The sequence below is a fragment of the Budorcas taxicolor genome, chromosome 9 (genome assembly GCF_023091745.1).
Source record: "Budorcas taxicolor isolate Tak-1 chromosome 9, Takin1.1, whole genome shotgun sequence".
Lineage (NCBI taxonomy): Eukaryota > Metazoa > Chordata > Mammalia > Artiodactyla > Bovidae > Budorcas > Budorcas taxicolor.
The window spans coordinates 27,456,861-27,528,949 of NC_068918.1; positions in this window are offsets into that span (position 1 = coordinate 27,456,861).

Sequence of the window (72,089 nt, forward strand, 5' to 3'; positions counted from 1 at the left end):
GCAAAGTACTTAGTACAGCATCTGACACACAGGAAACTCTGGGAAAATATGAGCTACCATCATGATCTTATCCCAGTCCTCCTAAAGACCATGACTTAACCGCAAAGAACATGCGTGTATAGAAACAAATTAGAGGAAACTACCCAAGCTATAGGACTCTGGGGGTGCTTCTCAAATTATGCCCCATAGGCAAAGACTCTTATGCTTATAAAGAAAGGTAACTGTGCTAGGGTTTCTACCTTTGAGCAAGGAATTCGCAGTGGCATGACAAAGTAAGCTGGCATTGAACCAGAATTTTAGTATCTGGAAACCAACGTAATTGTGTAAATGAAACAAGATGTCTCAATGTAGCGGACAGCATTCTAGGAGTGCTAAGGGAAGTAAGCAGGGGTAATAAGGAGAATAATAAGATGAAAAGTTCACCCCCAGGAAGAGCTATGTGTATGTGCGTGTCCATGTGTGTTTAACCTTCCTTTTTTCTCTGTCCTCACTGCAGCCACAACCATCCAGGACATGGAATTCCTGCCTCCCTCAAACAGTCTTGCTGTTAGTAGTTACATCTGTGTTTCCTAATTTAACAGTTAATTAAGTGAATTTATAAATCTTTTGTTAGACTCCAGAAGAATTTCCAGCTATTCATATCACATTTTAGTTCTGCATATGGTAGGTGTGATTTGAATTCCTGGAATCATTGGGTTCTGTTGGCAATTTATTCTTGGATTTGATTGGATACTTTTACCTCCAAGGCAATGATCTTTGCTATTCTTAATGCTATGAATACAGTACAACCTTACTAGGAATTCAATATGTCTGCTTCTCAATAGAGTACAGGAACCTAATCACTTAGTTTGCACACACTTAACCCTATTTTTGCTTCATAGAAGATCCTCAATATTAGTTGTGTAATGGTTCAATGAATGAGTTCAATACATGACAAAGCTTACAAGCAGGAAGAACATCTGAAAAAGAAAGATAACCAAAGTTACACATAAAAGTGATGAACTTACGATTTTCATATTGGATATACTGAGGAGTATTTATTTCCCCCATTTTAGTCATAAATGCTAAGCCACTCAGGAATGCATATTCCACAAGAAGGTCTTGAAACCTGAGAGTGTTTTAGGGAAATAGAAACATGCATAATCAAAATTATAATTCACTATGGAGACCCAGGCTTGATCCCTGGGCCAGGAAGATGCCTTGGAGAAGGAAATGGCAACCCACTCCAGTATTCTTGCCAGTGAAATCCCAGACAAAGGAGCCTGGCAGGCTACAGTCCATGGGGTTGCAAAAGAGTCAGATACAACTTAGCAACTCAACAAAACAATGGTGAGTGTAAAAATTATAACGTATGTTAAAAAAAATGATAACTAACCTCATTCAATATAAAAAAAATCAGAGACACCTTAGTGGATGATTTGACGTCAAAGTGAAATTTTAAGAGTAGGGAAGATTACTATTTTTGGATAAGATTGCTGGGTCATAGAAGCTCAATGTTCTTGTTGCAACATTTAGATAAAATCTGGAAAATTACAAAATCATAGTTTTAATGATTGAAGAGTGATGGAAACAATCAGGACTACTTGAATTGGGGTTCTGCCTTCATAGGACAGAATAAAATCTTCTGTAGCCTTTCAGAGCAGAGGAGATAGAGACCTAACATGTTCTTAATGGCCCGAGGAGAATCACGCACAATGAACAAGGTCAAACCAGAGACAGACTGAGTCTCCCTGCAACCTAGCTCTGACTGAACTCAATACCTGATTTGATTGGAGTTACCAGCCCCTCTTCCTTTATGCCTGACTAAAATAAAGGGGGGGAGTACTGCTTTTACTGATAGACTATATCATCTTTTAAACTATGCTTAGAACATAAGAGAAAAACTAATAGAAGCATGAAGCAATGAAAAATGTAATTAAAAGAGTAAAATGAAAAAATAGTACAGTGGAAGCATATCTATAAATAATCAAAATATCAGGTTTAATATATAGGTATTTTAAAATAATATATGTTAAAGAAAACCAGAGTAAGAGCTGAACAAAATGAATGAAAACAGAATTTCGGTAAAGAATTGGGATCTATAATGACTCAAATATATATTCTTAATATATATTCTCAAATAAAATGTCTTAACTTAGAATTCATTACTGGGAATTAAGAACATAAGAGAAGAAAGGACACAGAGATCAATAGAAAAAATATAAATTGAGACAACAGAAAAAAATAGAATATTATAAAAAATACAAGTGGAACACAGTCAAAAGGCAAGCGTATATATATATAATTAGAGCTTTAAAAGTAGAGGAAAGAGAATAGGGCAGAAGGAATATTTGCAGACATAACTGGTGAGAATTTTCCAAGACTTCAATCCTTACTGTCAAAAGCTCTACAACACTCGAGAAAGAAAAGTATAAAGAAAACATGCATAGGTAGAGTATAATTAAATGCTTTAAAAAAAAAAAAAAAAGACCGAAAAATAATCTGAAAAACTGCAAAGGGAAAACAAGATATTTTAAAGGAACAAGAGTAAAAAGGACAGCTGACTTCCCAGTATAAATAGTCAAATAGAAGGTAGTGAAATCACATCTTTAAAATGTGAAAAAAGAAAAAAGCATGAGAACATAAAATTCTATGCTAAAAAAAAAATCCTATAAAAATAGAGACAAAATAAGAGGTTATCAGACAAAAGGTTATCTTGCCTTCCAAGAAATACTAAAGAGAGATTTTAGGCAGAGGCAATTATCCTACAAGGGAGCATGACATTTTAGAAAGCTATCAATAGAAAAAGTAAATAAGTAGGTAAATATTCTAAAAATCAAAATACATAAGTATGACTTTAAGTGAATATTAAAATTACTAGAATAAATACACTGAGAAATTCATAAATAATCCAAAAGAGAAAATAACAGAGGAATAAAGGAATAAATAATAGAAATAACATTTAAAAAAATACAAATCAACAAAATGGTAGATATAAACCAAAGTATACTAAATATTAATGGACTCAAGACTCCAACTTAAAGACAAAAATTTCAGGCTGAATTTTTAAATGTCAGATACATACTGTTTATAAGAGATGAGATCTAAATATTAGGTAAACAGAAAATTTTAAAGAAAAGAATGGGAAAAGAAAGCCATTTTATTAATATAAGACAGAGTAAAGACAAGGCAAAGTGAAGTGAAGTGAAGTGAAGTGAAGTCGCTCAGTCGTGTCTGACTCTTTGCAACCCCGTGGACTGTAGCCCACCACGCTCCTCCGTCCACGGGATTCTCCAGGCAAGAGTACTGGGGCGGGTTGCCATTTCCTTCTCCAGGGGATCTTCCCAACCCAGGGATCGAATCCAGGTCTCCCGCACGGCAGGCAGATGCTTTAACCTCTGAGCCACCAGGGAAGCCAACGCAAGTATCACTAGAAATTAAGAGTGGCATTTTGTAATAAGAGAGTCAATTCGATAGAAATACAACAATTTTAGAAAATTACCCCAAATGCACACTTTAACAATTAAGAATGCTTGTTGATCTTTTGAGATCAACATATATGGTGACTAAAGAAAGTAGGATGCTGAGAATTTAGAGATGAATGGAGTTGAATAGGGACAGGGAATGTAGATTATGCTTTCAGTGTTTGGATGAGAAGGGAAAGAAAAATAAATAATTCAGGAGCTACCAAAAAGTAAAAGTCTCATATGTAAGTTAAACTTACAACATGAAAGACCAAGTTGTTTTGGAAAAAAAAACACTTCTATTGAATAGCACACTACTCATTTGTGTTGCTCTGGGTGTCAGACTAGGTTTGTGTCAGCAGAGCATCGATGAAAGTCCTGTCTTTTCCACTTATACTTGAGATGATCCTGGACAACTCATTTATCCTTCTCCTTTTGTAAAATGAAATGTTAGTACTAACCTTATACAGTCATTGTGAGACATAAAAATAATTTTTAAAAGAAAAGTGATTTAAAAATGAAGCATGTGAAATAAATGCTACTTATAAATTAAAAAAGAAAAAGACACAGTAGAGACCAACTTAGAAATTCTGCTTCCTTTAGAACTTAAGAAAACTAAATTTTGCATATACTGTTAAGTAGAAAGGTGCTCAATTCTGTCAGACTCTTTGTGATCCCGTGGACTATACAGTCAATGGAATTCTCCAGACCAAAATACTGGAGTGGGTAGCTTTTCCCTTCTCCAGGGGATCGTCCCAACCCAGGGATATACTCTTAGGACAATATCTATATTTTCTAACTGTCTGAGTTCTTTGTCTATAAAATATAAGTTCCACTTGGTGATGAAGTATTTCCAAGAATCCCAGATGCCCAACTTTGTGTATTCTTTGGTGTGTTGGGTCCCTACAGTGCTTCACCATGCAAATGCTATCTCTAGTCATTGTGATTTGCCTGTCATTTACAGCCATTCTAGTCTGCAAATCCTATGAGCTCTGATAAGAGAGTTCTTGAGCTTGCACTTTAAGATAATCAAACAAAACAGTGTTTGTAGAAATAGATTCCTATAACACTACCTTGTCACAGAACTTAACAAGAAATATCCCAACTATGTTTCAGTAGATAACAATAGCCACATAAGCACTGCATGCAGTAGGGAAGTTGCTAGGCAGATAACAGGACCAAGGATATTAAAAAGCTAACATTTCTAGCATATAAAATATTAAGCTCTCTATGGCATCTTCCTGACATTTTCAGCAAACGCAGAGAAACTTGATGAGGAGGAAACAGCATTAACTTATAAATTAAAAAACAAGGAACCATTCTGGCTGATGGGAAAGCCATTTCTCCTCTATGTTCTTATCTTAGCTGAGAAAATGCCTGATGTGGTTAATGATGCCAGTGGTGGTCACATCATATCCTCAGAAAATGGTTATACTCAATTTAAGTTGGCTGCTCCAATTCCTAATCATCCCTTGCTGTTTAATTTATATAAGAGCCCAGACACTTCTGCTGGACAAGCATCCTTCTCTATCCAAATGTGGTCCTAAATGCAAAGGAAAAACAGAGTTCAGTAAGATATAAGCACCTCAGCAGGCAAGATGCTGAGCACACCGATCTAAAATTCAGAGGGGTAAAAGTCCTAAAAAATACCCTTTGTGTGATATGCTTAGGAAAGCCACATAAGCTTTTTTCAGCTCAATAGTCCCTGCTCTAATTTTTTAACTCATAAGTTCACAGATGGTAGTTTTGTGTTGTGTCAGGCCTTCACCAGTGGCTTAGTGGTAAAGAACCTGCCTGTAACACAGGAGACACAGAAGATGCAGGATCGATCCCTGGGTCAGGATGATCCTCATGAGGAAGGCATGGCAACCCACTCCAGTATCTTGCCTGGAAAAGCCCAGGGACAGAGGAGCCTGGTGGGCTACAGTCCATAGGTGACTTAGCATGCACATCTTATCTAAGCTGAAACTACATTGCCCAGAATCTCCTTCCTGAGCAATTTGGGTCAAGGTCAATCATAAGAAAATGTGTGTGTGATGTAGGAGGCAGAAGTGAATAAGTAGCCATTGTGCTCTAAGGAATAACACTGGTGATAACTCACTTAACAGATTTCAATGTGTCCTTTCTTTAATGCTCCATGTACATTTCTCCTTCCTGACATGTGCCCTTACCAAATACCCCAAGCAACAAATTTGCTTCCTAAGAACCAAGAGAACTAAGAGAGGCAATGGTCATGAAGAGTCAAAAACCTTCAAGGCTTCCCCAGTGGCTCAGTGATAAAGAATCTGCCTGCCAATGCAGAAGATGGATTCAATCCCTGGGCCAGAAAGATCCCACATGCTGCAAAGCAACATGCGCCTCAACTATTGAAACTGTGCTCTAGGGCCAGAGAGCTGCAACGACTGAGACCGTGTTCCACAACGAGAGGCTGAAGCAATGAGTAATCCGCACACTGCAACTAAAGTAGCTCCCGCTTGCCTCAACTAGAGAAAAGTCCATGCAGCAATGAAGACCCTGTACAGCCAAACGTAAACAAATAAATAAAAACTATTAAGATTATTGACATTAAAGAAAAAAAAGAAAAAACCTTCATAGCCTTCTACGCTACTTTAGGACCCAGAAGCAACTCTCTGCAGGTTCTAAATCATCCATCAACACTAGGATTAATTAAGGATTTTTCCCTAAATCTTTTCAGGTCTTTACTTCCTAGCTCCTCTGACAATTGCGTGAGATTGGTTTTGTACAAAAAATTTCTTATTCCATAATATTCATAGTGATTCTGCATCTATGATTGAACCTCAAGTGATAAAATGAAATGCTGGTCAGTAAAGGCAAACTGGTTTTGATTTTGCTTTGTTTTAACTGTAAACAATAATCCTGCGAGTCTATGCAGACAAAAAACAATAAGAAATTTTAAAGTATCTCTAACACAAATGTGTTAGAAAGGGCTGACCGTACTGGCAACCCTGTGCAAGAGTACAAATGGAAGTCCCCATACTATACTAATAAATGTATATCGATTATAAGTTAAGCCAAAACTTCCAAATATGTTCTATTTTCTTACCTTGAAAAGTTAAAAATGCAAAAATAATTGAGTATGCACAAAGTTATGGTTTTGTGTGTCTTAAGTATCAAATCTGACAATTTTTTTTAGTCTTTCTAGTTATTAGAACAGTCCTTATTCATTTCAATTTGCAGAAACTCTGCATAGGCAGTAGTTACTAAAATTGTCAATAAAATTCTTAAAGCAATAGTTACACTCAGAAATAAACACTGAGTTTGATATATCACACTCAAACATCATAATGGGGACATACAATAAATTGTCTTTATGCATAAAACATTATAAAATATTTCAGTTTCTTCACATAAATCACTATTACTAAAATCATGACTTTTACTGTCTTTTAAAGCATTAACTAGATCTCTACTGTACACAGCAACATAAATTGTAGAGATCTGGTTAATGCTTTAAGAGTTGCATATATACAAATTTAATTTCAGTATGAATATTTTATAATGTAAAATGTTACTTAGCTTTCATGTGTACATGTTATATATAGCAGGCTAATTCATTTAAGTTTCTTAGGATGGTATGATGGTTTATGTGTCAACTTGACTGGGCCATGGGGTACCTAAATAAAAGGTTAAGGTGTTTCAGATGAGATTAGCATTTAAGTAGGTGGACTCACTAAAAATACATTGTCCTTCTCAATGTGGGTGGGCACCATCCAAATGTTGAAGGCCAAAATAGAACAAAAATTAGAGGAAGGAAGATTAGTTCCCTTCCTACATGCCTACCTGAGCTGGGACATAGCTCTTCTCTTTCCCTTGGATTGGAATTTACACTATCAGTTCCTCTGATTCTCCTTTAATTCTCAGGACTGGAATTATACCACAGGCTTTCTTGGGTCTCCAGCTTGTAAGAAAACAGCAGATTGTAGGATTTCTCAGTCTCCATAATAACATGAGCTACTTTCTCATAACCGCTCTCTCTCTCTCTGTATTACACTATACAAGCACTCACACATCTGCCCCCCACATATATATGTGTGTGTGTGTGTGTGTGTGTGTGTGTGTGTGTGTGTGTGTGTGTTGCTCAGTCATGTCCGACTCCAATTCCATGGGCTGTAGCCTGTCAGACTCCTCTGTCCATGGGGATTCTCCAGGCAAGAATACTGGAGTGGATTGCCATGCTCTACTCCAAGTGATCTTCCTGACCCAGGTCTTCCACATTGCAGGTGGATCCTTTATCAACTGAGCCACCAGGAAATGTATATATACATATATATATATGTATATACACACACACATATATATATATGGGCTTCCCAGGTGGTGCTAGTAGTAAAGTATCTGCCTATCAATTCAGGAGCCAGAAGAGATCTGGGTTTCTTCCCCAGGTTAGGAAGATCCCTGGAGTAGGGCATAGCAACCTGCTCCAGTATTCTTGCCTAGAGAATCCCCACGGACATAGGAGCCTGGCAGGCTACAGTTCACTGGGTCAAAGAGAGTTGGACATGACTGAAGTGATTTAGTAAACACACACATATAATATATACATACTGCATGCTATATATTGATTCTGCTTCTCTGGAGAACACTAATACCGATGATACTGTGTGTCTGACCAAAACGTTCTAGTCAAGAAAAGTAGAAAAATCAGAAAAAATAAAAAGAGTTTCTGTTTATAGGCGTCAGAGATTTGTGGAAACAGAGAGGACTAGAGAGCCCAAAATCCCGAAGCAGCAGGAATCCTGGAGAGGTACCTGACAGATCTGCAGCTGTTTCTGCCCTGGAACACTTCTGGCTTGATGTGCTCAGAATCAACAGTAGAAGCTTGGTTCAGCCAAAGGGTCTCACTGGGGGATGGAAAGGTTCGCAGAACTTTGGTGGTCTCTGGTTCTGAAGTGACAAAGAAAGTGAGACTTGAGAAGTGTTAAGTACAAAGAATGCATATCCCCCAAGAGACCTGTCAAATTCTAAAGGTACTTTGAAACTTCACATACAAAGGAAGTTTGTTATAAGCGCTCCGTCCTGAGATTAGGAATGAAAAAATGTATCACCATCCTGTTCAATATTATACTGGAGGAAATAAGAAAAGGAAATGAAAGGTGCAAGTGTTGAAATGAAATAAAACCCATTATTCTACATATGACTATTTTGTGACTATAGTAAATTAAAAGAATCCATAGACAAACTACAAGAATAGTTAATGATCACTGTATACAAAGTCAATAAACAAAATTAATTGTATTTCCATATACCAATATATCAGTCAATGTTTGCTGTGTAAAAACCACTCCTAAAACTTACTGATTAAAAAATTTATCTGTTCAGTTGCAACTCTGAACATCAACAATTTGGTCTGGGATAAGCTGAGCAGGTTCAGGTCTCAGCTTCTGGTCTCTTCAAGTCTTGGTTCAGCTCAAGCATACTCTCTGGTCAACTTCTGTGCCACTTAGAACTGGTTGGCTCGAGATGGCCATAGCTAGGATGACTCGACCCTGCTCAAGCTGATTATTCAGCAGCAGCAGGCCATCTTAGGCTTCTTTGCCAAGTATTGCTAGAAAATTATTCGGTCAAAGCAAGTCACAAGGCCATTTAGATTCTGTGAGTGGAGGAGTGGATGCTTCCTCTTGATGGAAAGAATTAAAGAATTATATTGGAAAGAATATAAATACAAAAGGGGTGGAAAACTAGGGCTATGGATGTAATTAACTGATCACAATCAGCAACAAAGTAATATAGAATTTACATAAAGATTAAATATAATATCAAAATATCAAATACCAAACATCTAGACAAGACAGAGTAACAGAGAAAAAAATCTCTTTCCACTTGACGCAATGAACAAATATATGAACAGTTTTTAAGAGAATGAGCATAAGGCAATGAAGGACAATGATCCCTAAAGGGCAAGAAATGAACAAGAGTCCAGTGACTGCTCCAACTTAATGCCTTAAGAAAGTACAGGGTAACAACATGCAAAGAATCCAGGTAGTGTCCAGGAAACTCCACAAGTTAAGATGAAGTGAAGTGAAGTGAAGTCGCTCAGTCCTGTCCGACTCTTTGCGACCCCATGGACTATAGCCTATCAGGCTCCTCCGTCCATGGGATTTTCCAGGCAAGCGTACTGGAGTGGATCATTTCCTCCTCCAGGGGATCTTCCCAACCCAGGAATCGAGCCCGGGTCTCCCGCATTGTAGGCAGACGCTTTACCGTCTGAGCCACCGGGGAAGTTAAGAAGACAGAGTTGGAAGTTCAGGGAAACAAAGCTGCTGGAGTCTGCCACCAGAGCACTGGAAAAAAGAGAGCTATCCAGAGAAATAAACCACTTTCAAAAGCAGATTGGCTTTAAACGTTAAACCCATACATACTGTATGATCCAGTCATACCACTGCCTGAGTATTTAACCAAGTGCAAAGAAAGCTTATATATGAATATTCATAGCAATTTATTTGTAATAGCCAGAAAACTGGGGGGAAAAAAACAAATGTCCATCAACAATGTCCATGAATAATTTTTGGATTGTTCATTTGTTTATAGAAATAAATTGAATTTTATTAGTCTTATCAATCCTCTTTCCTACAACGCTAACTCATTTATTAGTTTTAATAGGTTTTTGACGTGGATTCTTTAAGATTTTCTGCACATAAGATTAAATTAAAACCACAATGTGATACCACTACACAAAAAATGGATGGATAAAATAAAAATAACAGAAAATACCATAAGTTAGCAAGGATGGAGAATAACAGTGATGCTTACACTGTACTCCAGACAGTACAAATTAATACAGCCACTGTGGAAAACTGAAACTACACCTATGTATACATTATCCAGAAATTCTACTTCCTGGTATATACCCAAGATAAATAACTATATAGATTTACTAATAGACATGAATATGAGTATACAAAGCAGCTCTATTCAGTAATATTTCAAACTGAAAGTAACACAAATATCCATCTACAATAGAGGCTAAATAAAGTGTGGGCTTTTTCCACACAATAAAATACTATACAGCAATGAACGAATTACAAATATACAAATTACAAATACATGCATCAGTGGATCTTACAAATACTGAACAAAAATAGTCTGGTTACCACAGAGTACTATAGGATCCTATTTTTGTTGTTCAGTCGCTACATCGTGTCTGGAAATTTGTGAACCCACAGATTGCAGTATTCCAAGCTTCCCTGTCCTTCACTATCTCTATGGGGAGGGTGGTGAGAGGGGGGTTCAGGATTGGGAACTCATGTACACCCGTGGCGGATTCATGTCAATGTATGGCAAAACCAATACAGTATTGTAAGTAAATAAAAAAATGAAGAGCACCAAAAAAAAAAAATAATAAATATTAAAATATAAAAAAATAAAATAAAATAAAATGAATGTCCATTGATTCAGTGATGCCATCCAACCGTCTCATACTCTGTTGCCCCCTTCTCTTCCTGCCCTCAATCTTTCCCAGGATCAGGGTCTGTTCCAAAGAGTTGGCTCTTCACAACAGGTGATCAAAATCTTGGAGTTTCAGCTTCAGCATTAGTCCTTCCAAAGAATATTCAGGGTTGATTTCCTTTAGGATTGACTGGTTTAATCTCCTTGCTGTCCAAGGAACTTGTAAGAGCCTTCTCCAGCATCACAATTCAAAGGCATCAGTTCTTCAGTGCTCAGCCTTCTTTATGGTCCATTTCTCATATCCATGCATGACTACTGGAAACACCATAGCTTTGACTATTCGGACCTTTATCAACAAAGTGATGTCTCTGCTTTTTTAATACGCTGTCTAGGTTTGTCATCCCTGGAGGTGGTTATGGCAACCCACTCCAGTATTCCTGCCTGAAGAACCCCATGGACAGAGGACCCTGGTCCATGGGGTTCCTGGATACAAAAAGTCCATGGGGACAGAGTCAGACACGACTGAAGCAACTAAGCATGCCCACACTAGGTTTGTCATAGCTTTCCAAGGAGCAAGCGTCTTTTAATTTTGTGGCTTCAGTCACTGTCCACAATCATTTTGGAACCCAAGAAAATAAAACCTGTCACCACTTCTACTCTTTCCCCTTCTATTTGCCATTAAGTGATGGGGCCAGACGCCATGATCTTAGTTTTTGAATGTTGAGTTTTAAGCCAGCTTTTTCACTCTTCTCTTTCACCCTTGTAAAGAGGCTCTTTAGTTCCTCTTCACTTTCTGCCATTAGAGTCGTATCATGTGCATATCTGAGCTTGTTAATATTTCTCCCTGCAATCTTGATTTCAGCTTGTGATTCATCCAGTCTGACACTTCACATGATGTACTCTGCATATAAGTTAAATAAGCTGCATGACAACAAATACCCTTGATGAACTCCCTTCTCACTTTTGATCCAGTCCATTGTTTCATGTCTAGTTCTACCTGTTACTTCTTAACCTGCATACAGCTTTCTTATAAGACAGTTAATGTGGTCTGGTACTCTCATCTCTTTAAGAATTTTCCAGTTTGTGAGCCACACAAAGGCTTTAGCATAGTCAGTGAAACAGAAGTGGATGTTTTTCTGAAATTCCCTTGCTTTCTCTATGATCCAACGGATGTTGACAATTTGATCTCCGGTCCCTCTGCCTTTCCTATTTACATGAAGCAATACAGGACAACAGTCTGCAGTGTTAGAAGTTAAGTTAGCAGTTTCTCTTGGCAGTGCCTATGATTGGAAATTGCTCAATCATACAGCTATGTTCACTTTGTGAGAAACTCACTGGGTTTCACACTCGAGCTTTAGTCACTCAAATGCTCCCTATATTCCAAAGCATTGAGTGTGTCTGATGTCAGCAGCTGTACATGCCACAAACCTCCTTGACACTGGCATGCAGTCACCTTTCATTTCCAGACCATAGGGAATGAGATGTAGAAGAAGCATTCATTTCTTTGAGGCCTAAATGATATTAGTCACAAGAGCAAATATTCAAGATTACAGGTCCGAAGTGCCAGATCCCAAGGGACAGATGGCCAATGTGTTTTATCTGCAGTGAATTTGTGTTTGTTACATGCAGGGCTATCTGAAACACATGACCCAGAGCAGTGGCTGCACCTGCATGTATCTAAGGAGGTTCTGGTCTGGTTAGAATTTAACTGACATGTTTGACCATGAACTAAGGTTTCTCTTTCCCTCTACTACCTGTTACACACTGCATTATCTAAATACGTCTCCCATTTTTGAGGGGATTTTTAACATAAAATTTGCCTTCTTTGACATATTACCACCAGATTGTAGCTAAGAATGTTTCAGTCAATTCAGTTGCTCAGTCCTGTTTGACTCTTTGAGACCCCATGGACTGCAGCACACTAGGCTTCCCCGTCCATCACCAATTCCTGGAGCTTGCTCAAACTCATGTCCATCGAGTCAGTGATGCCATCCGCCCAGCTCATCCTCTGTTGTCCCCTTCTCCTCCTGTTTTCAATCTTTCCCAGCATCAGGGTCTTTCCCAGTGAGTCAGTTCTTCCCATCAGGTGGCCAAAGTATTGGAGCTTCAGCTTCAGCATCAGCATCAGTCCTTCCAATGAATATTTAGGATTGATGTTCCTTAGGATTGACTGGTTTGATCTCCTTGCAGTCTAAAGGACTCTTAAGAGTCTTCTCCAACACCACAGTTCAAAAGCATCAATTCTTTGGTGCTCAGCTTTAAAGATGTTTAAATTCCATTAAAAGACCAACAAAAAGGAGAGAAACAAAACAATTTGGTCCCAAAGAAATACGAAACAAATCTGGTTTTTCTGGTGGCTCAAACAGTAAAGAATCTACCTGCAATGCAGGAGTCCTGAGTTAGATCCCTGGGTCAAGAATATCCCCTGGAGAAGGGAATGGCTACCACTCCAGTATTCTTGCCTAGAGAATCCCATGGGCAGAGAAGCCTGGCATGATACAGTCCATGGGATTGCAAAGTGTCAGACACGACTGAGCAACTAAGCACACACACAAATATGAATGAAATTTCAAACTGTTCATTTGTTAGATTTGTGTTGATAAACTGTATCCCATTTGCTTCCGTGGTGGCTCAGAGGTTAAAGCCTCTGCCCACAATGCGGGAGACCTGGGTTCGATCCCTGGGTTGGGAAGATCCCCTGGAGAAGGAAATGGCAACCCACTCCAGTATTCTTGCCTGGAGAATCCCATGGACAGAGGAGCCTGGTGGGCTACGGTCCACAGGGTCACAAAGAGTCGGACACGACTGAGTGACTTCACTTTCACTCCGGTATTCTTTCCTAGAGAATCCCATGGGCAGAGAAGCCTGGTGTGCTACAGTACATGGGACTGCAAAGTGTCAGACATGACTGAGCAACTAAGCACACACACAAATATGAATGAAATTTGAAACTGTTCATGTGTTAGATTTGTTCTGATTAACTGTATCCCATTTTTGTACTCCTTACAATGTGTGAAAAGCGAAAGTGAAAGTGAAGTCGCTCATGTGTAGAAAGCTATAAACATTGAACTTGAGGTCTTTTAATTGCCCATATTGGTTTTAAGTGTCAGAGTCAAGACCTTATAGAGGGAATTAGCTATACATGGCCAAGTCATTGCTGTATTTGATGTATTTGCAAAATGGAATTTCTTACATCATGGAAATAAATCCATGAGAGGCTTGAGTATGGAGAAATAACCTCAGGAAGGGATACATATATATCACTAATTATCACTCTACAGGCAGGTACTCATGCAGATCATCAGAGGAGCGTGGTAGAGGGCTTTGCTTTATTGTCTCTCAGCTAGCTGATACCACCCCACTTCAGCTGCCCTCCCAAGGGAGGAGACAGGCCTTTTAAAAAGAAACTAGCAGCAGTTCTATGTGCTTGACAGAGCTCAGTATGCTCTGAGGAGTCTCCTGGGTAGTCCAGAGAGACCCGGTGGAACAACTGCCAAGATGAAAACAAATGACTTAGAGTGAGGTGGACACAGAAATACAGAGGAAGCAAAGAGGGGAAATGAGAAAATTCATTTATCCCTATATTAAGCAAGATGTTCTGTGAGCTCTATATATTACTGCCAACTAAAAGAGGAGAAAAAATCAGTTTATGAACTATATAATTATGCATAGAATATATTAAATATCTTAAAAATAAATTTACAAGCACCTGAAAGCTCATGAGGAATTGAGAAAAACTCCAAAAATTAATGTGTCTGCCTAATCTAATTTTCTTCTATAACATTAACAAGGCTGCTGAATCAATAGTTATAATTAGCTTGATTGTCCAAAGAGGACTGAACATAGTAAACATGAAAAACATTATCTTTGTTAAATTTCTAGTCCTAGGCCACTTGGCAAATGCCTCTAAAATGGGTAAGACAGGAAAAAGACAGGGTTTAGATTATCTTGGGTGTACAAGGGGATTCTTGTGAGCAATGCTCCTGTCATCCTATAGGGGAAAAGAGGTGGCATGATGTATCAAAGTGAATTCCTCAAGAATGTCATGCCTGTTCCTCTTTCATATCGTTATTAATCACTTAGATAAGATTGAACCATCAGACTCCTGAGTAGGAACTGGACAGTTTTCTATCAAGTCTGTTACTTCTGTTGTTGGAAAATATATCTTGACTCCTCCTCGTATACTTTACTCTTCAACATCACATACTTTCAATGCAGTATTTTAACAAAACTCCTTGAGAGAAATGAGGTGAAGAAATTCTGAAGAGACTGAAAAACAATAGAATGAAATAACCAAAGCTCAATTTTAGATCAACTTCTTGCTTTCTTCCTTTCTCTACCTGTAAGTCTGGCCCTTCATTGTACCTGAATCAGTAAAAGGAGGTCTTCTGTTCCCGAGAAAGTCTTTTTACATTCAACCAGACTTGCTTTCAGAGACGTTCCCTAATGATATATTTCATTGCTAATTTGCCACTCAAAACCATTCATTGCTCCCAAACTTCTTATCAAAGCACACAGGCCCTTTACAATCTAGACCCAATCTTTCTTTCCAATCTCACCTCCCACCACAACAGAACACCCTTGATTTCATAGCTACGTCAATTTTCTTTTGGTTTCCCTGACTTGGCTCCAATACCATGTTCCTATTTTCTGTGTGATGTTGTACAAAGGCAATTACAGATTGCTGATATTTAAAAGTATTTGTTTCACTGAATATTACCTAAATTTTAGAAAAGTTTTGGAAAAGGCTCAACACAAGTACCTCCTAAAGAATATATCTTACTAATTATGAATTTCACTGCAGCATCATGACTGCTAACAGAATACAGAAATTAGAAGTGCAATCTCTTCCAGAGTGCTAGAATCAGACTAATAATTAGTGATCTTTATATTATTAGGTTGTTGCAAACATAATTGCGATTTTTGCATTGTTGAAATTTGCCTTTTGATATTGGAATACACTCAAATAAATGTGGTTATCTTATATATCATTTTAACGTGCATTTCTTGCTTTATGGTTTTTTTCTTTTTTTGCTAATGACTTATTACTTGCTGTTTACTTTATATTTATTTTCAACTAGGGAAATAATGTTAGGGAAAAAACGCAAATACCAAGCAAAGCTAGTATGTTCAGGAAGCTATGAAAGAAACTGTTACAATAATAATTCTTTTCAAAAGGACAAATGCTCTCATGACAAACATTCTCTTGTACAGTTTATTGCAAAGTCATAGGCAAAAATTTCAACATAACCACCTTCATTTTCATCCCTTAGTAATAAACTGATGGAAAAGTGGGGAAATAAAAACTGAATAATCAGGTAACATCCAATTTGGATAACTGTACCATACTCACTCTTCTAATATTAAGTTAACCGTTACCCTGGACACAATTGTGTGACCACAGAGTACATGTGCAGGCATTGTTTCATAAAGAAAACATCTTATGGTTTCTTTGTTCAAAAAGAAACATCTTTTTTTGAACTGCTTTCATGACACTAAAAAAATGTATAATTGAAAAAAATACAAAACATACTTTTTTTTTAATGCTTTTCCCCTTACTCCCAAGCAAACTGCCCCAATTCCAGCTTTAGATATTATCCTTGACAATAAGCGGCTCTGTAATGAGAAAATGCCCATTCATTTATCTCAACACTAGGTCCATTCACCAAGTTCATATAAAAGCAACAAACCAAACCTGAGCTGTGGGACAACTGAAGGTGAACAGGCATTTACATTTTTTGAATAACTGAACCTACTTAATAAAAGCAACTGTAGTAAAGAATCTGCCTGCTGATGCAGGAGACCTAAGAGATGCAGCTTCAATACCTAGTTGCGAAGATCCGCTGGAGAAGGAAATGGCAACCCACTCCAGTATTCTTGCCTGGAGAACCCTACAAACAGAGGAGCCTGGTGGGCTACAGTCCAGGGAGCCTCAAAGAGTCGAACACAACTGAGTGACCAATTTAATAAAAGCAACGTTAAAATTAGGGATGAAGTTCTTATCATCAATCCCTGTGAATAGGAAAATTTTAAAGGGAAAGTGATTGTGTATTTTTTATATTTCAGATCCAGAGAGAGATGATTTTTAAAAACTGGTCTTTTCTCTTAAAACTCTCAAATAGCTGGGCTCAGAGAGGATCCACTGATGTGATTATAGAAACAGTGAAAATTTTGGCAACACCAGCAGAAATAGATCAAGAAATATGTTTGACTTTGGCCTTTTCTTTTTCAGTTTAAAATTCATAGTTTTGATTATTCTCCAGTGACTAGAGTCTGTGATACATTAGAACTGAGCTTGCTGCATGTAAGAAAGGGCATACAGGGTCAATACACCACTGGACTGGAGGGAGCCTTGCCTTGCCGGCCCCAGGGCCTCCTCTTTGAGGCTGTGTGCCTAGTTAGGTGGAGTCTACATTAAAAGAATGGGAAGGTGTTTCCTGCTGCTGCTGCTAAGTCACTTCAGTTGTGTCTGTGTGACCCTAGATGGCAGCCCACCGGGCTCCTCTGTCCCTGGGATTCTCCAGGCAAGAATATTGGAGTGCGTTGCCATTTCCTTCTCCAATGCATGCATGCATGCTAAGTCGCTTCAGTACTACTTGCAAATTGTGGGTTGGGGCTGTGAATATTGAAGAGACTCTACATAACAGACACTAATTTAGGTTGCATTATCAACTCTTGTGCTTAGTCCCTCAGTCCTGTCTGAATCTTTGCAACCCCATGGACTGTAGCCCACTAGGCTCCTCTGTCCATGGGGATTCTCCAAGCAAAAATGCTGGAATGTGTTGCCATGCCCTCTTCCAGGGGATCGAACTCAGTTCCCCTGCACTGCATGCAGATTCTTTACCATGTGAACCACCAAACTATAACTTTTCTTGCAGACGTTTTCTATCTGCCACTTGCCTTAGTCATATCTGAAAAGTTGATTTAATCATATAACATACTTCATCATATATCCTGCTTTTTTTTTAATTTGACATGGTAACATTTTACATAAACTTTAATATTTTTATTTCAAAAAATAATCGCTAATACTTTCATCATATACTGGTTACCATTCCAAACATTTCAAATACAATGTAGTTGATTCTCACAAACAGTTCTATGGCTGTGAGGGATATACTTGTTGTTTGCTATTTAGTCGCTAAGCTGTGTCCAACTCTTAGGCTATTACATCTCAATTTTTCAGATTGAGAAAACAAGCTGAGGCACAGAAAAGTTAAGTAACTTCTCCACTCTTACACTGCAAGTAGAGGGTGCAGCAGGAAAACAAACCCAAGCAGTCTGTCTCCAGTAGGCACTTTCACTTCTGAGTTACTCTATCCCTCATAACTACACTGGATGCCATGAAACATGTTTACCAAATATTTTCAAAATAGTACTCAAATATTAGACATTTAAGTTCAAAAATAGTTACTTTCTTTGTTATCTGAGCTAAAATTATTTGGAGACTTATTAAAAACCATCTCACCACAGATTATTTTTTAATTGGTAAAATACACTGTAATCTGAATTTTCACTTGAGCATTTAAAAATTATTTTCAATTAATTACCTTAAAATAATCTAGTTGTTTTAATAATTAGAGATCTGGAGAACATAGCAAAGTATTTAAACTTCAGAATGTCATATTTTCCCCCAACTTGTTTGTTACTTTTTATATGCTGTGTCAAAAGAATATTGCACAAAAATCATTACCCTAAGGATATAAGATTTCTTTTATGTTTATTTTACAATTTCACCCCAGATTAAATAAAATCTATTTTTTAAATTCTACATGACTTAAACCTTAACTAAGATAACTATGATTATAGGTATTTACTATAAAGAAGTTTTTTTTTCTTTCAGTGAAATAAATTTCAAATAGCCCTTTCTTCACTATAGTTATCAGAGAAGACAGTTCTTTAGGAAAATTTCTTCATACCACCAAAAATGTACCTGATAGGGGTCATGGACACAAAGCAGAGTACTCTGCTTGTTTGAGAATCAGGCAGCTAAGTGTCACACAGCTACTCTCATACGTAGAAAGGCAGATGTATTTTTCAGAACTTGAGCTGCTGGAGGAAAGCAAGATACTCTTTAGCAATTAATGGATTAAGAACTAATGATTGTTCCACTGACTGATATTTCTGTTTGGGAGCCAATACCATACTGTCTTAATTACTGTAGCTTTGTATTATAGTCTGAAATCAGGAAAGCCAATTCTTCCACCTCCATTTTTCTTTCTCAAGATTGCTGTGGCTATTCAGAGTCTTTTGTGTTTCCATACAAATTATGAAATTTTTTGTTCTAGTCCTTTGAAAAACCCATTGGTAATTTGATAGGGACTGCATTCAAACTATAGATTGCTTTAGGTAGTATAGATTTTTACAATAGTGATTATTCAAGTCCAAGAACAAAAGATATATCTCGATCTGTTTGTCTTGTCTTTAATTTCTTTCATCAATTCAGTTTCTGAGTCATGTCTGACTCTGCAACGCCATGGACTTCAGGCTCCCTTGTACATCACCAATTCCCAGAGCTTTCTCAAACTCATGTCCATTGAGTCACTGATGCCATCTGAGTATATCATCCTGTGTCATCCCCTTCTCCTCCTGCCTTCATTCTTTCCCAGCATCAAGGTCTTTTCCAATGAGTCAGTTCTTCATATCAGCTGGCCAAAGTATGGAAGCTTCAGCTTCAGCATCAGTCCTTCCAATGAATATTCAGGACTGATTTCCTTTAGGATGGACTGGTTGGATCTCCTTACAGTCCAACGGACTCTTGAGAGTCTTCTCCAACACCACATTTCAAAAACATCAATTCTTCTGTGCTCAATTTCTTTCAGGCCCAACTCTCACATTCATACACAACTACTGGAAAAACAATAGCTTTGACTATACAAACCTTCATTGGTAAAGTAATGTCTCTGCTTTTTAATATGCTGTCTAGGTTGGTCATAGCTTTTCTTCCAAGTATCAAGAGTCTTTTAATTTCATGACTGCAGTCACCCTCTGAGGTGATTTTGGAGCCCAAGAAAATGAAGTCTATCACTGTTTCTATTGTTTCCCCATTCATTTGCCATGAAATGATGGGGCCAGATGCCATGATCTTAGTTTTATGAATGCTGAGTTTTAAGGCAGCTTTTTCACTCTCCTCTTTCACCTTCATCAAGAAGCTCTTTAGTTCCTCTTCTCTTTCTACCCTAAGTGTGGTATCATCTGCATATCTAAGGTTATTGATATTTCTCCCAGCATTCTTGATTCCAGCTTGTGCTTCATCCAGCCAAGCATTTTGTATGATATACTCTGCATATGAGTTAAATAAGCAAAGTGACAATATACAGCCTTGATGTACTCTTTTCCCAATTTGGAGCCAGTCTATTGTTCCATGTCCAGTTCTAACTGTTGTTTCCTGACCTGCATACAGATTTCTCAAGAAGCAGGTCAGGTGGTCTGGTATTTCCATTTTCAGAATTTTCCACAGTTTGTTGTGATCCACACAGTCAAAGGCTTTGACATAGTCAATAAAGCAGAAGTAGACGTTTTTCTGGAACTCTCTTGCTTTTTTGATGATCCAGAGGATGTTGGCAATTTGATCTCTGGTTCCTCTGCCTTTTCTAAAACCAGCTTGAACATCCGGAAGTTCACAGTTCATATATTGCTGAAGCCTGGCTTGGAGAATTTTGTGCATTACTTTGCTAGCGTGTGAGATTAGTGCAGTTGTGCAGTAGTGTGAACATTCTTTGGCATTGCCTTTCTTTGGGATTAGAATGAAAACTGACCTTTTCCAGTCCTGTGGCCACTGCTGAGTTTTCCAAATTTGCTGACATATTGAGTCAGCACTTTCACAGCATCATCTTTCAGGATTTGAAATAGCTCAACTGGAATTCCATCACCTCCACTAGTTTTGTTCGTAGTAATGCTTCCTAAGGCCCACTTGACTTCACATTCCAGGATGTCTGGCTCTAGGTGAGTGATCACACCATTGTGATTATCTGGGTTGTGAAGAGTTTTTTGTATAGTTCTTCTGTGTATTCTTCCCACCTCCTCTTAATATATTCAGCTTCTTTTAGGTCCATACCATTTCTGTCCTTTATTGTGCCCATCTTTGCATGAAATGTTCCTTAGTATCTAATTTTCTTGAAGAAATCTCTATTATATAGCTGTAATTACTATAAGACACTGAAGTTTCCTGTGTAAGGTCTTTGTCTACTTAGGTATTTTATTATTTTTGCTGCAGTGATATATGGGATTGTTTTCCTAATTTCTCTTTCTGATTTTTCATTGTTATTCCTTTTGCTGCAGTGGTACATGGGATTGTTTCCCTAATTTCTCATTCTGATTTTTCAATGTTAGTGTATAGGAGTGCCCATGATTTCTGCATATTAATTTTGTATCCTACAACTTTACTAAATTCATGGATTAGCTCTAGTAATTTTCTGGTGGCATCTTTCAGTGAAGCCGCTCAGTCATGTCCGACTCTTTGTGACCGCATGGACTGTAGCCTAACCAGGTTCCTCTGTCCATGGGATTTTCCAGGCAAGAATACTGGAGTGGGTTGCCATTTCGGGAAAGCCAAGAGATAAGCCCATGCACTCATGGGCACCTTATCTTTGACAAAGGAGGCAAGAGTATACAGTGGGGAAAAGACAGCATCTTCAGTAAGTGATGCTGGGAAAATTGGACAGCTGTGCATAAAAGAACACTTTCTAACACAATATACCGAAATAAAGTGGATTAATGACCTAACTGTGAGGCCAGAAACTATAAAACTCTTAGAGGAAAACATAAGCAAAACACTCTTTGACACAAATCACAGCAATATCCTCTGACCCACCTCCTAAATTAATGGAAATAAAAACAAAAATAAACAAGTGGGATCTAATTAAAATTAAAAGCTTTTGCACAGAAAAGGAAACTATAAATAAGATGAAAAGAGAACCCTCAGAATGGGGGGAAATAATTGCAAATGAAAAAACAAAGGATTATTCTCCAAAATATACATACAGCTCCTATAGCTCAATACTAGAAACACAAACAACCCGATCAAAAAGTGGGAGGAAGTCTTACACAGACATTTCTCCACAGAAGACATAGAGATGGCCAACAAACAGAGGAAAAGATGCTCAATATCACTTATCATTAGTGAAATGCAAATCAAAACTACAATGAGGTACCATCTCTCACTGGTCAAAATGGACATCTTCCAAAAATCTACAAACAATAAATGCTGGGGAGAGTGTGGAGAAAAGGGAACCGTCTTGCTCTGTTGGTGAAAATGTAAATTGATACAAACACTATTAAGGATTGGTGATTCCTTTAAAAACTAGGAATAAAACTACCAAGTATGAGCTAGCAATCACACTGCTGGGCACATACTGTGAGCCAACCATAACTGAAGAAAAACACATGTACCCTAAGGTTCATAGCAACACTATTTACAATAGTTAGGACAAGAAAGCAACCTAGATGTCCACTGAGAGACAAATTGATAAAGAAGTTGTGGTACATATATACAATGGAATATTACTCAGAGGGACGGGATATATGTATATCTATGACTGATTCACAGTGTTGTATGGCAGAAGCCAACACAATACTGTAAAGAAATTACCCTCCAATTAAAAATAATTTTAAGAAAACCTAAGATTTTACTTCACCAGTAAATAATGTTTTTGGCTAGAACTAAAATGCATTTTTGTAATTACCATTAAGATTCCAAGTAAGAAATCCAGAGCCTGCTTTGGAGTGCCTCGGATAAAATGTGGAAGAGCCAGTAAACTTCACTAGGAAGTTAATTCTTAATACTGGTTGAGAATTCCTTCCACTTCCTGTGAGGCCCTGAAACTAGCTCATGGGTGCATGCTCAGTCGTGCCTGACTCTTTGTAACCCCATGGAATGTAACCCTCCATTCTCCTCTGTTCATGGACTTTTCCAGGGAAGAATACTGGAGTGGGTTGCCATTTTCTACTCCAGGGGGATTTCCTGACCCAGAGATCAGACCTCTGTGTCCTGCGTCTCCTGCATTGGCAGGCAAATTCTTTACCACTGAGCTGCCTGGGAAGCCTGAAAACTAAGCTCAGGGTCCCCTTAATAATATCTTACATAGTAAAGTATACAAAGCACTTCTTTATTTGGGGTTTAGTCCTTCTCAATAAATCTTTTATAGTTTTATTCACCTCCATGTAAAGAAACTTCTCTAAGAATGATTATAAATTGGCACTGGCAAATAGAAGGCTATTACATTTAAGCATTTTCACCTAAATTGGGTAAAATTTGGTAAGTAACACTCACTTTTTAAAATCCTAACTTTCATTTTCACCATAAAGTTTCCAATGCCCTACTCTGGTGTGGATGTACTACAAATAACACAAAACCACATTAACTAGTTCAATTTAAATCAGGCCCACAAATTAAGAGGAATTTTAATGCTGGCCAAATATGCTATATCTTTGACCTGTCCAGGCACTCTCCTCACCTAAACATGCCTCATGCCTTCTTCTTTCTCTTTGAATCCCAAATATTTCTTTCTTTATCCTGAATTGCAACTATGACCTTGCTTCCTACCTCACTGAGAAAACTGAGGCAATCAGAAGAGAACTTCAACAGGCTCTCACCACCAGCTCTGCTTACCCACCAGCATTGGTCACCATGTTTTAGGTCCTCCTATCTTCTACTCTTGCTGCCAAGCTTCATTTCTATGTATAACTAATTGAATCCATGAATACTATCCAGTCAAGGATATTGCTTCTCCAATTACTCTCTTTCTCTAATACATCAATACTTTCCTCTATATTGGATTACTCCTTTCAGCACATATCACAATGGTTTGCTCCCTCCTCCTTGAAATACTTTCCTTTTTTGGCTACTAGCACACTACCTTTTATTGATTTTCCTGCTACTATTCTGGTTTCTCTTTCTCGGTCTTTTTTGCTACTCCTTCTACCTTTTCCCAAACTTTATAAAAGCTGAAATGCTTGAAGCCTCACTCTAGAAGGGCACAGACCCGCCGTCCTTCTTATCCACACTCATGTCTTTTGCTATATCATTCAGTCTCATAATTTTATTTTTTTAATCACTTTCTTTAATGTTGTTTTTATTTTTTTTAATTTTTATTTATGTTTTAATTTTTATTTTTACTTTATTTTACTTGACAATACTGTATTGGTTTTGGCATACATTGACATGAATCCGCCACGGGTATACATGAGCTCCCAAACATGAACCCCCCTCCCACCTCATATTATCCCTCCGGATCATCCCTGTGCACCAGCCCCAAGCATCCTGCATCCTACATCGAACATAGACTGGCGATTCATTTCTTACATGATAGTATACATGTTTCAATGCCATTCTCCCAAATCATCCCACCCTCTCCCTCTCCCTCAGAGTCCAAAAGTCTGCTCTACACATCTGTGTCTCTTTTGCTGTCTGCATACAGGGTATTTCACCTACATGCTAACAACTCATAAAATTACAATTTCAGCTCATAGCTGTGCTCCAAATACCTTTGCAACATCTCCATTTTGATGTCCAACAGACTTCAAAGTCAACATATTAAGGTTACCAGATTAAATACAGAAATACAAATTTGGCCAAGAGAACTTCCACGGACTTGTCTTGCATTCCCATTTGCTAAATCTGGCGACCTTCTAACATGTTCAAAGTTGAACTCCTGTTCTTACTCTTACCCACAACCCTTCCCAAATCAGGTTATGTCAATCATCTTTACATCCACTTGGGATAAAACTTTGGAACTATCCTTTTTCACTCATATACCCCATTCCATAAAATCTTCTTGGTTCTACTTTCGACATATATCCAGAATCAGACTACTTTTCATTACGTTTCTTGTCCTTGTGATGCCCTTTCCGACAAACAAATCACCAATATCTCTCTGCAGGATCACTGCAGTTGACACCCAACCAGGCTTCCTTTAATAGAGCCTTACTCCTCTTACCATCTGAGCTTACCTTTTATCATTATAGTCTCACCTCTTACCATCTGGGCTTCCATGGTGGCTCAGATGGTAAAGAATTTGCCTAGGTTTGATCCCTGGATTGGGAAGATCCACTGGAGAAGGGAATGGCCATCTACTCCAGTATCCTTGCCCAGAGAATTCCATGAACAGAGGAGCCTCGTGGGCTACATTGCATAGGGCCACAAAGAGTCAGACATGACTTTCACTTTTCATACTACACTCTTACAGTTTCAGTTCAGTTCAGTCACTCAGTTGTGTCCGACTCTTTGCAACCCCATGAACTGCAGCACGCCAAGCCTCCCTGTCCATCACCCTCTCCCGGAGTTCACTCAGACTCATGTCCATCGAGTCCATGATGCCATCCAACCATCCCATCCTCGGTTGTCCCCTTCTCCTCCTGCCCTCAATCCCTCCCAGCATCAGAGTCTTTTCTAATGAGTCAACTCTTCGCATGAGGTGGCCAAAGTACTGGAGCTTCAGCTTTAGCATCATTCCTTCCAAAGAATACCCAGGGCTGATCTCCTTCAGAATGGACTTGTTGGATCTCCTTGCAGTCCAAGGGACTCTCAAGAGTCTTCTCCAACACCACAGTTCAAAAGCATCAATTCTTCGGCACTCAGCTTTCTTCACAGTCCAACTCTCACATCCATACATGACCACTGGAAAAACCATAGCCTTGACTAGATGGACCTTAGTCGGCAAAGTAATGTCTCTGCTTTTGAATATACTATCTAGGTTGGTCATAACTTTCCTTCCAAGGAGTAAGTGTCTTTTAATTTCATGACTGCAGTCACCATCTGCAGTGATTTTGGAGCCCCCAAAAATAAAGTCTGACACTGTTTCCACTGTTTCCCCATCTATTTCCCATGAAGTGATGGGACCGGATGCCATGATCTTCGTTTTCTGAATGTTGAGCTTTAAGCCAACTTTTTCACTCTCCTCTTTCACTTTCATCAAGAGGCTTTTTCATTCCTCTTCACTTTCTGCCATAAGGGTGGTGTCATCTGCATATCTGAGGTGATTGATATTTCTCCCGGCAATCTTGATTCCAGCTTGTGTTTCTTCCAGTCCAGCATTTCTCATGATGTACTCTGCATATAAGTTAAATAAGCAGGGTGACAATATACAGCCTTGACGTACTCCTTTTCCTATTTGGAACCAGTCTGTTGTTCCATGCCCAGTTCTAACTGTTGCTTCCTGACCTGCATACAGATTTCTCAAGAAGCAGGTCAGGTGGTCTGGTATTCCCATCTCTCTCAGAATTTTCCACAGTTTATTGTGATACATGCAGTCAAAGGCTTTGGCATAGTCAATAAAGCAGAGATAGATGTTTTTCTGGAACTCTCTTGCTTTTTCAATGATCCAGCGGATGTTGGCAATTTGATCTCTGGTTCCTCTGCCTTTTCTAAAACCAGCTTGAACATCACAGAGTTCACAGTTCACGTATTGCTGAAGCCTGGCTTGGAGAATTTTGAGCATTACTTTACTAGCATGTGAGATGGGTGCAATTGTACAGTAGTTTGAGCATTCTTTGGCATTGCCTTTCTTTGGAATTGGAATGAACCAGTCTGAGTGGTCCTCTTAAAACATAAGGAGATCATGCTCAGAGTAACAGCAATATGCCTTATAATGAATTATTAAGGCTCTCCTTGCTTTTTCTGTCTGACCTCATTTCCCACAAATCACTTTCCTAGAGTTGTTTACTCTAATCCTTGAAAACATCAGGCAAGCACATGCCTTAGAGCATTTCACTAGCTGGTCCTTCCACCTGGAGCTTTCTTTCCTCTGATATGTGAAAAACAAACCCGCTTAATTTCTTTAAATCTGTAATATCATTTTTACTGAGGGAAGCTGGATGACTATTCAAAAGGCCACTTGCTCCCCCCTCCCTCATCACTTCTAATCTCTTTATTTTATTCTTTCTTTTATAGCACTTATCAACCTTCAGTTTTCTTACTCAGGTTTATTTTCTGTTGTCTCTCTTCCCCTACTACAATGTAAGATTCACAAGCATAGGGATTTTGATTTTTTTTCTTTCCCCCTTTGAGCTCAATATGTAACCTTAGTGCTTGAAAAAGTATCTGGCATGCGGTGGTGATCAGTAAACATTTATGAAGTGAATTAATGAAAATTCAGTCTCAAATTGGGGCAATGGAGCCATATTCCTGGTGTAATAGTCAGAGTCTGTTGGAAATGGTATATCCTCCATTTCTTCCTATGAGACACAGGCTAAGGAAAATGCATATAAACAAGAATTCCTATTTCTTTCTGATACATTATCAGACACAACTTCAAAAGCACAGCATTTAAATCAAAATAAAACAGGCCAATGGAAAGAGCTTCTCCTCAGACCTCTATATGACACTGCTAAGTCTGAGTTTTCGGATATAAAACCAATAATGAGAAGTTAAATGTAGAAGTACTAGAAAAATCAACATGAGGATGCTGAACATTTAGATAAATACTTCCATCTGATTCTCCCTTACCTTAAGTATATTAAATGGAATACATTTAAAAGTAGCTTAATTTTAAGACAATTTCACCCACATCTGGTTGCAATATGTATTTTTCTTTTCGTAACAGTGTTTGATTGAAAAATCCAACACAATTAAAATTTTGGTTGGGTCTATATATATAGATGGCTCAAAGTCTACAAATGAACTAAAACATATCAATAATTAGAAGTTCAGTAGATCATAGATTTGCTGATTCTTTTGTTTTTAGCCCAATAGAACATTTATTCAACAGATGACTTACTGCCATTGTTAGAAGGCAGTAATGCATCTAAACCATGTTTGCTTAGCCTAGCAAAATAATAAATAGCGCTGCGTTTATCCTTTTGTTTCTAAGGCCAACTGTTGGCTTTATTTAATACCCTCTTAACATGCTAATAGCTCCTAATGGTCACATCAGCCATCAGTTAAACAAACCATTAGGTTGAGAAAAGAAATTTCAATAAAGGCAATTCACTAATTTGTTGATTGTTAATGGACATTAGCCCATTCAGACCTTAGCCTACACATATAGTTTAACTCAGAATCTATTATAGCAGTTTCTCTATACATAGTCAAGAGGCTAATTCGGCATTCTAAGTATTTCTATTTTCAGAAGACATGCTACTTAGATTTTTCTATGCAAATTAGATATTTCCAATCTGTGACATACACATAACGAAAAGAACCTGCCAAAAATACATTGACTTTCAAATTATGTAATATTCACACAGTTTATGATTAAGGATAAATTTACAAGGGTCTTCCTAATCTCTTTCTCAATTATTAAAGCACTGTTACTGCTATTTTAGTTTTAGAGCTAGTCATTTCTGTTTTAGATTCAAAGTATCTTTTATATGATCAAAATACCACATTATGATTCCAGAAAATGAAAGTCAAAGACATTGTTATAAATAAGACTTTGCTGTTCACTTCATGCTTGCCTTCACTGACAAGAGTTTAAATTGCTTAAAACACTTTTGTGTGTTGTACTTTCCTCTAATTTATTTAATTTTTAAATAGAAATGGGATTTAATGACTATTTTCAGAATGTTTACTCAAAATCTGATATTTGAAGTAGCAAAAAAAAAAATAAATTCATAGTTCTTCAATCTTAAAAAGTTAATATACATCCATGTTTCTTTTTGTAGTTGCATTATTTTTCTTGTGATAATTCCAAGACTTAAACTCAATTTTACACATTGTCAGACACCAAAGCACACATAGGACTGTGGAAAATCATGTGATTATACTCATATTTTACACAAATGCCATTCACATTATATAGTAATAGGGTAACAATTAGATTTGGTATGTAGTATAAAAGCCAAGCATTGAAAGAACTCAGGATTTCACGTTTTTGTCCCCGTTTGTCTTCAAAAGTAAGCATCTTGAATAACAGCTGAGCTGAGCCTGAAAATTCCTGGCAGTTTCAAGATATTATCACTATAACCTCACATTATTTATTACTTTACACAATTCAGGGAGAAGAGGTTTAAGGTGATTAAAGCAACCAAAGATTTAGGAATCAAGTTTCTGAGCTTTGAAATTTGAAGAAATATCTTATGGACATGCAGAGTTCTCACAACAAATTAACAGAAGTTCAAAAATCATTCTCCCTTGTGCCACTGAATCATTTAATTACCTCAAGCTTCAGAAACTAAATGTCCCTTCTATTCCTGATTTCTAGAGGGTTTTTATCATAAATGGATGTTGAATTTTGTCAAGGGCTTTCTCTGCATCTGCTGAGATAATCATATGGTTTTTATTTTTCAATTTATTATGTGTATTACATTGACTGATTTGTGGATATTGAAGAATCCTTGCATCCCTGGGATAAAGCCCACTTGGTCATGGTGTATGATCTTTTTAATAAGTTGTTGGATTCTGTTTGCTAGAATTTTGTTATGGATTTTTGCATCTATGTTCATCAGTGATATTGGCCTGTAGTTTTCTTTTTTTGTGGCATCTTTGTCAGGTTTTGGTATTAGGGTGATGGTGGCCTCATAGAGTGAGTTTGGAAGTTTACCTTCCTCTGCAATTTTCTGGAAGAGTTTGAGTAGGATAGGTGTTAGCTCTTTAAATTTTTGGTAGAATTCAGCTGTGAAGTCGTCTGGTCCTGGGCTTTTGTTTGTTGGAAGATTTCTGATTACAGTTTCAATTTCTGTGCTTGTGATGGGTCTGTTAAGATTTTCTATTTCTTCCTGGTTCAGTTTTGGAAAGTTGTACTTTTCTAAGAATTTGTCCATTTCTTCCAAGTTGTCCATTGTATTTGCATATAGTTGCTGATAGCAGTCTCTTATGATCCTTTGTATTTCTGTGTTGTCTGTTGAGATCTCTTCATTTCTAATTTTGTTGATTTGATTTTTCTCTCTTTGTTTCTTGATGAGTCTGGCTAATGGTTTGTCAATTTTATTTATCCTTTCAAAGAACCAGTTTTTGGCTTTGTTGATTTTTGCTATGGTCTCTTTTGTTTCTTTTGCATTTATTCCTGCCCTAATTTTTAAGATTTCTTTCCTTTTACTAACCCTGGGGTTCTCCAATTCTTCCTTTTCTAGTTGCTTTAGGTGTAGAGTTAGGTTATTTATTTGACTTTTTTCTTGTTTCTTGAGGTAAGCCTGTACTGCTATGAACCTTCCCCTTAGCACTGCTTTTACAGTGTCCCACAGGTTTTGGGTTGTTGTGTTTTCATTTTCATTCATTTCTATGCACAATTTAATTTATTATTTCTTCTGTGATTTGTTGGTTATTCAGCAGCATATTGTTCAGCCTTCATATATTGGAATTTTTAATAGTTTTTCTCCTGTAATTGACATCTAATCTTACTGCATTGTGGTCAGAAAAGATGCTTGGAACAATTTCAATTTTTTTGAATTTACCAAGGCTAGATTTATGGCCCAGAATGTGATCTATGCTGGAGAAGGCTCCGCGTGTGCTTGAGAAAAAGGTGAAATTCATTGTTTTGGGGTGAAATGTCCTATAGATATCAATTAGGTCTAACTTGTCTATTGTATCATTTAAAGTTTGTGTTTCCTTGTTAATTTTCTGTTTAGTTGATCTGTCCATAGGTGTGAGTGGGGTATTAAAGTCTCCCACTATTATTGTGTTATAGTTAATTTCCCCTTTCATATTTGTTAGCATTTGTCTTACATATTGCGGTGCTCCTATGTTGGGTGCATATATATTTATAATTGTTATGTCTTCTTCTTGAATTGATCCTGCCATCCCACTGCTGGGCTCACACACCCGAGGAAACCAGAATTGAAAGAGACACATGTACCCCCATGTTCATTGCAGCATTGTTTATAATAGCCAGGATATGGAAGCAACCTAGATGTCCATCAGCAGACAAATGGATATGAAAGCGGTGGTACATATACACAATGAACTATTACTCAGCCATTAAAAATAATACATTTGAATCAGTTCTAACGAGGTTGATGAAACTGGAGCCTATTATACAGAGTGAAGTAAGCCAGAAAGAAAAACACCAATACAGTATAATAATGCATATATATTGAATTTAGAAAGATGGTAACGATAACCCTGTATGTGAGACAGCAAAAGAGACACAGATGTACGAACAGTCTTTTAGCCTCTGTGGGAGAGGGCAAGGGCGGGATGATACGGGAGAATGGCATTGAAACATGTATATTATCACATGGGAAATGACTCACCAGTCCAGGTTTGGTGCATGATACAGGCTGCTCGGGGCTGGTGCACTGGGATGACCCAGAGGGATGGGAGGGGGGTTCAGGATGGGGAACACATGTACACCCATGGCAGATTCATGTAAATGTATGGCAAAACCAATACAATATTGTAAAGTAAATAAATAAATAAACTAAAAAAAAAAAAAAAAGGAACTAAATGTCCTGGTCATACAATCACCTAATTATCATGACTAGATCCTACAGTGGCTTGTGTGTATACATTTTAAAACCATAACACAGTATAGTGGAAAAGACTGTAATGCATGTCATAGACATCTCCGGATTTATTGTATAAACTTAACAGTGTTCAGTTTAATATTTTTCTTTTCAGTCTCTAAAAAAATCACTAGAAGTATATACCATGGGGTAGCAGCTCCTATTTTTAGGTATTAAACTTGCAAAGCTTTTTCTGAAAATGTCTTAGAAGATTGTCTGTTTTAATCTATACACTATATCTTAATTGTATATTACTGTCATTTCACGTGCCATGTTGCATTTCAACATATATTGAAACTTTATATAATATAAATATATTAGTCAACATAATTATGTAAAGTTCAACATAGATTTACTGAAATAATTGTCAATATTTCCAAATATTGAAATGTGATAACCATTGTTTTTAATAATCTTAAATAATCAACCATTTTATTTACTCAAAAATTCAATTTATAAACATTAATTAAGAGTGCAGGTCTTGCAGTGTTGCTGTGAGAATTAACTGATACATAACACAGTATAGTATTGAGACCCACTAAATTTTAGGACTTAGAGTGGGAGAGGATGATTCTGCCATGCTTGTAGTTCAGTTCAGTTCAGTCGCTCAGTCGTGTCCGACTCTTTGCAACCCCATGAATCGCAGCACGCCAGGCCTCCCTGTCCATCACCATCTCCCAGAGTTCACTCAGACTCATGTCCATCGAGTCAGTGATGCCATCCAGCCATCTCATCCTGGGTCATCCCCTTCTCCTCCTGCCCCCAATCCCTCCCAGCATCAGAGTCTTTTCTAATGAGTCAACTCTTCGCATGAGGTGGCCAAAGCACTGGAGCTTCAGCTTTAGCATCATTCCTTCCAAAGAAATCCCAGGGTTGCCCTCCTTCAGAATGGACTGGTTGGATCTCCTTGCAGTCCAAGGGACTCTCAAGAGTCTTCTCCAACACCACAGTTCAAAAGCATCAATTCTTTGGCACTCAGCCTTCTTCACAGTCCAACTCTCACATCCATACATGACCACTGGAAAAACCATAGCCTTGACTAGACGGACCTTAGTTGGCAAACTAATGTCTCTGCTTTTGAATATACTATCTAGGTTGGTCATAACTTTTCTTCCAACGAGTAAGTGTCTTTTAATTTCATGGCTGCAGTCACCATCTGCAGTGATTTTGGAGCCAAAAAAAATAGGAGCCCCAAAAAATAAAGTCTGACACTGTTTCCACTGTTTCCTCATCTATTTCCCATGAAGTGATGGAACCGGATGCCATGATCTTCGTTTTCTGAATGTTGAGCTTTAAGCCAACTTTTTCACTCTCCCCTTTCACTTTCATCAAGAGGCTTTTTAGCTCCTCTTCACTTTCTGCCATAAGAGTGGTGTCATCTGCATATCTGAGGTTATTGATATTTCTCCTGGCAATCTTGATTCCAGCTTGTGTTTCTTCCAGTCCAGCATTTCTCATGATGTACTCTGCTTAGAAGTTAAATAAGCAAGGTGACAATATACAGCCTGGATGTACTCCTTTTCCTATTTGGAACCAGTCTGTTGTTCCATGTCCAGTTCTAACTGTTGCTTCCTGACCTGCATACAGGTTTCTCAAGAGGCAGGTCAGGTGGTTTGGTATTCCCATCTCTTTCAGAATTTTCCACAGTTTATTGTGATCCACACAGTCAAAGGCTTTGGCATAGTCAGTAAGGCAGAAATAGATGTTTTTCTGGAACTCTCTTGCCTTTTCCATGATCCAGCGGATGTTGGCAATTTGATCTCTGGTTCCCCTGCCTTTTCTAAAACCAGTTGAACATCAGGGAGTTCACAGTTCACGTATTGCTGAAGCCTGTCTTGGAGAATTTTGAGCATTACTTTAGGAGAGTGAATAATTTTCCATAATTAATAAAATAAAGTAGTACCCTTTATTTATTCTGATCTAAAATTGTTTCTGATTCTACTTAAGAAACATAGTCATGTTTAACTTATTCTGCTCACAAGGAAACCAGCTGGGAACAGAGTCTATTTTTCATTCAACCATTGATAATGAAATGATAAGTTTGGCAACTATAATTATTTCTTGTTCATAGCTCATTACAAAGTCACCAGGTTGATCTATCAAGTAAGGGAGTCATTCAATTGATTGATCTGAAACTACTATTGGATTCAGTGACCTTAAATTCACTCTCTTCCCATAAAGAATATATTTTCAGCTAAGACTTTATTTGATGAGTATATGAACTTAATCTGATTAATTAATTAAAATGCTGAGTTCTATTGTGTTATTGTATGGTAAATACAACCACTTGAAAAAAAAATAATGATGACTTAGAAAATCTTTTAGACCAACAGTTATTACCAACCAAGCCATAAAGTCTTATCAGTTGATTTTGTACTTATCACAATTCTAATCACAGCACCATTTTTGTCCCAGATAATGAGAAACAATTATAATCCAATCCTTGTAAAGGAAAGATTGAAAAACATTTAAAAAGCATTTATCATTTGCCCAACTTTGTCCCATTGTTTCTAATTATGTATTTTGGAACTCACTTATCTGACAGTCTCCCAGGTGATTGAAACTGATTGTTTCTTGGCACATCTCTCCACACTTGTGCTTAGGTGTACAAGTGAACTTATTTCCAGTGACCTAGATGTCTTATGACCATATTTTCTGTCTTCCTCATGGGGTTTTGCTTTACAAGCATTATCATTATTTGATGACTCTAAATTTCCTTTTTATTTCATTCATTTATGCATCAAGAAATGTAATTGAGTACCTCATTGTATGCCAGCATTGCTCAAAATCATAGGAAGTCAGCAGTGAATTCAAAGACTGGAGAAAGCGGAAACTATAGTTTTGAATACTTTCTGGTATAAAGGAGAAATGGATCCAAACCTTTTAAGTTATCTTACTTTTCATGCATGAAGTTCAGCAATTCGATTACCTAGTTTATAAGGAGTTTTCGGGGAACATTTCCACCCAGAATACTTCCTAATTTGGTTTTATAACTCCAATAAACTTGCTAAAATCTTAAAAGTTGATTCTTCCAGAAACTGTGTAATGATTAACAGAAAGAAAATAGCATTATAATATTAACATGTATGAGAAATAGCAAGAAATTACTAAAGTATAACCAGTCTTTTTTTACTTGTAGATTTGATTATAAAGCTGGTTTTGCCAGTAACTGCAAACTGAAGAAAATGTTTCACATTGAACATGACAACTACAGATAGACATTATACTTTTAAAATAGCCAAGCCCAGTAAGGTAGCAGTTAATCCTTTTTTTCCGCCTTAGGAGTACAGAAGGGGTCATGAAATAGAAATTCAGGAACATGAATATTTCTATCTAGTCAGGTGAGATTTTAAAATTCTATTATATTTTCAATTGGAAATTTTCTATTATATTTCAGAACCTGTTTTTGCTTTAAGATTAGATGAACTGGTCAAGCAATAAAAGATTTCCCATATGGGACATTCAGTGGCAGTTGAGTGACAGCTGTCTCGTTAGGGAGCATATGCACTTTGCAGATGACCACATTCTCACCATTCCTCATTGCCATTGGCACTGCTTGCTTTATTCATGTTTCTCATTTGTCAAATCCCATAAGCATTTGAGTCTGTGGACCATGACCCAAATTAGCCTGATATAGGGAGAAGTCAATGAGCACTGGAATTCCAACTAAATGATTGAGGTGAGGCATGGGAGGCTTTCCTAAGTAGCATCCAGTCTGAAAGTTACCCTATTCTTACCCAAATCTAGAATGGTTTTCATATTTCCCAGCATATCTGAGCTGAGAAACACATATAGATTTTTATAAAAGAAGTGCCCACTGCAAAAGTAGGAAAACATATCACAAAGTCACTGGACTTTACTAGATAGCCTTTAAGCAAATGAGTAGAATTCACTCACTCTCAGAAGGAATACTCTGTGAAGCCATTGTCAGCTCAAATACATATGAAGAGGCTAATGTGGTTTGGAATGATTGAACATGTAACTAGCAAGGGAAATAAGTATCCAACAAGGATACAGAAGACAGTCAGCTCAAAGATGGCTTGTATCAGTTTTTAAGTGTGTGGAACATAAGCCAAGACCAATACTGTTATTAGAGTGGTCCTCAATCAATATTTTTTGAATAAACAGATAAATGGAAAGAAAAGTTTGATCAAAAAATGACCCCCAAAATAAGAATGTTATGGTAGCAACTCCTTTTAAGAATTACATGTGTCCCTAAGTCCCTACTAATTTAATTACCACCAGAATCACACTGACATCTTAGCTGAATATTAGCTCTATTTTGTTGAAGTTTATGCTTCACTTGTTTATCAACTTCTCTGTGGTTAAGTCAAACTAACAGTTTAGTTCTTTTCAGTTAATGCTTCTTTGTTTTCTTAGAAAGTCCTAAACTACGAAAAGCTACTTGGAAAATTAAACAAGCAAGAAAAGCTACCTTTGTTTACAGGTATTATTTTGAAGTACTGGTAATACACAGCATACCTTATTATGCTGGTACCAAATGTAACCCTATTTCCATATGGGTATGATAAATATTTCAAGCACAATATAACTAATAACCTTGTGGTTTTAACTGCTGAAGTAGTAGTAGAAGAGGCAAAGAAAACTAGACTGTTTTATAGATTGTATTAATAGAATGTCAGAGTTAGGAAGACATGATGTTAAACTTTGTCTTTCTCAACATTCCTCAGCTAGAGGTACTAGAACCTCTCACTATGAACCCACTTAGCTGGGTTTCTTGGCTGACATGAAAAGGAAAGGTAGATATTATGAAGAGAAGTTTCTCACCCAATCCCGCCCCCACAGTGCAATGCCATTTTACTTGCCTTGCCTGATACTTTACGTTTCCTGCTGTGTTGGAAGTGCTCTCTCAAGTGAGTTTACAGGCCACTCAAGTGAGATCCTGGAATTTCCTCTCCTACCGTAAGTGTTAGTCACTCAATCATGTCCAGCTCTTTGCACCCCCATGGACTGTAGGCAGCCAGGCTCTTCTGTCCATGGGGATTCTTTGGGCAAGAATACTGGAGCGGGCTGCTACTCCCTTCTCTAGAGGATCTTACCAACACAAGGATCAAACTCAGGTCTCCTGCATCACAGGCAGATTCTTTACATCTGAACCAGCAGTGAAGCCCCCCCAAATCCATTACCATTTGAGGTTTGAATCGACTGTCCAAATCACATGATATTTCTAGTCTAATGCTGAATACAGTTTGCAGCTAAAATTCCTATTGCTGTGATCCAGTCATGAATACTGAACTCCCTTTAACAGTGATGTCTCCATAAATAATCATGCATTTTCACCACCCCCTTGGACAGTGCACTGTCTTCTAATGCTGGAGTAAGCAATAGATATTAGACCAGTTAGATATTCGATGTTGTCTGTCCTGAGCTTAGCTGACTTATGACACCTCACAACCTTATTCCAGGACTTGTAATCAACAGGGATCCATGTGGTCACATTTTGAAGCATTCCTGCTATTCCAAACACGTAGCACTGACAGAAAAATAAAAAGAGAAAAAATAAACATCATCAGGAAATAAACACACCAAAAAACGAAGCAAAACAGAAACGCACATAGGAAGTGATAAGAGAGGCTAAAGCCACTGTCTGCTGGGTTTTGAGTCATAGCAGAATTAAGCCTGCTATTTGACTTCTTTAGGGAAGCAGAAACTAAAATTGATCACCATGGAATCAGATCTTGCTTCTTAAAACCAGGCATTGGAGTGGAATTCATCATACATGAAAGGAAGTAGGAGATGCAGCTGCCTGCCACTGCCGAGGCGGCTGCAGCTAATAGAACACTGCAATCTAGGAGGCAGGAGGATGCAGACAAAGCTAGGCCAGGAAGTGACTCAAGTCACCTGCTGATTTAGTCACTAATTTGGAGATATGTCCAACATCATCAAGTTGCTGTAGCCTTGAATGCCACACCAGACCTGGTTCTAGATTAGAGGCTCACAACTTCCCTCTGTCTGGAAGCCCTTTCTTACCATCTCCATATACCTAAGCTCTTCTCATCCACCAAGGGACCATCTTCCCTCTATGGAATACGCTTAGAAAAATTCTAGACAAAAATAGGATGTCTTCCCAGCAGTTTTTGATATATGCATTTTGTGGAAGCAAAATTATAAGTATATTTACTTAGAACTGGTAACTGGTAACCAGTGGAAGCCACACTGCTAACTCTGTTCTGCGTATATGAAGACCTCAGGTTGAATACTGGTTCAGCCACTCACAGCTGGATAGTTAACTAAGATCTGTGAAGCTCAGGCTGTTTATCTGTAAGAACAGGGTTGCTGTGAGGGTCAGCCATAATGTGTATAAAGCCATTAACACAGTGCCTCGCAGAGAGTAACCCTTCAACGGATACAAACTATCCTACTGGAGTTTTGATGGACACATTTCATAATATAAGATTTTGTGGTTAGATTTTGTCTCAAGTAACTTGTGTGAAGGAGTCAGATATACTTAACTTTGCATGATGGATCTATGCCTTAGTGCCAAATGGCCATGAACAAGTTATGTAACCTGCTTAAACCAGATTAGCTACAGACCTGCTGGACACTAACAATGAAAAGAAAACTACCCTGAAAGAATAACATATTCTGTTATTAAAATCAAGATTTGTAAACCTATTCAATCTATATCAGAAATTAGTCAGTAATGTATCTGATTTTTTTTAAAAAAAAGATACCACTTCATACCCATTAAATGTGCTACTATTTAAAAAAAGACTAAGTGTTGGTGAGGATGTGAAGAAATTGGAATCATTGTGCAAGGCTGGTAGGAATGTAAAGCAGTGCAGCCACTATGGAAAACAGCATGGCATCTCTTCACAAAATTTAAAAAAGGACTAGAATAAGGATAAGACACTGAAAAAGGATAAGACACCAAAAGATGAGTCCCCCAGGTTGGAAGATGTTCAATATGCCACTGGGCAAAAGCAGAAATGATGCTCAGCTGTGGATGTGTCTAGTGATGAAAGCAAAGTCCAGTGCTGTGAAGAACAGTATTGCATAGGAACCTGGAAAGTTAGGTCCATGAATCAAGGTAAATTGGACATGTTTAAACAGAATGGTAAGAATAAACATTGACATCTTAGGAATCAGTGCACTAAAATGGACAGGAATGGGCGAATGTAATTCAGGTGACCATATATCCACTACTGTGGGCAAGAATCCCTTAGAAGAAATGAAGTAGCTCTCATAATCAACAAAAGAGTTTGAAATGCAGTACTTGGGTACAACCTCAAAAATGACAGAATGATCTCGATTCGTTTCCAAGGCAAGCCATTCAATACCACAGTAATCCAAGTCTATGTCCCTACCACCGATGATGAAGAAGCTGAAGTTGATTACTTCTTTGAAGACCTAGAAGACCTCCTAGAACTAACATTAAAAAACAATGTTCTATTCACCATTGGAGATTGGAATGCTAAAGCAGGAAGTCAAGAGATACCTGGAGTAACAGGCAAGTTTGGCCTTGGAGAACAAAATGAGGCAGGGTAAAGGATAACTGAATTCTGCCAAGAGAATGTACTGGTCATAAGACCCTTTTTCAACAACATAACAGATGACTTTACACACGGACATCACCAAATGGTCAATACTAAAATGAAATTGATTACATTCTTTGTAGCCAAAGATGGAAAAACTACATACAGTCAGCAAAAACAAGACCTGGAGCTGACTGTGGCTCAGCTTCTCATAACAAAATTCAGGCTTAAACTAAAGAAAGCAGGGAAAATCACTACACCTCCCAGGTATGACTTAAATCAAATCCCCTATGAATATGGAGGGAAGGTAATGAGCAGATCCAAGGGATCAGATCTAGTGAACAGTGTGCCTGAAGAACTACGGATGGAGGTCTGTAATATTGTACAGGAGTCAGGGAACAAAACCATCCCAAAGAAAAAGAAAAGCAAGAAGGCAGAGTGGTCATCTGAGGAGGGCTTACAAACAGCTGAGGAAAGAAGAGAAGTGAAAAGCAAGGGAGAAAGGGAAAGGCACACCCAACCGAACACAGAGTCCCAAGAACAGCAAGGAGAGACAAGAAGGCCTTCTCCAATGAACAATCCTTAAAAATAGAGCCAAACAGTAGAAGGGGAAAGACTAGAGATCTCTTCAGGAAAATTGGAAATATTAAAGGAACATTTCAACCAAAGATGGGCACAATAAAGGACAGAAATGGCAGACACCTAGCAGAAGGAGAAGATATCAAGAAGAGAGATGGAAAGAACACAAAGAAGAACTGTACAAAAAAGATCTTAATGAATTGGATAACCGCAATGGTGTGGTCAGTCACCAGAGCCAGACATTCTGAAGTGCGAAGTCAGGCAGGCCTTAGGAAGCACTGTTCTCAATAAAGCTAGCGGACGCAATGGAATTCCAGTAAGGTAAAGTGTTTGCTGCTCAGTCGTGTCAGACTTTTTGCCAACCCCACGGACTGGGGCTCTCCAGGCTCTTCCATCCGTGGGATTCTCCAGGCAAGAATACTGGAATAGGTTGCCATTTTCTTCTGAAAAAGGTCAATCCTTATCCCAATTCCCAAGAAGGGTAGTACTAAAAAATGTTCAAACTATCAGACAATTACACTCATCTCCATGTTCATAAGGTCATGCTTAAAATCCTGCATGCTTGGCTTCAGCATTATGCAAACCAAGAACTTAATGTCCAAGCTGGGTTTATAAAAGGCAGAAGAACCAGAGATTAGATTGCCAACATCTGCTAGATCACAGAGAAAGCAAGGGAATTCCAGAAAAATGTCTACCTCTATTTCATCAACTACACTAAAGCCTCTGACTATGTGGATCATAACAAACTGTGGAAAGCTCTTAAAGAAACGGGAATATCAGACCATCTTACCTGTTTCTTGAGAAACCTGTATGCAGGTCAAGAAACAACAGTTAGAACCCTGTATGGAGCAACTGATTGGTTCAAAATTGAGAAAGAAGTATGTCAGGGCTGTCTGTTATCACCCTGTTTAACTTATATGCTGGAGCACATCATGAGAAATACCAGGCTGGATGAGTTACAAGCTGGAATCAAGATAGGCAGGAAAAACAACCTCAGATATGCAGATGACACCACTCTAATGGCAGAAAGCTAAGAGGAACTATAAGAAGCTCTGGATGAAGGGGAAGGAAGAGAGTGAAAAAGCTGATTTAAAACCAAGTATTAAAAAACTAAGATCATGGCATCCAGCCCCATTACTGCATAGCAAATAGAAGGAGAAAAGATGGACACAGATTTCCTTCTCTTGGGCTCTAAAATCACAGCTGCCATGAAATCAGAAGACAACTGCTTCTTGGCAGGAAAGTTATGACAAACCTAGACAGTGTATTGAAAAGCATCACTCTGCCAACAAACGTACATATAGTCAAAGCTATGGTCTTCCCAGTGGTCACATCCAGTTGTGAGAGATGGACCTTAAAGAAGGCAGAACACCAAAGAATTGATGCTATTGAACTTTTGTGCTGGAGAAGATTCCTGAAGTCTCTTGGACAGTAAGGAGATCAAACCAGTCAATCTTAAAGGAAATCAACCCTGAATACTCATTGGAAGGACTGATGCTGAAGCTGAAGCTTCAGTATTTTGGTCATGTGATTTGAACAGCCAACTCATTGGAAAAGTCCCTAATGCTGGGAAAGATTGAGGACAGAAAGAGAAGAGGATATCAGAGGATGAAATAGCTGGATGGCATCACCAATACAATGGACATAATCTTGGGCAAATTTCAGGAGATGGTGAGGGACAGGGAGGTTTAGCGTGCAGCAGTCCACGGGGTCACAAAGAGTTGGACAGAACTGGGCGACTGAACAACAACAATGATATGATGCGTAATCCCACTGCTGGGCCATACCCAAAAGAAAACAAGAACTCAGATGTTTTTATGCATGTTTACAGCATTATTCACAATAACCAAAAGCTGGAAACAACCAAAGAGCACTCAACATATCAAAGGACAAACAAAATGTGAAATATGTATAAGATGTAACATTATCCAACTTTTAAGGAAGAAAATTCTGACACAACATATGAAAGGACAAACAAAATGTGATACATGTATAAGATGGAATATTATCCAACTTTTAAGGAAAAAAAATCTGAAACACACATGGAAGAACCTTAACAACACGCTAAGTGAGATAAGCCAGTCATAAAGGGACTGATACTACATGCTTTCATTATACAAGGCACCTAGAGTGGTCAAATCCAGAAAAACAGAAAGTAGAATGGTGGTTGCCAGGTGCTCAGGGAGGAGAGAATGGGTATGCAGTTTCAGTTTGGGAAGATAAGAAACATCCTGGAGAGAGATGATGGTGAGGGGTGCACAACATTACTCAATGCCAGTAAGTTCAGTTCAGTCGCTTAGTCGTGTCCGACTCTTTGCGACCCCATGAACTGCAGCACGCCAGGCCTCTCTGTCCATCACCAACTCCTGGAGTTCACTCAGACTCATGTCCATAGAGCCAGTGATGCCATCCAGCCATCTCATCCTCTGTCGTCCCCTTCTCCTCCTGCCCCCAATCCCTCCCAGCATCAGAGTCTTTTCCAATGAGTCAACTCTTCACATGAGGTGGCCAAAGTATTGGAGTTTCAGCTTTAGCATCATTCCTTCCAAAGAACACCTAGGACTGATCTCCTTTAGGATGGACTGGTTGGATCTCCTTGCAGTCCAAGGGACTCTCAAGAGTCTTCTCCAACACCACAGTTCAAAAGCATCAATTCTTCAGTGCTCAGCTTTCTTCACAGTCCAACTCTCACATCCATACATGACCACTGGAAAAACCACAGCCTTGACTAGATGGATCTTTGTTGGCAAAGTAATGTCTCTGCTTTTTAATATGTTATCTAGTTTGGTCATAACTTTCCTTCCAAGGAGTAAGCATCTTTTAATTTCATGGCTGCAATCACCATCTGCAGTGATTTTGGAGCCCCCCAAAATAAAGTCTGACACTGTTTCCACTGTTTCCCCATCTATTTGCCCCTAACTGTATATTTTAAATGATTGAAATGGTAAATGTCACATTTTGCATCTTAAAAAATAAAATTAAAAACCACAGTAAAACATAGTTAACTCAGAGTTACTCAACAGCATCACAAAACTCCTCCATTTTTCTCCCTCCCATTGATTTCACTTATCATTCCTGCTTAACTTTGGTTTCAGTGAATTTAGTTTTGTTTTTTTTTTCACAAATTGAAAATTGCATTTTAGATATAATCAAGACTATTAATCAAAGACAAGTTAAGTGTGTCTTGCAAGTATCTCAAATATCTGTATTAGCATCCTATACCAATACCCAGCGCCTCCTGGTACTGTGTGAATTTTAGGGAAGAGTGCAAATCAAAGTTCACATTAACATCTGACCTCTGTAGTGAAATCAACCATGGGTTAAAGAAGCACTATTCTGAATATTTTCCTACAAATTTTCTCACACATACACAGGTTTAGCTGTAAATGATAGTGTAAACAGTTCCCTTTCAGTATAAAGCTGAGCAAAACAACTGTTCCAAAGGCAATACACATATGCAGAGTAACAGAGTCATTTTTTTGTTTGTTTGTTTGTTTTTTAATATTCCCTTCAGTGAATTCCTAGGCACTGTGAGCAATTTAGGTGGTGCCAGTGGGGAGCACACAGCTATTTAAAGCTTCTCTGTTGGAGAGATACTTCATGGTGTTTGTGCTGTATACATTTACCCTATCTGAGAGTTTGTCCCTCATACCCTTTATCTTTTTAAAAGCAAGTCTAATAATCTTTTTCCCTGAGGAAGAGAGACAGGAGATTTGTGTTTTCCCCATGGAATGTATGCTCCAAGGACCACTCAATAATCAAGCAGTCAAAATACATAAGACTCTTTATTGTGCTTTCTTATCCTCCTTGCTTAATTCTGCTACTTCAGAGACTCATTTTCCTGGATTTTTGGTATGTTATTTTATTCCCAACTTCTGCTTTTATTACCTCCAATAATCAGTTTGACCCTCAAATTTTCCTCCTACATTCCTCCATGACATCTCAGTTTGGGGGACCCATGTTAGCCTAAACCTGCACAGAAGCCAAAGGCATGTTGCTTATGCAGCAGAATAAGGAGGTACCCTGCCTCACACTAGTCATCCTAACCGATATAGAGGCTGACACTGTATTTTCTGGTGGCAAATGATGTTAATAACAAAGAATTTTTACACAAAAGTCATATTCACTGATCTTCATCTTGCAGTTAAGTACTGCTCAGCTTTTATTTTTTAAGTATCAGATACTTTCCCACATCTCAAGTATTATTAGAACACCTCTTGGTATCACTTTCATTTCCAGAATATATTAGTAATACACAAGAAACATCAGCAAAAGGCAGCAGTGAAAGGCAGGAAGTAAAGAAAAAGCATTAGATGGAGGGTAAAGATGGAAGGTGAGAAACTTCTGAGAAACCTGTCCTGGGAAGACTACAAGAAGGACTGGAACATCTGCCTTCACAATAGTCAAATGACATTCACAAAGAGAACGTAATCCACCCTGACTCCAGGCTGATTTACAGTTCTCCACTATGGTATCTTGGCAAACAGAGATAATTACACTTCTAGTTCAGTTCAGTTGCTCAGTCGTGTCTGACTCTTTGCGACCCCATGAACCGCAGCACACCAGGCCTACCCGTCCATCACCAACTCCTGGAGTCCACCAAACCCATGTCCATTGTGTCGGTGATGCATTCCAACCATCTCATCCTCTGTCATCCTCTTCTCCTCCTGCCCTGAATCTTTCCCAGCATCAGGGTCTTTTCAAACGAGTCAGCTTTTCGCATCAGGTGGCCAAAGTATTGGAGTGTCAGCTTCAACATCAGTCCCTCCAATGAATATTACCCAGTGAAAATATTACACTTTGCTTGCCCCTAAAAATAGCTAATGAAGTTTGTGAATTATATTCTTTACAAGTCAAATATGATTTGAGTAATCACTGCAGTTAACATCCCTCTCACTTGCTCTCAGTGTGTTCTTGGGGAAGCAAAAAGGGTGGAGCTACTTTGCAGGGAATTGCGTTTATGCTGCTAAATATAATCTCTTCACAGGCACTCTTGAGACTGAGGAGAGTGAACATTTAAATGACTTACTTTATGATCTATGTGCTTAAGACACAGTTTTAGGGTGGGGGTGGTAGGGAGGGGACATACATATACTTATGGCTGATTGACATTGTTGTACAGCAGAAACCAACACAACATTGAAAAGCAATTTATCCTCCAATTAAAAAAAATGCTTAGAGCTATAGTCATGCTCATGGTATGAATGATTTTCATGAAACAAAAACAGCTGTGGGGAAATTACACACCAAAAAACATAATTTTAGAAATACCAAGGCCCTCCCCCTCACCACACATTCAAAGGTCTACAGCTCTATACTTCCTATTTTCTGAAATAGACAATAAATGGGAGTATGTGATATACCTGTGAAAAGCAACATCTACAGAGGTAAAAAAGAGGTGGGGCTGAGCTGCTTCCAGTCTTCCAGCAGTCCCCTTTGCCCACATTCTTGTATTACATGTGTGATTCTTTATGGTTATAAAGTACCACTGTGTACTCTGATTCTCATAACTCAAGAGGTGGACAGCTGTTATCCCATTTTATAGACAAACACATCATTTTAGACTGTACTCTTAAGTGTGATTTATGAACCACCTTTCACCTGGAAGACAGCTTTCAAAACACAGGGTTTCTTATGCTCAAAAATGTGTTGTCCCTTCTTGTTTCTTGCCATAGTTAAATCCAAGCAGGTTTGCCTGGTTTCTAATTTCTCTTCACCCTCCAACCTAGGTGGCCTACATTCTGCTTATCAAACCTTAGATCCTACCAGTCTTTCCTAATGAAAAGCCCGGCATGTCTTTGGAGAAGAAAGATCTTAATGCAAAGTAAACTTAAGAAGGCCTGGCCTACCTCCATGAGGCAGGTACACCCAATGAGAGACAGAAATGGAATTTGAACTGAAGTCTGTTTCTTTCACATCCACTATAATATCTTTCTGTGAACCTCACACATGCCTTGTTGATGTGTTCTCCAAAAGTGACCATCTAATATCCACTTGAGGTTACTAGTCCATCACTAACACATCCCCTGAAAAGAGCACTGGAAACTACCTGTTTACAGTTATGACTGATAAGATGTGTTCAGATACGCCATGCAACAGCCAAGTGTCAGCAACTCCTGTCCAGGAAAAAACATTTTCAATTCTATTTTTAAAGAAATATAATTAAGGTCAGTGAGGTGACCTCACCTTTCAAAAACTAAATTTAGCTTTCAATTGGGCTTATAAAGTAGAAAGTATTTTCTATGCAGCTTTAAGAAAAAGAGCTTGCAGGAAATAAGAGATGGAAATTTATTACACTATTACTTTGCAGCTTTTTATTATTATACTTCCTCTTAATTCTACTGAAAAATCTATACCCTGTTTGAAAACAGATTTTTATTATATTTTCTATTTATATTAACACCCTCCACCATGTTTAAAATATCACAGCATTATATTTCACTCTTGGTTGAGGCTAAGGGAGAAGAACATATTCTTTTGTAGCCTGAAGCATCTATTTCTTGGAAATTGGCAAATATGGGAAGCACGCAAACATAAAATATATGCACTGTTCCCACTTAATAAAAAATCTAGTTTTCCTAGTACTAAATAAAGTTTATAAAATAAAAGTGTAAATTGGTTAAACATGGATTTTAATAATCCAACTGCCCCTATCCAACCTCTCTGCACACCAAAATTTAAAATATAGTCCCATTGAGAAGTTGATGAGTACCAGAAAGAGAGCCAAGGATATAAAGATGATCAAATAAGTAGAGACTAAAACAAGACACAGATACTTTGATGTAGTTTAGAGAGGTTAAGCAGAAATACAAGACAGAGAGAAAAATTTAATTCTGAACCAAAGAGGCAGAACATTAAATTAGATCAATACAGATACGGGGAAAGAATGAAAGAGAAAACATCGTTATGAAACAGATCACTAAACATCCATCTGTAAAATGAATTTTGACATTTGGATTATAATAAGCAGAAAAGGAGACAATTTCGGGTCAATCTAGCCAAAATGTATATTGCATCTAATGTGGAAAAGTTATGTAGGACTCAAATTTGTATTCAAATGTCTTTCTGAGTAAAGACTTCCATCGAACACAAGGAACACCAGACATTCTTAAGTACTTAAAATTCAAAGAGGAACACTGTTAGTTCCTAAGGATAGAAAGATTGGATGGGATATGGAGAGAGTAATTCCCTATTAAAGTTCGTTATAAGATTAGAAAATCATACAACAGAGTTTTAGCAGAAAAGGAAAGAAAGAATTGGTCAGGTCCAACTCCTTTACTTTATAAATGTGGACTCTAAAGACCAGAGGTGTTAGGGACCAACATTGCCCAAAAGAAACACAATATTTGGTAGTAATACTGGCCAGCCAGAAATCCAAGTTTGGAAGCTCTGCATATGTCATGCTGTCACTCAATTCAATGTTAAAATGACACTTACATAATGAAACATGCTCAACTGCTTTCTGGTGAATATGCATGCTGATATTTTGTATTGTTAGCACTTCGGTGAAGTTCAGGATTCCCTCTACAGCACTACAGAAAAAACTCTATGAACTGTGTTAACTTTTATAAATACATCATAAATTCAGACTGATTGAATTGTCACACTGATTTGTGACAAACAAATCAGTCAGGAATTTGCCAAGAGCATTGCTTCCTCACTTACTTAAAACGGTTGCACTAAGTTGGCAGCTAGAATTATTACAAAGCAAAGAAGTATGGAACACTGAAAAATAAGACTAAAGGATGATGAAGAGCTGAACATGATTTAACAAACAGGAAAGAAAAAAAAACTAGGAGGACATGATTCATCCCTAAAAATAAATGAGATAAGGATGGCTTTTCTTTCATTGAAATATGTTTGCTTGGTTATTACTGAGAGTAAGGGAGCTGGTTCCAAATAGGAAAAGGAGTACGTCAAGGCTGTATATTGTCACCCTGCTTATTTAACTTCTATGCAGAGTACATCATGAGAAATGCTGGGCTGGAAGAAGCACAAGCTGGAATCAAGATTGCCAGGAGAAACATCAATAACCTCAGATATGCAGATGACACCACCCTTATGGCAGAAAGTGAAGAGGAGCTAAAAAGCCTCTTGATGAAACTGAAAGAGGAGAGTGAAAAAGTTGGCTTAAAGCTCAACATTCAGAAAACGAAGATCGTGGCATCTGGTCCCATCACTTCATGGGAAATAGATGGGGAAACAGTGGAAACAATGTCAGACTTTTGGGGGGCTCCAAAATCACTGCAGATGGTGACTGCAGCCATGAAATCAAAAGATGCTTACTCCTTGGAAGGAAAGGTATGACCAAACTAGATAGCATATTCAAAAGCAGAGACATTACTTTGCCAACAAAGGTCCATCTAGTCAAGGCTATGGTTTTTCCTGTGGTCATGTATGGATGTGAGAGTTGGACTGTGAAGAAAGCTGAGCACTGAAGAATTGATGCTTTTGAACTGTGGTGTTGGAGAAGACTCTTGAGAGTCCCTTGGACTGCAGGGAGATCCAACCAGTCCATTCTGAAGGAGATCAGTCCTGGGTGTTCTTTGGAAGGAATGATGCTAAAGCTGAAACTCCAGTACTTTGGCCACATCATGCGAAGAGTTGACTCATTGGAAAAGACTCTGATGCTGGGAGGGATTGGGGGCAGGAGGAGAAGGGGATGACAGAGAATGAGATGGCTGGATGGCATCACCGACTTGATGGACATGAGTTTGAGTGAACTCCAGGAGTTGGTGATGGACATGGAGGCCTGGCATGCTGCAATTCCTGGGGTCACAAAGCATCGGACATGACCGAGCAACTGAATTGAACCGAGGACCATAATGTCCTTCCTCTTGCCCTTTCTTTTAGGAAAAGACCTAAAACTCATTTATAATTTTAAAGCATGATGGTTGATAGTAGCCTAAAGATATACATGTTACACTAAAATGTATGGATTTCTGTATTAAATGGAATCAACACTTTCATATTAGAGAAATGAACTTTGATCATGTATTTTCAGGCATTGGTCAAAAGGGACAGAGTATGAGAAATAGATTTTCCTCTGAAGGCACTCACACAGGAGTCTATGTGCGTAGAATCATACTTTGACTCATTGGTTGCCTGCTGAAAGCAACAGTGGTAAATGCCTGCTCCAAAATATTAAAGATCATGTTACCATCATTTGATAGTCAAAGCCCAAAGGTATCACTGAAAAGAAAAGGCTTTTTAAAGAGAAGGATGTTTAAGCTGTGTCTAGAAAGTGGTTCATTTTAAGAGTAAGAGAACCCTCAGAAAATTCCATATACCTAAGGCTTGAACCCTTGAACCTGATATATAGATTCTTCTACATGTCTGCAGCTTTCAAGGCTAGAATCTCTGTATTCTTCAAAGAGCAAATGTAGACTTGCAAGGTAGATAAGAGGACAAGATCATTTCAAGCAGAGAAGTAACAAACACAAAGACATGGCACATTTAGATTAACTTCCAGTACTTTGTGTACAAGAAGAATAGGATGTATTACCAGGAGAGAAGAGATGGAGATGATATAGAAATAATAGACTAGGCTATGAGAGACCTTAACTGATTGTGAATATCTTTGGCCTCACTTAATGGTAGACTCGTTGTAATATTTGATAAAGAGTTTGATAAAGAATAGAACAATGTTCAGACAGCTCATTGAAAAATGACTTTGGTTGCAGTATGGAAGCTGGATTAAATGGGGCTAGGTGGTTCTAGTGGTAAAGAACCTATCTGCCAATGCAGGAGACTTAAGAGATGATGATTCAGTCCCTGGGTAAGGAAGATACCCTGGAGAAGGAAATGGCAACTGCCGGGAGCCAGCGTGGGGAATCCCGCCCGTGGCAAAGGTCATGAGGAAAGGAGCCTGACAAAACGCAAAGGCGAGATCAGGCCCGAGGAAATCCCCCTGGGCTTTCTCGAGCATCTACCGTCAAAATCAGAGTCTGCCTACCTTACTGCATTATGCTTTCCACCTATTCTTCTGACATTACAGGGGGGCTAACCCCGACCACCTTTCTCTGGAAAAAGTTAACTTAGAGCTCCAGTTAACAGTCTCCTGCATATAAAAGGAGTGTTTCAGCTCAAACCCCTCTGATGGCTCTCTAACTTGCCTTACCTGGACTTTACAACTATGCATGCGATTGTTTACAGCCCCCCAACTGTGAGAGGCACGGGAAGCCTAAAACATAAAGCCTTTCAAAGAGTTAAAAGTTATTAGAATAGTGCTGGTGTAGAATTTCATTATTGAGCCAATGCTTGTTGCTAAGTTCCCATATCTCTTATCCACTGTGCACCTGGGAGTACATTTGTTAACATAGTTGGAATGTAAGAAAAAACAAATGTAGCCTTGAAACTAACCACATCAGACCTTTCAGCTAATTGGTTCTTTCTTTATTGTAACTTGCTGCACCTTTGCTTCGTGAAAATGTAACTTTGTTTGATACTTTCTGAGGCTGACATAGATTAAAAATATAAAGAAAAAACACTTCAAGGGAAAATAAGTTTTCTGATTGAGCAGCCTTTATCAAAAGAGGGTCTTAAAACGTTTCACAGGCCTCCAAGGCCAGAAGATAATGTACACAACATCATTTGTGGGAAAGGTATAAAAGTCCTTTTGAAAATAAAATTATGGGGCCTCGCTCACCGAAGCAACTTGGTCTCCCCGTGTCAATCATTCTCTCTCTCTCCCTCTCATTCTCTTTTTCAGGCTGATCCCTTGGAGCATAGAGGCTCCCTGCATTCACTTATCTGCCCGGATTTCTAAGGCCTGAACGGGAAGACGTTCTGTGTCTTCACTCCCTCGGGAGACCAGGAGGGCACCTGTGGCCTCCGTGAACAGGGCAAACTTCTTGTCTCGAAGATTTATTGGTTCTCTATGTAAACCAAGGAATATCAGCCTCTTTCTCTTCTCTATTTTCTTATCTACAACTTTTTTTCCTAACCTCTCTTTTCTAATTAAATAGTTCTTTCTTAGGACGCCGACTCCGTCTCCCCTTCGAATTCCCTGGATCCACCGGGGCTGGATCCCAACAGGCAACCCACTCCAGTATTCTTCCCTGGAGAATCTCATGGACAGAGGAGGCTGGAGGGCTACAGTCCATGGGAATCACAGAGAGTTGGACACAACTAAAGCAATTTAGCATGCATTGGAAGCAAAGAGAATAAATACTGAAATACTTCATGAGAATTATGATAATGGCAAAGATTATACAAAAACCATGGAGACGTTAAAAGAGAAGTACTTCCAGAAATATTAAGAAGGTAAAATTGGCATGACTGCATAATCAATTAAATGGGAGATATGAGAAAGTAAAAAAGGAAAAATTAGTGTGGCTTTTTTTTTTCTTCAATGATCAGATGATGACAATAGTTAGTATTTACTGAATGCCTACTGTTTGTGAAACAGCATGCTAGACACTTTGCATTCATTATCTGTAATAATCACCTCTAACCTGCAAGGTCAATTATATTGTTTCGTTTTGCAAGAGAATCTATAGCTCAAAGATGTTAAAAGACTTGCTTAAGGCAACACAGAGAGTGCTAAATCTATAACCCAAAGCAGATTTTCTCAATTTTACAGTTCAGCACTTAAGGAAGAAGTAAATATTTGCGGAATGAGAAATTTGCCATATACTTATACATGGTTTACAATTTTTAAAGAATGTATACACCTAATTTCTCTTTGGGTCCTCCAAATTCCCTCTTCATTGGATGATGATATGTTGATATATAATGGTATATTACTATCAATCTCAATTCCACAGTAGAAAAAGACTTACTCAAAGTAGTACATGGAGAAGGAAATGGCAATCCACTCCAGTATTCTTACCTGGAGAATCCCACGGACAGAGGAGCTTGGTAGGCTACAGTCCGTGGGGTCGCTAAGAGTCGGACCCAACTGAGAGACTTCACTTTCACTTGTCACTTTCATCCACTGGAGAAGGAAATGGCAACCCACTCCAGTATTCTTGCCTGGAGAACCCCAGGGACAGAGGAGCCTGGTGAGCTGCCGTCTCTGGGGTCGCACAGAGTCGGACACAACTGAAGCGACTTAGCAGCAGCAGCAAAGTAGTACAGTTCTTAAATGCTAAGGAGATCTCCTTTCCAGGCCCCATACTATTTCTCTGCTATATCATCCCACATTTTCTGTGCCTGAGAGCTACAAACTACACTCCTAATCTATGCAAATGACTAGTTTGTGATAATAAATCAATGTCAAGGGAGATGTTAAAATGCAGGATTAATTTAGCCCAGACCCTCGCCAACTGGCCTGAGCCATGAATGAATGTCATATGAAAGATGGGCATGTGAAAAAAAAAAATTTATAGCCTCTGTTTCTATCTATCTGTCTCTGTCTCTTACACACACAACCACACCCACACACCATTATGTCAATTTTGCCATATAAACAGTAATAAAAACGGGAACAATAGAACCAAACCTTTTCAAGTCCTTTCAAAGCTCCAGTTTTATTTTCAAATCTCATCAGAGATGAGTTCAGGAGATGACACTTTTGCATTTATATTTTGTTGTATTAAAATTACCTATTTATATTTTGTTGTATTAAAATTACTTATATTTTGTTGTATTAAAATTACCTATTTCATTTAACTTAAATGTTAAATGTAAGAAAAAAATTTCTGACATAGGAATTATAAAATACAAAAAAAAAATTACTTGCCACTAGAGATTGTAGCATTTCTGTCTTTAAAAAGCTATAAAATAGCGAAGGCTGCCCTTTGCCTGCAGTGGTTTAAATATGGTTCTAAATGGAAGTGACCTCTTTGGGAAAGTGGTGGACCAGGTGACCTTTCATAGTCTCCCTTAGTCTCTAAATTTCATTACTCTGTAATCCTATTAAAGAGATCAAATACATGCAATAATACCCACTCATTCAGAGGTCAAGCTTCTGGAAACCTCAGGAATTGATATATAACTTTAAACTTAAATGGAAAAAAAAAAAGGAGAGAAAAAGGAGGCTCTCTCAAGCATGAAGAAATATTAACTATTATACTGAGACCATTATACTTATTCTACAGGAAAGGTAGAACCATTCTCAGACCTCTTGCAGACAACTGGGTGTAAAATAAGAAACTGAATAAGGATAATAGAGCAAGAAGGAAACAGATTAAAAAGAGTAGAAGAATTAAGCTCATTTCTAAGGAATCTGACTCTTCTGCATCCCAAGAGTCCCTGAAAGCATCAGGACAGTGTGCCATGACTAAATTATCATTTCATAATAGTTACCCTAAATTTGTACAAAAAAAAAGACTGAATTATTTTTCACTACTGACTGCTTATGAAGGCAGAGATATATATTTTTAGTTATATTTGTATTTCTTTACAAAAATTATTAAAATATAATAACTTTAAAGGAATAACCTTAAACAAGGTGAAAATTTTACTTATATGAAAGACTTCATCCCTCAGTTATTCTGGGTAAATGTGTATTTTGTCTGTTATTTTTAATAACATATTTTGAAAATCCGCTAAGAGAAAAGTCAGTTTGATGACAAAGAGGAAACGTCTGAGATGATGGGTGTTGTTTCATAGAGTGGTATGGCAACTGTTTGGGTTACTCTTATCAGCCACTTTAGATCTCAGTCATAGTTAATGTGTATTAGTTTTTTTTTAGATACACATTTCTCACAAATTCATTCTTCTCTGTTTACCTTTAAAATAAATTTATTTATACACCACTTTTTCAAAAGAGTGGAGATAGCTTCTAGAAATGGGTAATTTTAATACAACAAAATATAAAGAAGAAAATTAGGATAAAAATAGGCAAAGCAAGTCGAATGCTGATATAAAATTATAATATAAACTATGCATTTTTAGATCCTGGATGTTGCATGAAGAGGGCAAAATTTGCATGCTTTCTAAATTTTTGTACTTAATTATCTATTATCCATTCAGCCTTATTACCAGCTTTTCTAAGCTCTTTTCTATATTGCACAAAGGAATTAGAAAATATATTTCTCAAAATCTCCTTACTATATTGTCCAGGTTAGAATACGCCAAGGAGAAGCCCTCACGTTAGTTTGGAAGGCAAAGATGAAAAGAGGCCATATTCTACGGAAGCAGGGGCAGACATGAGAGCATGACAGCTTCCCCCGAGGTTTGAGCATCACTCCTTCTGCGGCTTCAAATTGCAATCTGCAGTAGTGACAACCTTCATAACCCAGATTTTTCAGCAGTTTATGCAAAACTCTAACTCTCCAAATGATAATTCTTCATAATTGGAAAGCACAGAGTGACTTCTGTTTCTCTGTCCAATCCTAGCTGACTTCGGTCCACAGAGGCCAAAGCAGAGAGACCTATTAGTCATTCACTTCACTATATTTACAAGACATATACAAACCATTTACTCAAAAGAAACCCAGTTTTCCCCGTAATAGAATATTGAAAGAAAATTCCCTTGAAGTTCTTATAAGGAACAAGTGCTTGACAAGGCTTTTATAATATGTATGATACTGTCTTTCCTATAGTCATTTCGTATAATGTCCCCCAACACAAGCTGATGGTATAAAGCCAAAATGCAGTTCTATACAAGCAGTTCTACAAGGTGCTGAAACAATGCAAAACAACTGTGCAATTCTCAGATGACCTGATTGAATCCAAATGTAAAACTTAAAAGCAACTGAAAGGGTAGATTTATAATATAAACCGGGAGATTTGTATAATGTCTTCTATTGTAATAAAAGTTTACCAGAACTAAGGGAGAAAAGCAGCAGCAGCTTCAAGTACCAGACCATGATTTGTAAAACTGGAAAAAGTAAGCTTTAAGATCTTGATTTCCACAACCTCATCCAGGAACTCCACCCTTCAGGAAATTATGAATATCTCAGATTCTTTCCTTAATATTAGTTTGACTAAACAAGTCAATAATTATAATTAGATTTCAACTTAAAAATTTCTCAGATGCTCTCTTTACTAGCCTTGCCAAGTGTTTTATTTTTCCCCTAACTAGGAATCCTTGTCAAATAAAACACTAAAAGAACAGGCCTAAGTATTGAGCTAATAACACTGCTACCTATTTATCAGCAACTTTTGATGAGAATGAAATAGGTAATAATCTCAGACAGCTGAAGACCAGCACCAGACTGAATATCTTTCAGCTCAGTGCCATGTTCTCATTCCTCTTCTCTCTCTCACCATTTGTAGCACGACAGCAAACAGGCCCTGGAATATCTCTGCCATTTTTTTAGATTTAATGGAAGGGTGAAATGCTTACTTTCTACATAGTCCAAAAGTCCAACTTAGGACAACAGTACATAAAAAGTGACTACCTATAACAAGGTCTACGGATGTGACATTGAGACAGAAAGAGGAATAAAATATTTGGATAATATCATGTATCTTTATCAAGTTTTTTAATAAATTCAGCAAGAATATTGTCATGTTGATGTAGCACCAATTCCTTAAAAAAAGAAAAAGAAAGATCTGTGAGACCTCAGCCTCCTCTTCCTCAACAGCTTCAGCTATCAAACCCAATAGCACATTTCTGGCATTTAAGGAATCCAACATAATTATTAATCACTTAAACATTTGTTGAGTATCTACTACATGCGCTACATAACTTAAGGTTAAAGATACAGTAGTTACCAAAGCTTACAAAAATCTCTCATTCTTGAAGCTTAGATTGTATTTAGGGAAGAAAGGCAAAAAAACTAACTAAAACTTGTGTAAGTAGAATGACACTAAGTATTATGAATAAAAATAGAGCAACAAAGGAGGATACAAACTATAGAAACTAGAGAAAAGAGGATTCAAGCTTTGCAATTTTAAATAGGATGACTGGGGGGAAAAAAAACTTCGCAAACAAGTAACAAAAGACCTGAGATAAGATGAGGGAACACCTGTGCAGGAGGAAGACAGAGGCCACGGAGTGGCAGTGAAGACGGGATGGCGCTGCTTAGAGGGTGGTCAGGAGCCATGTTACTGGGGAGAAGCAAGCTGTTGTGTGGATTCACCCTGCAGCAGAAGCACATATCCCCAGAAAGACTTGAGAAAACTCATTCATTACTGAGAAGAGGTGTTTAACACTAGGCTTTTCTATTATGTGAATAGAAGACAGGCCTGGCGTGCTGCAATTCATGCGGTCGCAAAGAGTCGGACACGACTGAGCGACTGAACTGAACTGAAGTGCAGAAAATGGGTTTCCAGGGTTGTTGACTAAAGTCAAGAACATCGTCTCTAATTATCCCATCATACTATCAATTACCATGTTGCAAGCAGATCACAGGCCATGACAAGAGATGAGAGACCTCACCATGTAGCAGGGTTTAGGATCGCAGAACTCTAAGCCAGGAGAGCTAAGATTAGGTAAACTGGGTGAAAACTCTTCTAGGTCTCAATTTTCTGATCTGTAATAGATGCAAATATTAAAACTATAGAGGTTTATGAACATTACAAATGATAAGAGTACACTGTCTGACATGTGGAAACACACACAATGAACGTTGTATTATAAAAAAAAAAAAAATAGTGGCTCCAAGAAAAAACTTGAAATTAACAGAGTTTGAAACCCTAGCACAGGAACTCTACTTAATATTATGTAACAACCTGAATGGGAAAAGAACTTGGAAAAGAACAGATACATATATACGTATAACTGAATCCCTTTGCTATATACCTGAAACTAACACAACATTGTTAATCAATTATAATACAGAGTTTAAAAAAAAAAAAAAAGAGTTCCATTGGTCATTCTACATCCTCCCTTCTGAAATGTTATTATTTAAAAGGAGGTACTTCCATTTAATATAGTTATCAAGACTTTTAAGTCTTAGTTCAAAAAGAAATGACTAAAAGTAGATTCCTGACATTGTGACATATATTATATGTCAAGCCATACCACAGAGGTGACCACCTAATTTGTCTGTTCAGTTCTCAGCCTCAGGAACAATTTCTTGTTATTATTTCTCCTTCATTTTGCTGCAGCTGATGGCTTCCCTCTATACTCTAGTCCTAACCGGCAATCTTACCAGACTGTAAATCACCTTTAAGAGTTAAGTGAAAGAAAGGAGGAAGAAGAGTTGCTCAATAGGGAGTCAGTGGATCAATAGTTACTTAATAGCCACTGACTACTCTGTTCAATTCTACAAACATGAGTTATGTCATGCATCACACATGGGTATAATTATAAAAATGTTCTCTGTGCTCTAGGGACATACCAGCTGGTTTCAGAGATTAACCACATAAACCAGTAAGGGAATAATAATAATAATACATATTTTGAGTCCATGTTTTGTTGGATGTTTTAAATATACCATGTCCAATCTCTCTACAACAAACTTACGAAGTAGGTATTTTTATATTAATTTTATAGAGGAAGAAATGAATTTAGACAGGTTGAGTAGCTTTTCCAATATATTTTAGAGTGTAATATTGAAAAAGAGTATGTTAATAGTGAATGTGACTTTATAAACAAGTGTATGTACCACTGATATTCTAAAGGGCTACAGTGAATAGAATAAATGGTCAAATGAGGAGGCAACAAATGAAGAAGTGAATGCTAAAAACAAAAAAAGAAAAAAGACCAATTAAACTAAGTGATATATTGGTCAAAGGATAAAACTATCTTGATTATATCAAATATTCAAGCTTTTCATGATATATTAGGTTTCTCTAACAGTGAAAGTGTTAGTCACTCAATCGTGTCTGACTCTTTGCAACCCCATGGACTGTATATAACCCAACAGACTCCTCTATCCATGTAATTCTCCAGGCGAGGATACTGGAGTGGTCTTGCCATTTCCTACTCCAGGGGATCTTCCTGTCCCAGGGATTGAACCCAGGTCTCCTGCATTGCAGGCAGATTCTTGACCTCTGAGCTAGCAGAGTGAAACAGAACCAACAGGGTGTGTATGTGTGTGTATTTATGGGAACAGGCTCACATGGTTATGGAGGCCAAGAAATCCCATGATCTGCCATCTGCAAGTTGGAGAACCAGTAAAGCCAATTATAACTCAGTCTGAGTCCCAAGAGTTGATGGATGGCCTGGAATCCAATGGCCCAAGAACCAGCAGCTTCATTATCCAAGGGGAGGAAAAAAATACACAACTCAAGTCAAAAAGAGACAGACTTCATCCTTCCTCTGCCTTTTGTTCCATTCAGGCCCTTAAAGAGTTAGATGACGCCCACCCAACGTTAGTGAGGGAGGATCTTCTTTATTCAATCTACGGATTCAAGAGCTAATCTCTTCCAGAGACACTGTCACAGACACACCTAGAAATAATGTTTTACCAGCTATCTGGGCATCCCTCAGCCCAGTCAAATTAACACATTAAAATTAACTATCACATGTGCAGTACCTATTTTGCTCAAGAAACTGTTCAATACTATGAAAGCTGTAAGAGACATTTTCAAACTAGGTGGGTTAAGAAGGAGGGCAGAGGAAAAATAAACAGTAAAATAAGGTACCATTTACTACTAGAAAACACGCTCAAGAGTATCTCTAGCAGTCTTACTATAGCAAAAATATTGAAATTATGAAAATGCCTCTCATTAGAAAATCAGACAAATGATACATTAGTAAAAAATATTCTATGGTAGCAGAAATAAATTACTACAATACATAATACATATGAACTTCAGAAAAAAACTGTTGACAAACAAAAGCCTTCTGCTTTTGAAAAACAAAGAATATATATAGTGTGGTACAACATATAAATTTTTTAAAGTGCTGAACTAAAATATTTAATTGTTAGAAATACAAATGTAATAAAATTTCTGGAAGAAACTAAGAAGTGTGAATTGCGAAAAGATAAACAGTGGTTTCAATGATATTGGAGAAGCTCTATTTGCCAAGAAATACTTACATGTATTATATAATACTAACATTTAATATAAACACATGCATATATATCTCAATTATTTCAATGCATATATTTTATAATAAGATAAAAAGCAATGTAAGATAGCAACATATGAGTTATCATAAGGCAGAACTGAATAAATACAAATAATAATACTAGATAGTATGTTTGCATAATTGCTAGTAGCTTAATTCAGTCAGTCTATACCACAGATCCTTGAGGTAGATGCTATATTTATCCTCATATTTTAGGATAATGAAAGGAGAAACAAAGCACAGAGAAATTGAGAATGTCTGACTCCCAGATCCCAGTCAGTAATTGCTACAGTTGAAAGAAAGTCATCTCACACGCTAGTAAAGTAATGCTCAAAATTCTCCAAGCCAGGCTTCAGTAATACTTGAACCATGAACTTCCAGATGGTTTTATAAAAGGCAGAGGAACCAGAGATCAAATTGCCAACATCTGTTGGATCACTGAAAAAGCAAGAAAGTTCCAGAAAAACATCTATTTCTGCTTTCTTGACTATGCCAAAGCCTTTGACTGTGTGGATCACAATAAACTGTGGAAAATTCTGAAAGAGATGGGACTACCACCTGACTTGCCTCTTGAGAAACATGTATGCAGGTCAGGAAGCAACAGTTAGAACTGGACAGAGAACAACAGACTGGTTCCGAATAGGAAAAGGAGTACGTCAAGGCTATATATTGTCACCCTGCTTATTTAACTTCTATGCAGAATACATCATGAGAAACGCTGGGCTGGAAGAAGCACAAGCTGGAATCAAGATTGCTGGGAGAAATATCAATAACCTCAGATATGCAGATGACACCAGTCTTATGGCAGAGAGTGAAGAGGAACTAAAAAGCCTCTTGATGAAAGTTAAAGAGTTAAAAACTTGGCTTAAGTTCAACATTCAGAAAACGAACATCATGGCATATAGTCCCATCACTTCATGGCAAATAGATGGGAAAACAGTGGCTGACTTTATTTTGGGGGGCTCCAAAATCATGACCAACCTAGACAGCATATTCAATAGCAGAGATATTACTTTGCCAACCAAGGTCTGTCTAGTCAAGGCTATGGTTTTTCCAGTAGTCACGTATGGATGTGAGAGTTGGACTGTGAAGGCTGAGTGCCAAAGAATTGATACTTTTGAACTGTGGTGTTGGAGAAGACTCTTGAGAGTCCCTGTGACTGCAAGGAGATTCAACCAGTCCATTCTAAAGGAGATCAGTCCTGGGTATTCTTTGGAAGGAATGATGCTGAAGCTGAAACTCCAGTACTTTGGCCACCTCATGCAAGGAGTTGACTCATTGGAAGAGACTGTGATGCTGGGAGGGATTGGGGGCAGGAGGAGAAGGGGATGACAGAGGATGAGATGGCTGGATGGCATCACTGACTCAATGGACATGAGTTTGAGTGAACTATGGGAGTTGGTGATGGACAGGGAGGCCTGGCGTGCTGCAATTCATGGGGTTGCAAAGAGTCGGACACGACTGAGCGACTGAACTGAACATCACTGTGGATGGTGACTGCAGCCATGGAATTAAGAGACGCTTGCTCCTTGCAAGGAAAGTTATGACCAATCTAGACAGCATATTTAAAAGCAGAGACATTAGTTTGTCAACAAAAGTCCATCTAGTCAAGGCTATGGTTTTTCTGGTAGATATGTATGGATGTGAGAGTTGCACTATAAAGAAAGCTGAGTGCCCCAGAATTGGTGCTTTTGAACTATGGTGTTGGAGAAGACTCTTGAGAGTCCCTTGGACTGTAAGGAGATCCAACCAGTCCATGCTAAAGGAGATCAGTCCTGGGTGTTCATTGGAAGGACTAATGTTGAAGATGAAACTCCAATACTTTGGCACCTGATGCAAGGAACTGACTCATTTGAAAAGACCCTGATGCTGGGAAAGATTGAGGCCAGATGGAGAAGGGGACGACAGAGGTTGAGATGGTTGAACGGCATCACCAACTCTATGGACATGAGTTTGGGTAGGCTCTGGGAGTTGGTGATGGACAGAGAGGCCTGGCATGCTGCACTTCATGGGGTCGCCGGAGTCGGCCATGACTGAGTGACTGAACTGAACTGAAAGGAAGTCATATTTTAAGTGGGGAGTTTAGGAGAAACTTTAAGGTAAGGTTTGCTTTATGGAAAGAAAATTGAAACTGAATGAACAGAGTTAGTGATTCACTTCAACCTTTAAAACAAACTCTTTTAAAAAAAAACCCATGGCAATCTTTGTTTAAACAAAATATTGTATGGAAAAAATTACAAAGCCCATGAAAGGAAAGCAATTCTGATGAGAGTAAGAACCTCTCTTCCCCTCCTTATCCCCTCTTAATCTTCACCATCAGCACTCTCATACTCCAAATATTCTTTAGAATGTGAAAATAATTGATCCAAGATAAGTTTAATCTTCTCCTTTCTTTTCTCATATCTACCTTGAGGAATATGAAAGGATATTAATGTAATAACCTAATATTATCAATATTATTAATGTAATATTATTACTCATTATTGGGATCTTCCCTGGTGGTTTAGTCGGTAAAGAATCTGTCTGCAACGCAGGAGACCTGGGTTCAATCCCTGGGTTGTGAAGATCCCCTGGAGGAGGGCATGGCAACCCATTCCAGTATTCTTGCCAGGAGAATCCCCATGGTCAGAGGAGCCTGGCAGGCTGCCATCCATGGGGTCAGAAAGAGTCAGACACAACTAAGCGACTAAGCACAGCACATTAGATGTTACTGAGCCGAGATGCCTGGGGTGACATTTTTGATAGGGAATAAATGAATGTGTGTATTTCCTAAGAACAGTAAAATCTAGAGCACCAAGTTATAGTGGTGAATTAAGGGGAAAGTGAATCAAGATCAGAAAATCAAGAAGCATCTCAGAAGGTCCTCTGTGGTCTGTTAGTTCACAAGAGCTTGGGAGCACAGCCTGATAAAAACAAGCTGTGGTTTCCCTGAACAATCCATTCTGCATATTTCTCTTGACTCTGGGGCAGAAATCAGCAACCAATCCTGGATGGGGGGTGGTTGCAGAGGGAGACATCTTTATGTAAATATTTTTTCACTGATACTCACAAACAACAAGAAGGAGGAAGATGTTTCTTTCACATGAAATGACATAAATAGACAAAATAAAACAAACAATAAAACAGAAGTTGTATAATATGTACCTGAGAGATACATAGTGAGCCACCTCAACTAGCATTAACAGTTCAGCAAAGCTGGAATGGCTGACTGATGGAAACGAAAGTTAATGAATTTAAATTTCTATCCACAAAGCAATAGGAACATACTGAGACATTTGGGCTTCCCTGATGGCTCAGATGGTAAAGAATCTGCCTGCAATGTGGGAGACCTGGGTTCAATCCCTGGGCTGGGAAGATCCCTTGGTGGAGGGCATGGCTACCCACTCCAGCATTCTTGCCTGGAGAATCCCCTGGATAGAGCAGCCTGGCAGGCACAAGAGTTGGACATGACTGAGCGACTAAGCACAGTACATCACGTGTGGGCCTAGTCTTTCCAGTCTGAATGAAAACTTTTACCTGTAACCTCCATACTTAGGATGAGTAAAAGGTAGAAAACATCTAGTATGGAAAAAAATAATCAGGAAATCTTGTGAAAAATAAGTCCTGAAAATTGTCTCACGCGGACCACAAAGTTCAAAGCCTAGCTCAAATTACAAGGGATGTATTCACTGACAAGCACTCTTTGTCAAGTATTTCTGCTGGAAGGGGAAGTATTGCAAAGGAGAATAAAGGTTGTTCTAGACACAATCCAAGAAAATTGCTGTCTATTGGTATTTATCTATAAACGCCTTTCAACATTTAATTAAATAGCAAGCACTATTTTCAGTGTCAAGTTCTGCAAATTATAAGAATATTTTTACAGCAGTGCACTTTTCTAACATGTATATAAACAATTCAGCACTTGATCTATTTGATGCCAAGCAACTTTGACCTTCACAATGCTGACATCTTGTTTTGTTAAAGCATAGGCATAGTTTATACCACAAAAAGAGATCTAATTGAAGGTCCTATTAATTCACAATTTCTGCTGTGTTTGAAAATTTTTGCAGTTTCTTTGGGTTGAAATGAAAAAGAGATGTGTACAACATGTTATTGTAAAACTGACCCATTCCCTTCTCTGAGCTATAACATTTAAAGAAGAGAGTATTTGAAAAATGTCAGAGTAAAGAATAATATTTCTGAAATTTTCATTATACAAGGTCAAGATGGGACATTAAAATCATCTTCAATGAGATCTTATGATTCACTCTTACTACAGAAGATAGCCATAGTTTGGCTTATCAGAACAACAGACTGGTTCAAATTTGAGAAAGGAGTCTGTCAAGGCTGTACATTGTCACTCTGCTTATTTAACTTCTATGCAGACTACATCATGGGAAATGCTGGGCTAGAAGTCTCACAAGCTGGAGTGAAGATTTCAGGAGAAATAGCAATAACCTCAGTTATGCAGATGATACCATTCTAATGGCAGAAAATGAAGAGGAACTAAAGAGCCTCTTGAGGGTGAGAGAAGAGAGTGAAAAAGGAGGTTTAAAACTCAACATTAAAAAAACGAAGATGATGGCATTTGGTCCCAACATTTCATGGCAAATAGACAGGGGAAAAGTAGAGGCATTGACAGGCTTTATTTTCTTGGGCTCCAAAATCTGTATATATCATTAGTTAGGATATATTTATTAGTAAGACAGTTGGCTTGAGAAAAAATAATTATTGAGTTGACACCTGTAAAATGCTAGCAGATGGATTTGTTTACAAATTCTACTAGTTGTCTTCAGAAATATATATTATTAAATGCAGCATTTAGATACCCAGAATGGGACATGTGGAAATTCCAGAGGAGAGACTACCATCACACAACTAAATCCCAACTGTAATCTACAGCTTTAAATGCAATGGCTTATAGACCTCATCTACCCTACAAATCTCTGTGTGGCTGTCCACGGTCAATAGTGTCACCATTAACCCAGTTTCCTAAACCTAAGAAATGGAGGTCATTCTCAAAGCCTCTATTTCCTGTACCTCTCATTTCTAAACAATCACAAAGTCATATCTACTAATCCTTTTCCATCTAATTATTTTCCAAATTTTCCCACTCTTCTCATCAGGACCCACAAAGCTCTGGGTCTACAAAGATAAATCCAAAAATCATTTTTCTTTCAAGTGCCTGGTTCTTGCAAATCAATTGCAACTTGCTTTCATATTATTGTATCTACCCTATATTTAAATAAAACTCTTGTTAAGTCAAAAATGTATATTTTCAAGTATATCCACATTCTCCTTATTCTCCATGTCAGAAAGTCTCAACTTCACACCCTAATTTAAGTGGTGATAGGTTGCAAGTGGGAAAAATAAAATGAGTTACCTACTAAGAAGAATACTTAGGTGATATTTCCAAGTATCATTATCCCATTGCACATCACCACTCTCCAATCCTAGTTATCATTCTGTAGCTCAAGGGGAAAATAAGGCAACAAGACAGAGAGAATATTGTGAGTGAAAATGTTTCCTTGGCTCTTGGCTACTAGGGATACTTCAGAACTCTTTGGAGCTTTTGTTTTCTAAATTCATTATCTTTGTACCTATGGTTGGTAACTGCGATTGGAACTTGTAAGCCTACCAAAGCCAGTGCCCTAAGAGGCTTCTTTAACTTCTATGGTGCATATGAAGCCAAGCTCTGTGATATCTTCAGTTGTGATATTTTATTTCATTCTGTGACATTCTGACCCAAAGGATTTTCTTGGGCTCCAAAATCACTGCAGATGGTGACTTGCAGCCATGGAATTAAAAGATGCTTGCTCATTGGAAGAAAAGTTATGACCAATCTAGACAGCATTTTAAAATACAGAGACATTACTTTGCCAAAAAAGGTCTGTCTAGTCAAAGCTATGGTTTTTCCAGTACTCGCGTACAGATGTGAGAGCTGGACCATAAGGAAAGCTGAATACTGAAGAACTGATGCTTTTGAGCTGTGGTGTTGGAGAAGACTCTTGAGAGTCCTTTGGACTGCAAGGAGATCAAACCAGTCCATCCTAAAGGAAATCAGTCCTGAATATTCAATGGAAGGACTGTGCTGAAGCTGAAACTTCAATACTTTGGCCACCTGATATGAAGAACTGACTCATTGGAAAAGAGTTGGGAAAGATTGAAGGCAGGAGAAGAAGGGAACAACAGAGGACGAGATGGTTGGATGGCATCACCAACTCAATGGACATGAGTTTGCACAAGCTCTGGGAGTTGGTGATGAACAGGGAAGCCTGGTGTGCTGCAGTCCATGGGGTTGCAAAGAGTTGGACACAACTGAGCAACTGAACTGAACTTCTGACCCAAAAGCAAAAAAAAAAAAAAAAAAAGTAAAGTAGCCATTCTCCCTTCCTCTTCATCTCATAAATAGAATGTATTTTCTTTTCAGACTATGTAGTAGAAATGGCAAAATCTGGCTATGGTGAAATTTAGCTATAAAATATGTTGGACTTGGAGTTTGCATGTTATTAACGCAGAGCTAGTTATCATTATGAGTACCATGCAGTTTCAATACTTGGTTCAGTTCCTAAGAAGCTGAGCATCTGGAACTGATACCTAAACATATTAGCATGCTTGAAATCGTTATCCCTAAAAATAGGTGTGCATTTCACGGAGACAGGCAGTGTGCGTTTTGTGGCAGCGCATCAGCACATCCAGAGATGACACACTGAGCGAAATTTGATTTTGTTTCACTTTAAAGGCTCATCTAAAAGAAATCTCCCATTTCCATCATATTAAAATAAATCACAGATTTACTATTTTGTTTGTTGCTGTGACTTGTTAATTAAATCACAATGTGGTCGTGCTTATTAAGTTACAAATTATACCTTTTGGGGAAAGAACAAGTTCTGAAGTGGAACATGTTTACTTGATGTATTCCCTCTCATCTGCCTTAAGGGGAGATATAATTAAGTGTAACAAAGCAAAAGGCAAGTGAATGTGAGAAGAAAACATTGTGAGAAAATTTCTTCCAGCTGAATAAAGCTGTAACAATCTAAAGGCAGACAAATTTCTATAGATGAAAAGCTAACTTGAATCTAAAATAAGATTTAAAACTAGGAAATTTTGCTTTTAAACTTTCGTTGGACTTTCAAAATTGTCTAAAATATGATGAAAATTAAGCACCCTATATTCTCTCTCTCATCCACCTAATCATCTTCCCATTACCAACTTAAATATGCCCAAATGCTCATATGAGCCAAAGGCAAAATAGTATTCAACATCAATTAGGGACTCCAGTAATTGAAAATGTACAATATTTTAGACCTGGACTGTCCAATATGGTAACTACTAGCCATATGTATCTTTTACAATTTTTATTTAATAAATTCATAATTAAAAACAAGCAAAATTAGGATTTAGTTCCTAACTGGTTAGTGCTCAGTTAAAGTGCTCAATCAGTTCAGTTCAGTCGCACAGTCATGTCCAACACTTTGTGACCCCATGGACTGCAGCATGCCAGGCCTCCCTGTCCATCACCAACTCCAGGAGTTTACTCAAACTCATGTCCATTGGGTTGATGATGCCATCCAACCATCTCATCCTATGTCATCCCCTTCTTTTCCCACCATCACCCAAATCAGGGTCTTTTCAAATGAGTCAGTTCTTCACATCAGGTGGCCAAAGTATTGGAGCTTCAGCTTCAACATCAGTCCTTCCAGTGAATATTCAGGACTGATTTCCTTTAGGATGCACTGGTTGAATCTCCTTGCAGTCACAGGGACTCTCAAGAGTCTTCTCCAACACCGTAGTTTAAAAGCATCGATGCTTCGGTGCTCAGCTTTCATCACAGTTCAATTCTCATATCCATACATGACAACTGGAAAAATCATAGCCTTAACTAGATGGGTCTTTGCTGACAAAGTAATGTCTCTGCTTTTTAAAATGCTGTCTAGGTTGGTCATAACTTTCCTTCCAAGGAGTAAGCGTCTTTTAATTTCATGGCTGCAGTCACCATCTGCAGTGATTTTGGAGCCTCCCAAAAATAAAGTCAGCCACTGTTTCCATTGTTTCCCCATTTATTTGCCATGAAGTGATGGGACTGATGTCATGATCTTAGTTTTCTGAATGTTGAGTTTTAAGCCAGCTTTTTCACTCTCCTCTTTCACTTTCATCAAGAGGCTCTTTAGTTCTTCTACACTTTCTGCCATAAGGGTGGTGTCATCTGCATATCTGAGATTATTGATATTCCTCCCGGCAATCTTGATTCCAGCTTGCGCTTCATCCAGCCCAGCATTTCACATGATGTATTCTGCATATAGGTTAAATAAGGGATTACAATATACAGCCTTGACATACTCCTTTCCCTATTTGGAACCAGCCTGTTGTTCCATGTCCAGTTCTAACTGCTGCATCCTGACCTGCAAATAGGTTTCTCAAGAGGCAGGTCAGGTGGTCTGGTATTCCCAACTCTTGAAGAATTTTCCAGTTTGTTGTGATCCACACAGTCAAAGGCTTTCGCATAGTCAATAAAGCAGAAGTAGACGTTGTTCTGGAACTCTCTTGCTTTTTAGATGATGTAACGGATATTGGCAATTTGATATCTGGTTCCTCTGCTTTTTTGAAATCCAGCTTGAACATCTGAAAGTTCACAGTTCACGTACTGTTGAAGCCTGGCTTGGAGAATTTTGAGCATTTCTTTGCTAGCGTGTGAGATGAGTACATTTGTGTGGTAGTTTGAGCATTCTTTGGCATTGCCTTTGCAATTGGAATGAAAATTGACCTTTTCCAGTCCTGTGGCCACTGCTGAGTTTTCCAAATTTGCTGGCATATTGAGTGCAGTACTTTCAAAGCATCATCTTTCAGGATTTGAAATAGCTCAACTGGAATTCCTTCACCTCCACTAGCTTTGTTCGTGGAGTGGTGGCTGCAAGGCACTGGAGTGACTGTGAGGAAATATCCCATGTCCAAAGGCAAAGGAGAAGCCCCAGCAAGATGGTAGGAGGGGCAAAATCACGTTTAGAATCAAACCCCATACCCGCCAGAGAAGCTCAGATGGCTCAAACATACCTTGTGCACAGTAGGCCCCAGAGACCCCACAAAGACTGAAACAGAACTGTGTTTGGATGTCTCCTGAGCAGGTACACATCCTGGAATGTGAAGTCAAGTGGGTCATAGGAAGCATCACTATGAACAAAGCTAGTGGAGGTGATGGAATTCCAGTGGAGCTATTTCAATCCTGAAAGATGACACTGTCAAGGTGCTTCACTCACTATGCCAGCAATACTAGTAAAGTAATGCTCAAAATTCTCCAAGCCAGGCTTCAGTAATACATGAACTGTGAACTTCCAGATGTTGAAGCTGGTTTTAGAAAAGGCAGAGGAATAAAAAAAATAAACAAATAAAAATAAAATGAAAAGGCAGAGGAACCAGAGATCAAATTGCCAACATCTGCTGGATCATGGAAAAAGCAAGAGAGTTCCAGAAAAACATCTATTTCTGCTTTATTGACTATGCCAAAGCCTTTGACTGTGTGGATCACAATAAACTGTGGAAAATTCTGAGAGAGATGGGAATACCAGACCACCTGACCTGCCTCTTCAGAAACCTATATGCAGGTCAGGAAGCAACAGTTAGAACTGGACATGGAACAACAGACTGGTTCCAAATAGGAAAAGGAGTATGTCAAGGCTGTATATTGTCACCCTGCTTATTTAACTTATATGCAGAGTATATCATGAGAAATGCTGGGCTGGAGGAAACACCAGGTGGAATCAAGATTGCCAGGAGAAATATCAATAACCTCAGATATGCAGATGACACTACCCTTATGGCAGAAAGTGAAGAACTAAAGAGCCTCTGATGAAAGTGGAAGAGGAGAGTAAAAAATTGGCTTAAGGCTCAACATTCAGAAAACTAGGATCATGGCATCTGGTCCCATCACTTCATGGCAAATAGATGGGGAAACAGTGGCTGACTTTATTTTGGGCTTTTTTTGGGTTCCAAAATCACTGCAGATGGTGACTGCAGCCATGAAATTGAAAGACACTTACTCCTTGGAAGGAAAGTTATGACCAACCTAGACAGCATATTAAAAAGCAGAGACATTACTTTACAGCAAAGGTCTGTATTATCAAGGCTACGGTTTTTCCAGTAGTCATGTATGGATGTGAGAGCTGGACTCTAAAGAAGGCTGAGCGCCAAAGAATTGATGCTTTTGAACTGTGGTGTTAGAGAAGACTCTGAAGAGTCCCTTGGACTGCAGGAAGATCCAACCAGTCCATCCAAAGGAGATCAGTCCTGGGTGTTCATTGGAAGGACTAATGTTGAAACTGAAACTCCAATACTTTGGCCACCTGATCTGAAGAGCTGACTCATTTGAAAAGATCCTGATGCTGGGAAAGATTGAGGGCAGGAGGAGAAGGAGACGACAGAGGATGAGATGGTTGGATGGCATCACCGACTCAATGGAGATGAGTTTGAGTAGACTCCAGGAGTTGGTGATGGACAGGGAGGCCTGGCATGCTGTGGTCCATGAGGTCACAAAGAGTTGGACACGACTGAGTGACTGAACTGAACTGAGGAGGTACAGGTCAGCAGTGGACTGCTGCAGGGGGGCAGGGCTCTGGGTGCGGTAGACTTGGTTATGACATAAGCCCTCTTAGAGGAGGTTGCCATTAACCCACCATTGAGCTGCCAGAACTTACACAGGACTGGGGAACAGACTCTTGGAGGGCACAAACAGAACCCTGTGTGCACCAAGACCCAGGAGAAATGAGCAGTGACCCCACAAGAGACTGACTCAGACGTGCCTGTGAGTGTCCAGGAGTCTCTGACAGAGGTGTGGGTTGGTGCTGGCCTGCTACAAGGTCGGGGGCACTGAGTGTAGCAGTGTGTGCACGGGACCTTTTGAAGGAGGTTGCCATTATCTTCATTACCTCCACCATAGTTTGGCCTCAAGTCAAATAACAAGGAGGGAACACAGCCCCTCCCATCAACAGACAATTGAATTAAAGATTTACTGAGCATGCCCCACCCATCAGAACAAGACCCAGTTTCCCCCTCAGTCAGTCTCTCCTATCAGGAAGCTTCCATATGCCTCTTATCCTCCTTCATCGGAGGGCAGACAGACTGAAAGTGCTCAATAGCCACATGTAACTACTGAATATTGCATCTGTGAGATTTCTGTCATCAGAGAATGTTCCATTGTATAGGACTGTTGTAGCTGCACATTTGATTTAATTTTATCCTTTTTATATGGGCTTCTGCAGAGCACTCTCCAATAGGGCTTTCCATGGTAACAGAAATGTTCTATTGTTGCACTTAGCCACAGCAAAAGAAGAGACAATACCAAGAAACTGTCCCTGAAGGTGAGACTATGAGAAGATCAAAAACTACCACCTCTGTTGTATGACTTTAACATATATTAAAATATTCTCTTTAAACATATCTTCCCTTGCTAGCATAATAACATCTAAAGTTTCCAGTTTTAGCCAATCTTCTAAAACAATGAAAGTCCTATTAGTTATGCTACATAGAAGTGATAACTCATACCAACTGTCAGCATCTTCACTGCTAATAGAACTTTTTGTGATAATACAAATGTTCTATTCTTGCACTTTCCACTGCCACATGGCAGCCACTAGCCACATTCAATTACTGAGCATGTAAAATGTGGCTAGTGCAACTAAAACAAACTGAATTTGTGGTTTTATACAATTTTAATTCTTGTCAATGTAAATGGATACATGTGGCTCCTAGCTTCTATCTATACGGAAGAGCTGAAGACATTAACAGGCATGTTAAAGCATGGTGCACGCATGCTAAGTTGCGTCCAACTCTTTGTGACCCTTTGGACTGTAGCCCACCAGGCTCCTCTGTCTATGGAGTGGTAAGCTGAATTAAAAGATGACCCCAAGATTTCCCTCCCTGGTATACACACCCTTCTCCCTAAGAGTGGGTGGGAGTTGTGAACATAATGGGATTTTACTCTTCCGATTTGGTTCAGTTTAGTTGCTCAGTCGTGTCCAACTCTTTGTGACCCCATGAATGGCAGCACGCCAGGCCTCCCTGTTCATCACCAACTCCCGGAGTTCACTCAAACTCATGTCCATCGAGTCGGTGATGCCATCCAGCCATCTCATCCTCTGTCGTCCCCTTCTCCTCCTGCCCCCAATCCCTCCCAGCATCAGGGTCTTTTCCAATGAGTCAACTCTTCTCATGAGGTCAGATAACTCTGAGTTAATCAAAAGAGTGGGTTTTCCTGTATGGGCCCAACCTACTCTGGTGAATCCTTAAAGAGGACTGTGCTCTTCTTGAAGAGAGAGATTTCAGTATGAGAAAGATTGAAGATGCAAATGCAATGTTTGCTATTTCTAAGAGCTGAAAGTACCCAGCAAGAAAACAGAGCTTCAGTTCTATTGTTGCAAGGAACTGAACTCTGCCAACAGTCTGAATAATCCTGGGCAAGAATCCTGAGCCTCAGATGATGTCACAGCTCTGCACACACTTTGACTGCAGGCTTGGGAGACCCTGAGCAGAGGACCCAGTTAACTCATGCCTGGACTCCTAACCCTCAGAAACTGAGATAATAAATGTGTGTTGGTTTAAGGTATGAAGTTTGTGGTACTTGTTAAGCAGCAACAGAAAACTAATATAGAAAAATTATGCTTAACCTGTTTAAGAAAACCTGCTTTAAAATTTTTAGCAGAATGACTCAACTTGTAAAATTATGTTGTCTATTCTTAACTCTCTCCTAAAGTAGATATTAAGGTATTTGGAAAATTTTGTTAGCCCGATTTTATGAATTGGAAAAGGAGGATGAGAAAGAAGAAAAGGTAAACTTCATAACAATAATGATAAGCATAGTAGTGATAACAATAATAGTGTTCAAAGTGATAATGGCAATAAAGCTGATGCTAACAACACACATTTACTGATTTATGCCATGCTTTAAGTAACTAGAATAACCAGTGAAATTTTACTTGATATTTATTTCAATGTGCAATTTGATTATTTCTGAAAATTTTTTCTTGTCATCAATAATGGAAGTATCTTTGAATCAGAATCATTGTTTTTATCCACAATAATGAATATATAAAATACATGATCTGAATTTGAGATGTTAAATGGCTAAGATTTGAACCACAACAAAGCAGAAACACTTTAACAGGAATTTATATTTTTAAAAATCTCAAATTTAGCATTTTTTAAAAAGAAATATTTGTAGTTTCCTGGATTGGAGACTAAAGCCATTAGGATAACCTTATTGTTAACCTCAAAAAGAAAGAATTATAGTGATAAAAAAATGTTTGACCTCTCTATTGATTTAGTTTATCCATTTTATAAAATTAAATTCTGTATCTGAACCAAATCTGTTTAAAAGGATTTTCACCATGAGAATACATTTCATTATATGTAGGATACCTTGACCCAGTAGAAACTGAAGATCATATATATCTACACACTGAGACAAAATCTCCTCTTATAATAAACCATAACTAGAATACAGTCTTTCTTTTACATGATAACAAAAAGATAAAATGTAGGTCAGACATTCAGAGAAATAAAAAAGGAAAACATATCTTTATGATTTTACTCAAAAGAACTAAGTGTTCTTAGTTCAAAGAACAGGTCAGTCTTAGTTCTTTGGAACAGAAAGATGATGTGCTGATAATAAACAGGGAGGCAGACCCAGCTACAGCAATCAGAGTATCATTTTGCTAACCAGGTTATTCCATTTGTAGATGTTAATAAAGCTTTACTTGCCTCAAGATGGATGTACACAGACTAGATAAATTCTTGAGGTCCCGAGCTCTTTTTAAATCCTTGCCAATCAAAATCCTGAACTTACATGGACACTGGTATTCACAGAACTCTTCCCATCAAAGATCACTTGAACTGTGAGTATCACTTAGGACTGTTTTTCTTCAACCCAGTGCATAGTTCAAGCAGAGAGGCTCTGCT